This window comes from Triticum urartu, chromosome 7 (genome assembly GCF_003073215.2).
Source record: "Triticum urartu cultivar G1812 chromosome 7, Tu2.1, whole genome shotgun sequence".
Classification (NCBI taxonomy): Eukaryota; Viridiplantae; Streptophyta; class Magnoliopsida; order Poales; family Poaceae; genus Triticum; species Triticum urartu.
This window is the reverse complement of record NC_053028.1, coordinates 81,003,687-81,075,775: the sequence shown is the minus strand read 5'-3', so window position 1 is coordinate 81,075,775 and position 72,089 is coordinate 81,003,687. Positions and strand designations below refer to the sequence as shown.

Below are 72,089 nucleotides of genomic sequence, written 5' to 3'. Positions count from 1 at the left end.
AGCTTAGCACCCGATCGTTTAGTATGTTGCTATTGCTTTCTTCATGACTTATACATGTTCCTATAACTATGAGATTATGCAACTCCCGTTTACCGGAGGAACACTTTGGGTACTACCAAACGTCACAACGTAACTGGGTGATTATAAAGGAGTACTACAGGTGTCTCCAAAGGTACATGTTGGGTTGGCGTATTTCGAGATTAGGTTTTGTCACTCCGATTGTCGGAGAGGTATCTCTGGGCCCTCTCGGTAATGCACATCACATAAGCCTTGCAAGCATTGCAACTAATAAGTTAGTTGTAGGATGATGTATTACAGAACGAGTAAAGAGACTTGCCGGTAACGAGATTGAACTAGGTATTGGATGCCGACGATCGAATCTCGGGCAAGTAACATACCGATGACAAAGGGAACAACGTATGTTGTTATGCGGTCTGACCGATAAAGATCTTCGTAGAATATGTTGGAGCCAATATGGGCATCCAGGTCCCGCTATTGGTTATTGACCGGAGACGTGTCTAGGTCATGTCTACATTGTTCTCGAACCCGTAGGGTCCGCACGCTTAAGGTTACGATGACAGTTATATTATGAGTTTATGCATTTTGATGTACCGAAGGTTGTTCGGAGTCCCGGATGTGATCACGGACATGACGAGGAGTCTCAAAATGGTCGAGACGTAAAGATTGATATATTGGAAGCCTATGTTTGGATATCGGAAGTGTTCCGGGTGAAATCGGGATTTTACCGGAGTACCGGGAGGTTACCGGAACCCCCCGGGAGCCATATGGGCCTTTATGGGCTTTAGTGGAAAGGAGAAAGGGGCAGACCAAGGTGGCCGCGCGCCTCCCCCCTTCCCTAGTCCTATTAGGACTAGGAGAGGTGGCCGGCCCCCCTCTCTCTCTTTCCCCCTCGGGGAATCCTAGTCCAACTAGGATTGGGGGGGGGGGGAGTCCTACTCCCGGGAGGAGTAGGACTCCTCCTGCGCCCTCCTCCTGGCCGGCGGCCCCTCCCCCTTGGCTCCTTTATATTCTGAGGCAGAGACACCCCAGAAACACACAAGTTGATCCACGTGATCTATTCCTTAGCCGTGTGCGGTGCCCCCAGCCACCATATTCCTCGATAATATTGTAGCGGAGTTTAGGCGAAGCCCTGCTGCTGTAGTGCATCAAGATCGTCACCACACCATCGTGCTGACGGAACTCTTCCCCGACACTTTTCTGGATCGGAGTCCGGGGATCGTCATCAAGCTAAACGTGTGCTCGAACTCGGAGGTGCCGTAATTTCGGTACTTGATCGGTTGGATCGTGAAGACGTACGACTACTTCCTCTACGTTGTGTCATCGCTTCCGCAGTCGGTCTGCGTGGGTACGTAGACAGCACTCTCCCCTCTCGTTGCTATGCATCACATGATCTTGCGTGTGCGTAGGAATTTTTTTGAAATTACTACGAAACCCAACAGTAAAGTACTTGGATACATAGAGTCATTAAACATAATTTGTGATTTTACTATGGATATCGATCCTTAATTCGGCCACCCATGCCCGCATTAAGGCTCGGGGGCTACTGGGCTTCGGGCTTATTATTTACAAATATTGGGGCACATCGATCCCCTAATCTGGTGTTGCCACCCGACCAGTCTCTCGGGGGCTACTGCATTGCCTGTTCAATGTAGAAAATTTTAAGTGCAATACAGTTGTCGAGGAGATTTTGATCCTCAGGTTGGTCGGCCGCACCCAATCTGAGTCTCGAGGACTAAGCACGCCGCTTTTTGTGTCCCGAAGTATTCTGCCGAGCTAGGACTTGATCCTCAGGCCGATTTTGCAAATCAACCTGAGTCTCAGCGGCTACTAGGATCAGCGGTCTTACGTCATCCTTCAGGTGCATCTCGGGTTTTAGACCGATACACACCTTGAGGGCTACTGGCTATATATCTCGGCAGAGAATAAATTGCAATAATAAGAAATATTGACAAAAAATCGGCCCACAGTCGGGGTGGTGCACCACCTCGGAAGCAATCCGGCATAAAGCTCGGGCGCTAGTGGCTGGCTCCATAGAGGGCATTTCCGAAGCTCGGCTAAACTCCTTCAACTTTTTTGAACCAAGGTGATATGATACCTCGGATACAGTCCGGCGTTGGAGCTGGGACACTGTCCGGCGTTGGAGCTCGGATATAGTCCGGCGTTGGAGCTCGGGTACAGTCCGACGTTGGAGCTTGGACATAGTCCGACGTTGGAGCTCGGATACATTCCGGCGTTGGAGCTCGGAAGCGGTCCGACATTGGTGCTCGGCCGCAAAAGATACCTCGAATGCAGTCCGGCGTTAGAGCTCGGACGCAAGAGGACACTGCCTCCCGGGAACAACTTCAAACCCGAGGTGTGGCATAAAAATAACAAGGCATTGATAAAGGCCGGAAACTTAAAGGGGCTCCTCGGATACCCGACGTGTAAACTCGCAGACTGCATTTCGGCGATCCTCAAGAAGATTTGTTGAACCAGTTTTCAAGACCGTCAACCGAAGATGAAGAACAGTTCGGAAGAATCGAGGAGCGTCCCTAACTTGAAGACCGGTTCAGGGGGCTACTGACGGTGTCCTGGACTAGGGGGTACTCACCACGTCGTCTCCCGATCTGTTAGATTGGGCCGAGGACCCCCATGGCCGTATACTCATGGGCCAGTTCGGACAACTGCCGCATACATGGAAGATTCCACAAGACTTGGTGATCAAGACAAGGACTCCTCCCCACCGGCGTATTCGGCTAGGACTCTTGTTATCCTAGGCCTCTGGTGCATTATATAAACCGAGGCCAGGCTAGTCGATAGATCATATACAACAATAATCATACCGTAGGCTAGCTTCTAGGGTTTAGCCTCTGTGATCTCGTGGTAGATCTACTCTTGTACTACCCATATCATCAATATTAATCAAGTAGGACGTAGGGTTTTACCTCCATCAAGAGGGCCCGAACCTGGGTAAAACATCGTGTCCCCTGCCTCCTGTTACCATCCGGCCTAGACGCATAGTTCGGTACCCCCTACCCGAGATCCGCCAGTTTTGACACCAACACACACTTTTACATCAGACCGGTCATGTTCATGTAAGGTAGCATTCACAATAAGGAAAAAATTTGTTATCATCTAATTCCTTAGGAACGAAAAGAGATTATGATTGCGGATGCTGATACATCCCAGACGTATCTATATTTTTTTTGCTTGTTTCCATCCTATATTAGGACCATTGCGCCACGCTTGGCCATCTCCACCATCACAGCACCGAGCCCCCCTCCCCCCCGCTAGGAACATCCCCTCTCCAACATCGACCGTAGGAGCACCACCCCCGAGTGCTAGGACTTGATGTCCCAGCACGTGCGCTGACGTGTCGCCAGGGTCTATGCCCACCAATCTAGGAGAAAGTACAAGAGGTAGCCCTGCCACCGACGACGGCCACACGGGCTTCGCCCGGCGGCGTCCTCTGACGGCAGCATGGTGGGAGGGGACTGATACGTCTCCAACGTATCTATAATTTTTGATTGCTCCATGCTATGTTATCTACTGTTTTGGGCAATATTGGGATTTATTATCCACTTTTATATTATTTTTGGGACTAACCTATTAATCAGAGGCCCAGCCCAGAATTGTTGTTTTTTTGCCTATTTCAGTGTTTCGAAGAAAAGGAATATCAAACGGGGTCGAAACGGAACGAAATCAACTGGAGAAGTTATTTTTGGAAGGAAAGCTACCGGATGGACTTGGTCCCCACGTCAGGAGCCAAGGGAGGTGCTCACGAGTAGGGAGCGCCCCCCTACCTCATGGGGCCCCCGAAGCTCTACCGACGTACTTCCTGCACCCATATATACTCACGTACCCTAAAACTTCCAGAACAGACAATAGATCGGGATTTCCGCCGCCAGAAGCCTCCGTAGCCAACGAAAGCCAATCTAGACCCGTTCCGGCACCCTGCCGGAGGGGGAAATCTTTCTTCGATGGCCATCTTCATCATCCCGGTGCTCTCCATGACGAGGAGGGAGTAGTTCTCCCTCGGGGCTGAGGGTATGTACCAGTAGCTATGTGTTTGATCTCTCTCTCTCTCTCTCTCGTGTTCTTGAGGTGGTATGATCTTGATGTATCACGAGCTTTACTATTATAGGTGGATCCTATGATGTTTTCTCCCCCTCTACTCTCTTGTAATGAATTGAGTTTCCCCTTTGAAGTTATCTTATCGGATTGAGTCTTTAAAGATTTGAGAACACTTGATGTATGTCTTGCCGTGCGTATCTGTGGTGACAATGGGATACCACGTGATTCACTTGATGTATGTTTTGGTGATCAACTTGCGGGTTCCTCCCATGAACCTATGCATAGGGGTTGGCACACGTTTTCGTCGTGATTCTCTGGTAGGAACTTTGGGGCACTCTTTGAGGTTCTATGTGTTGGTTGAATGGATGAATCTGAGATTGTGTGATGCATACCGTATAATCATACCCACGGATACTTGAGGTGACATTGGAGTATCTAGGTGACATTAGGGTTTTGGTTGATTTGTGTCTTAAGGTGTATTCTAGTACGAACTCTAGGGCTGTTTGTGACACTTATAGGAATAGACCAACGGTTTGACTGGAAAGAATAACTTTGAGGTGGTTTCGTACCCTACCATAATCTCTTCGTTCGTTCTCCGCTATTAGTGACTTTGGAGTGACTCTTTGTTGCATGTTGAGGGATAGTTATGTGATCCAATTATGTTAGTATTGTTGAGGGAACTTACACTAGCGAAAGTATGAACCCTAGGCTTATTTCAACGCATTGCAATACCGTTTACGCTCACTTTTATCATTAGTTACCTTGCTGTTTTTATATTTTCAGATTACAAAAACTATTATCTACTATCCATATTGCACTTGTATCACCATCTCTTCGCTGAACTAGCGCACCTATACAATTTACCATTGTATTGGGTGTGTTGGGGACACAAGAGACTCTTTGTTATTTGGTTGCAGGGTTGCTTGAGAGAGACCATCTTCATCCTACGCCTCCTACGGATTGATAAACCTTAGGTCATCCACTTGAGGAAAATTTGCTACTGTCCTACAAACCTAAGCACTTGGAGGCCAAACAACGTCTATAAGAAGAAGGTTATGTAGTAGACATCAAGCTCTTTTTTGGCGCCATTGCCGAGGAGGTTAGCGCTTGAAGGTATTTCTTTACATCTTGCAATCGAGTCTTTTAGTTTCTTGTTTTTATCACTAGTTTAGTTTATAAAAGAAAACTATAAAAAAATGGAATTGAGTTTGTCTCATACGCTTCACCTTTTTAATATCTTTCGTGAGTATGATGGAAAGGATAATTGTGCTCAAGTGCTAGAAGAATAAATCTATAAAATGTTTGGCACTAAATATTTGAATGATGATCATGATTGCAATGTTGTTAGTATGAATTCCTTGAATATCCATGATGCTAATGATATGCAAAGCCACAAGTTTGGGGAAGCTATGTTTGATGAAGATGATATTTTTTGTCCCCCAAGTTTTGATGAGCAAATTTATTATGATGAAAGCATGCCTGCTATCTATGATGATTATTGTGATGACACGTATGCTTTAAAGAATAATTATAACCATGAAACTTGTCATCTTGATCTTAATTTGCAATCACATGATAGTTATTTTGTTGAGTTTGCTCCCACTATTATTCATGAGAAGAATTTTGCTTGTGTGGAGAGTAGCAAATTTTCTATGCTTGTAGATCATGAAAAGAATGCTTTAGATGCTGGTTATATTGTTGAATTCATTCATTATGCTACTGAAAATTATTATGAGGGAGGAATATATGCTTGTAGGAATTGCAATAATATAAAGTTTCCTCTCTATGTGCTTAAAATTTTGAAATTTTGCTTGCTTTACCTTCTATGCAAGTTGATTCTTGTTCTCATAAGTTGTTTGCTCACAAAATCCCTATGTATAGGAAGTGGGTTATACTTAAATGTGCTACTTATATTCTTCATGATGCTCTCTTTATGTTACAATTCTTATCCTTTATGTGAGCATCATTGAAATCATCATGCCTAGCTAGGGGCGTTAAACGATAGCGCTTGTTGGGAGGCAACCCAATTTTATTTTTATTCCTTGCCTTTTGTTCCTGTTTAGTAATAAATAATTTATCTAGCCTCTGTTTAGATGTGGTTTTATGCTTTTAATTAGTGTTTGTGCCAAGTAGAACCGTTGGGAAGACTTGGGGAAAGTCTTGTTGATCATGCTGTAAAAAACAGAAACTTTAGCGCTCACGAGAATTGCTGCCATGTTTATTTGGAGAGAGATATTTAGTTAATTATTTTTTAAGATTATTAATAGATAAATTCCTCAGGTCCAGAAATTTATTTGATAATTTTATGAGTTCCATAAGTATACGTTTGATCCAGATTACTACAGACTATTCTGTTTTTGACAGATTCTGTTTTTCATGTGTTGTTCACTTATTTTGATGAATCTATGGCTAGTAAAAGAGTTTATAAACCATAGAGAAGTTGGAATAGAGTAGGTTTAACACAAATATAAATAAAGAATGAGTTCATTACAGTACCTTATGATGGTGATTTGCTTTCTTATACTAACGGAGCTTACGAGTTTTCTGTTAAGTTTTGTGTTGTGAAGTTTTCAAGTTTTGGGTAAGGATTCGATGGAGTATGGAATAAGGAGTGGCAAGAGCCTAAGATTGGGGATGAACAAGGCACCCCAAGGTAATATTCAAGGATAGCCAAGAGCCTAAGCTTGGGTATGCCCCGGAAGGCATCCCCTCTTTCGTCTTTGTTCATCGGTAACTTTACTTGGAGCTATATTTTTATTCGCCACAATGATATGTGTTTTGCTTGGAGCGTCAATTTATTTTGTTAGGATTTGCATGCTGTTATTTATAACAATGTTTTGCATCTTTCATTTCAATAAAAGTGGCATTGATAGCCTTTACTATGCCTATGTTACAAGTCCACATGTTGCTGTTTGAAAACAGATATTTTACCGCTGTTGCAATAATTCCCTAGAAAATTCAGAATGTGATAAAATGTTGAAACCTTTTGCATATTAAGATCTGATAAATTTAATACAGTGGGAATTTTCTTTCATAATTTTTGGAGCTAGGGAAGTGTGGATGTTGCAGCATTCTTTACAGACTATCCTGTTTAGGCAGATTGCTGTTATGTTTGCATTGTTTACATATGTTTGCTTCTTTAATGATTCTATTTGAGGATAGGACTATTAAATATGTAGAGACATTTAGTATGAAATGTTGAATAATAATTTTAGTGATTTGCTACAGTAGAGTATGATAAGGTTTTGGCAATGGTTTATACTAACTTATCTCACGAGTCCTTATTGAGTTTTGTGTGGATAAAGCTTTTGAGATTTAGGGAGACCGTGATATGAGAGGAATTAAGGAGACACAAAAACTCAATCTTGGGGATGCCCAAGGCATCCCAAGATAATATTTCAAGAAGACTCAAGCGTCTAAGCTTGGGGATGTCCCGGTTGGCATCCCACCTTTCTTCTTCAACAACTATCGGTTAGTATCGGTTGATCCTAAGTTTTTGCTTATTCACATGATGTTTGCCATTTTTAGAATGTCATTTTATTTTTCTTTGTTTGCTGTTTGAATAAAATACCAAGATCTGAAATTATTAAATGTTAGAGAGTCTTCACATAGTTGCATAATTATTCAACTACTCATTGATCTTCACTTATATCTTTCGGAGTAGTTTGTCGATGCTCTAGTGCTTCACTTATATCTTTTAGAGCATGGTGGTAGTTTTATTTTGAAGAAATAGATGAACTCTCATGCTTCACTTAGATTATTTTGAGAGTCTTAAATAGCATGGTAATTTTCTTAAAATCCTAATATGCTAGGTATACAAGATTAGTAAAAACTTTCTTATGAGTGTGTTGAATACTAAGAGAAGTTTAATGCTTGATGATTGTTTTGAGATATGGAGGTAATAATATCAAAGTCGTGCTAGTTGGGTAGTTGTGAAATTGAGAAATTCTTGTGTTGAAGTTTACAAGTCCCGTAGCATGCACGTATGGTAAACGTGATGTAACAAATTTGAAACATGAGGTGTTATTTGATTGTCTTCCTTATGAGTGGCGGTCGGGGACGAGCGATGGTCTTTTCCTACCAATATATCCCCCTAGGAGCATGCGCGTAGTGCCGAGGTTTTTGATGACTTGTAGATTTTTGCAATAAGTATGTGAGTTCTTTATGACTAATGTTGAGTCCATGGATTATACGCACTCTCACCCTTCCATCATTGCTAGCCTCTTCAGTACCGTGCATTGCCCTTTCTCACATTGAGAGTTGGTGCAAACTTCGTCGGTGCATCCAAACCCCGTGATACGATACGCTCTATCACACATAAACCTCCTTATATCTTCCTCACAACAGCCACCATACCTACCTATTATGGCATTTCCATAGCCATTCCGAGATATATTGCCATGCAAATTTCCATCATTCCGTTCATCATGACACATTCATCATTGTCATATTGCTTAGCATGATCATGTAGTTGACATAGTATTTGTGGCAAAGCCACTGTTCATAATTCTTTCATACATGTCACTCTTGATTCATTGCATATCCCGGTGCACCGCCGGAGGCATTCATATAGAGTCATACTTTGTTTTAGTATCGAGTTGTAATCATTGAGTTGTAAATAAATAGAAGTGTGATGATCATCATTATTAGAGCATTGTCCCAAGTGAGGAATATAAAAAAAAGAGAAAGGCCAAAGAAAGAGAAGGCCCAAAAAAAAGAAAAGAAAAGAGAAAGGCCATAAAAAAGAAAGGCCAAATAAAAAATAAGAGAAAAAGAGAGAAGGGACAATGCTACTATCCTTTGCCACACTTGTGCTTCAAAGTAGCACCAAGATCTTCATGATAGAGAGTCTCTTATGTTGTCACTTTCATATACTAGTGGGAATCTTTCATTATAGAACTTGGCTTGTATATTCCAATAATGGGCCTCCTCAAGTGCCCTAGGTCTTCGTGAGCAAGCAAGTTGGATGCACACCCACTTAGTTTCTTTTGTTGAGCTTTCATACATTTATAGCTCTAGTGCATCCGTTGCATGGCAATCCCTACTCCTTGCATTAACATCAATCGATAGGCATCTCCATAGCCCATTGATTAGCCTCGTTGATGTGAGACTTTCTCCTTTTTGTCTTCTCCACATAACCCCCTCATTATATTCTATTTCATCCATAGTGCTATATCCATGGCTCACGCTCATGTATTGCGTGAAAGTTTATAGGTTTGAGATTACTAAAGTATGAAACAATTGCTTGGCTTGTTATCGGGTTTGTGCATGATGAGAGCATTCTTGTGTGACGAAAATGAAACATGACTAAACTATATGATTTTGTAGGGATGAACTTTCTTTGGCCATGTTATTTTGAGAAGACATAATTGCTTAGTTAGTATGCTTGAAGTATTATCATTTTTATGTCAATATGAACTTTTGTCTTGAATCTTTTAGATCTGAATATTCATACCATAATTAAGAAGAATTATATTAAAATTATGCCAAGTAGCACTCCGCATCAAAAATTCTGTTTTTATCATTTACCTACTCGAGGACGAGCAGGGATTAAGCTTGGGGATGCTTGATACGTCTCCAACGTATCTATAATTTTTGATTGCTCCATGCTATGTTATCTACTGTTTTGGGCAATATTGGGCTTTATTATCCACTTTTATATTATTTTTGAGACTAACCTATTAACCAGAGGCCCAGCCCAGAATTGCCTATTTCAGTGTTTTGAAGAAAAGGAATATCAAACGGAGTCGAAATGGAACGAAATCAACTGGAGAAGTTATTTTTGGAAGGAAAGCTACCAGATGGATTTGGACCCACGTCAGGAGCCAAGGGAGGTGCTCACGAGGGTAGGGGGCGCCCCCTAGGGCGCGCCCCCTAGGGCGCGCCCCCTGCCTCGTGGTGCCCCCGAAGCTCTACCGACGTACTTCCTGCACCCATATATACTCGCGTACCCTAAAACTTTCAGAACATACAATAGATCGGGAGTTCCGCCGCCAGAAGTCTCCGTAGCCACCGAAAGCCAATTTAGACCCGTTCCGGCACCCTGTCAGAGGGGGCAATCTTTCTTCGGTGGCCATCTTCATCATCCCGGTGCTCTCCATGACGAGGAGGGAGTAGTTCTCCCTCGGGGCTGAGGATATGTACCAGTAGCTATGTGTTTGATCTCTCTCTTGTGTTCTTGAGGTGGTACGATCTTGATGTATCGCGAGCTTTGCTATTATAGTTGGATCCTATGATGTTTTCTCCCCCCTCTACTCTCTTGTAATGAATTGAGTTTCCCCTTTGAAGTTATCTTATTGGGTTGAGTCTTTAAAGATTTGAGAGCACTTGATGTATGTCTTGCCGTGCGTATCTGTGGTGACAATGGGATACCACGTGATTCACTTGATGTATGTTTTGGTGATCAACTTGCGGGTTACGCAAATGAACCTATGCATAGGGGTTGGCACACGTTTTTGTCGTGATTCTCCGGTAGGAACTTTGGGGCACTCTTTGAGGTTCTATGTGTTGGTTGAATAGATGAATCTGAGATTGTGTGATGCATATCGTATAATCGTACCCGCGGATACTTGAGGTGACATTGGAGTATCTAGGTGACATTAGGGTTTTGGTTGATTTGTGTCTTAAGGTGTTATTCTAGTACGAACTCTAGGGTTGTTTGTGACACTTATAGAAATAGCCCAACAGATTGATTGGAAAGAATAACTTTGAGGTGGTTTCGTACCCTACCATAATCTCTTCGTTCGTTCTCCGCTATTAGTGACTTTGGAGTGACTCTTTGTTGCATGTTGAGGGATAGTTATGTGATCCAATTATGTTAGTATTGTTGAGGGAACTTACACTAGCGAAAGTATGAACCCTAGGCCTTATTTCAACGCATTGCAATACCGTTTACGCTCACTTTTATCATTAGTTACCTTGCTGTTTTTATATTTTCAGATTACAAAAACTATTATCTACTATCCATATTGCACTTGTATCACCATCTCTTCGCTGAACTAGCGCACCTATACAATTTACCATTGTATTGGGTGTGTTGGGGACACAAGAGACTCTTTGTTATTTGGTTGCAGGGTTGCTTGAGAGAGACCATCTTCATCTTACGCCTCCTACGGATTGATAAATCTTAGGTCATCCACTTGAGGGAAATTTGCTACTGTCCTACAAACCTAAGCACTTGGAGGCCCAACAACGTCTACAAGAAGAAGGCTGGGTAGTAGTTTGTCTCCCTCTTTATTCCTTATAGTTTTTCTCCATGTTAAGTGACACTTTCTACCTCTAAAGGGTAATGGTCGACAGTGCATGCCATAATTCTCCTCAAAAAGTTATGCAAAATACAAGGTGTTTTTACTCTGTTGATACTCTCTCCATTTTTAAAACACATTGCATATTAGCTTCGTCTTACGTCAAATTTTATTTAAAAAATAGAATATATTTTATGATGGATCTAATGATATTGTTATGGTACTGTAGATGTTGATGCATTTTCCCCGTAATTTTTGTCAAAATTTAGAGGGACAATTTTCTCAATAATTAATCGCAAAAGAAATGTTTTAGTCAAAATCTATAGAAAGGAATTGACCGGAGACAAGCCTATATGCACGTCAAATACGCTGTCCGTCCCAAAATAGAAAGATTGGTCTTTAATCTCTGTATGAACATGTAACGTAAGTATAAAATTATAGGGAAATTAATTATCTTGTGAAGCATTTTTCACAAGTATAATGTACAATTTCTACCTAGCAAGTACTAGTATATGTAGCCTTGTAAGCCTTGTACGATCAATTAGTTACCACACCCTCCTCTTTCCGACGAGCTGCTGCACCTCCTCCCACAGCCCGCCCCCGATGCCGGTGAGCCCGAGAACGGCGGGGCTGCAGGCGGCCACACGCCACAGCCCTGCGCGGACCTCGTCACGCAGCTGCTCCCTCTCCCACCCGCAGAACCCGTCGAAGAAGCGGAAGTCCCGCACGCCGGCGACCCCGCGCTTGACCAGCTCCGCGGCGCACCCCACGCTCTCCCGCGTGCCGTAGTGCACGCCCGGCATCACCTCCTCGAACAGCCCCGTCCGGCCCACCACGTCGTCGGCGGCGCTGGCGCCCTCCCGCGGCCCCAGCAGGAAGAAGCACTCCTCCAGCGGCCCGCCGAAGAAGAGCGGGCGGCCGGAGAAGGTGCCGGCGATGTCTGCCTCCTCGGCGAAGAGGGACTGCGCCTCCTTGATGGACATGAGCGAGGGCCGGTTCAGGATCACGCCGACGGGGCCGAGAACCCCGGCCGACAGCAGGAGGATCACGGTGCGCTCGAAGATGTGCGACCCGTCCAGCTTCCCCGTCGCGATCAGGAGGCACCCCTTCTCCGGCTCCACCAGCGGGTGCGCCCACTTGTCCGCGATCTTCGCCGCCGGCGCCCACGACGCCCTGAGCGCCGGGTTGACGCTCTTCGCGTACTGCTCCTTGAGGACGAGCTGCGCCCGGAACGAGCGCCAGTCGACGGCGTCCCCTGACGGCGCCGCCCAGTCCTCGGGCTCAGACGACGACCGCCCGTTGCTGCTGCAGCCTGGAAGCAAGCGAAGAAACCGAAAGTGAGCAAGAGTCCAAGAACTCGGCGCACGGTCCGGGCGGGGAGAGCTCGAGCGGCCACTCACAGGTGACGGACGACGAGCTGGCGCGCCTGTGGTTGAGGAGCAGGTGGAGCCTGGGCTTGGCGATGCCGGCGGGCGACGGGAGGGCCATGCTTTTGCTTTTCGAAGCTTTTTGCGCGATCCGATGAGATCACTGGTAGTGACAGGATGCGGGGGAGATGGCGGCTAAATAGGAGGATGGGATGGCCATGGCCGGAGCTTCTGCTCCACAGGTTTCCAGGGCCCCGATCCGGAGCGGATATAGCTGGCCTTTGCCAGTGCTCTTTCTCTGGTGACCTGGGCCAATGGCGACGCGAGGAGTGGAGTGACACGGTCACGGCATGGCCGACGCCGACGTGTGGGTGGTCCGGCCGACGTTTGTGGCCACGGCTTGGCGCGGGAGTGTTGGGGATAAGAAAAGGAGCGGCGGCTAAGCTACTTGCTGCGTGATGGGCGTGGTGCATGGGGTTGAGATCGACTAGTCGTCGACCTTGGGTGTTTTGTTTTAGCCGAGCCTCAGTCATGGCCTCATGGGGAGGGATGTGTCATGTGTGTGGCTGGCCAGCTCTGGACCAAGAGAATTTATTAAAACTATTGAAAGGAACCATTTTAATAATAATTATTATTGTTAGAATATATGAGAATGAACACAACAACGAAGGATGGCACATCAAGTAAGATGATCTGCCCACATGCATGCTGTCTTTGATGAATATATATGACGGAACACGTACCAGTATCACAGCTCGATCCCGACTTAATTAGATACCGCGAAGAAAAACATACAATCTGATCATTCATTGCGGCATAATGCTCGCAAGGATTATATCCTTATACCTTGGACTGAATGCACCCGGTTTTGCTCTTTATGACCAACATGACGATTAGAAGCGAAAGTGTTGTTCTAATCCAGAGCTCACATGATCTCAAGTGAAGCATCTCTTTTGCATCATCAACCAAACTGACATAAAAACAAAGCAAATTATTATCTACCAGACCACATATGCATCGAGTCATCTGGAAAGAGAAAATTCGTAAAATAGAAGTAAAGCAAATTAAAGATGATTCAAACCATATCATCCTTGAGATCACAAAGGTGAATTATCAAGAATGCGCAAATTTTATCACATCCACCAAGAGAAAAAGAAAACATAGGTTGGACACACTACTAACTCTGCAAACGAAAAAGTCGAAAACAGCATCATAGAATTATTTAGAACAACTAATAAAAAATAAGGATTATAGAATTCAAATAATCCATCAAAGGTATTGTGTTTTTTTCTTATCAAATTTGCAAGATGATGCAAACACCAATGTGCGCAATCACCGGTTAGTGAAACAAGGATGGAAATAGTAACATCCATGTAGGGATGTGAAACGCAACACACCACAGTAAAATAAAAAACTGATTTTTATTGCGCCAAACATTGACAAATGTTTTGATTGGTTGCAAAGTTTGATGACATTCGTGGAAAACATGGCAAAAAAAGTTGTTAGTTAGATTAGGCACAGTTGAGCTATAGAAGAAGAAAACAAAAGTGGCGTGTGGTGCAATTATGCAAGTTACGTTTTGTTATGAAGCATTGAAGCAATATGATGACATATATTCTGGTTTGTCAGTGGTTCTGGTTGGTTATAGTGTACTAAGAGCATCTCTAGCAAACCCCGCATCCTGCCCCGATCCACAAAATAACCGCCAAAATGCGGGTCGGGGCGGGAAAACCTGCCCGATCAGACACCGCATTCGTGGCCGACCCGATTTTTTTTGCGGGGCGCGACAAAAGATCTTCCCCGACCTTCAGATTCACGGGCTAGGAGGACGACCCGAGCTCACCCCTATCCGCAACGAGATTTGGCGGGAGGAACATTTCCGCGCGGCCGTTCCCATTCCCCCCACCCCCGCCACCGCACACTCTGGTGCATCTTCCCCGGCCGTCCTTCGCCGCCATGGCTGACTCCTTGTTGTCCCCCATCACCGTCGAGGTCGCGCACGTTCAATCCCCTCAAGCGGATCTCGTCGCCGGCCATGTTGGCCCCGTCGTCGCCCAAGGTACCGCCGCGCCTACCTACAAGCGGCAGGGCAACATGGTCGTGCAGGGCGGGAATCCGGCTGCCCCCCCCCCCCCCCCCCCCCCCCCCCGCGAAGGCCCGTGCTCCGGGCGCCAACGCTGCTGCGCGATCCCGGTCGGCCGCGGAGAAGGTCGCCAAGGCTGCCGACGTCAAGAGGAAGAGGATTCCGGCTACAAATAAGCCGCCTCCTTCATCCACTCCCTCCGCCCCAGAAAGAGGTTCCCCGGCGATGCCGCTCAACGGTGTTGCTCCCCCCGCAAGCGAGGTGTTTGACGAAATGGCCGGAAGGTATGCGTCTTCGGTCATGGCAATTTTCTTTGCTTTTAGCCATTTTGCGATATCTCGTGACTTGTTGTCGTTCACTATAGCGGTGGTTCGAACAATGCAACCGCTGAGTTCGTGAACTTGTTGGACACCAACTCCGTTGACATCGATCAAGCCCCGTTCGCCGCATTCGACTACAATGAAACAGAGGGCGGCGTGGATGATCATGGTTGTGAGGAAGAATTAAAGGAGATCGATGAGGTAGCGTATGAGCAATCGCAAACAAAAACTGGGAAAAGCCAAAGATCGAAGAACTACACGATCTTGGAAGATCAAGTTCTGATCAATGCATGGAGTGCGGTGTCTCTTGATGCATGCACGGGTACTTCTCAAACCGCCAAGAGATATTGGCAAAGGATCGAAGATCAATACTTCCGCATGATGGCAAAGTACCCCAATAGGACTCCACGAACATTTCGGTCACTTCAAGCGCGTTGGGAGGTGATCAAGCCTATGTGCAGCCGTTGGGCAGCTTGCTTGGAGCAAGTACCGAATGCACCTCCAAGTGGAACCGTGGAATCCGACTATGTGAGTTTGTTTTGCCTTTGTTCAAGTTGTGCATCATCATATTGCATCATATGAAATGATTGCATCATTTCACTTTGTTCAAATTGTGTAGGACAAAATTGCCCAACATAGATACAAAGACATGAAAGCTTCAGAAGGCAAATTCTTCAAACTAGAGCATTGTTGGGACTTGCTAAAAAAGTGCGAGAAGTGGAAGTTGATCGACAAAGAATCCCCACTGAAGAGAGGTTCACTTACAAACATGGATGAAGATGGCCCTAGAAATTTGAACAAGCCCGATGGCGACAAGAAGACTATGGAGAAGATGAAGAGAGATCATGAAGCATCGAGCTTGAGGGAGAAGATTGATGCCATGGTGCAATCAAATGAGTTGATATTGTTGAAGTCGTTGGAGATCAAGAAAGAGTTGGCCGAGAAGAAGGAAAAGGAGAAGCAAGAAAAGTGGCAATTGCTCAAGGAAGAGGGGCTGCGCAAAGCGGTCATTGAGGAGAGAAGAGCACGTGCCGTTGAAAACAAAGCCATGTCCAAGTTGCTCGCCGAAGAGAACAAGATAATGACAATGAACCGCAATGACATGGACCACCTCACCAAAGAATGGCATGATATGGCAAGGAGAGAAATCTTGAATAGGAGAATGGTTGCGTCGGCCAGTGCGTGTTACAGTGCCGGAGATGTTTTCTCTGCCCCATATGGTGGCAATGTCGATGATTTCGGTGCGGGAGTTGAAACAAACGCCGGAGGTGGATTCAGTGGTGGCGATGAACTTCAAGATGGACTCGATGGCGCGGTATGAAGATCGACCAAGATGATGCCGGACGTGGTCGTCACTTTTGCAAGACCCTCTTTTGCATTTGTCCTACTTAGCTAAAGCTTTTATTTGCGCGTAAACTGTGTTATGTTGTTTGAATTTGAACTTATTTGTGGGAACCTATGTCAAATTAGAGAATTGGGCGTTTTCGGTTTGCGGGTCGACGCGGCGGTGCCCGAGCAGACCCCGCAAAAAGCCGACCCGTAAAAAAGTATATTCCGTGAATATCCTTTTATACGGTTCCATTTGGGGGAGTCTGCATCTGCGACCGTCCGAGCCAGCCTGCAAAGACCGTTTTCCGCGAACTGCAAGTGGGTTTTGCGGGCCGGCCGGATGCGGTGTCTGCTAGAGATACTCTAAGACCTCTTCCAATGCACAAGTATTGTGCAAAAACTACCCATAGAGGGAGTAACATAGGTGATAACATCACACATATCTGAATAAAATAGATGATGTGGCAAGTAATTAATAAATAAAAAGGAGATATGTGGTAACATAGCTAGCTACTCATAGTACTCCCGGTCCTTTTTACTTTGCGTCTAAGGTTTTTTCGTTCTCCCCGTATTAGTCTGCGCGGTAGAATCTTCTGGCCATTCTTTCCTATTCTACCCCTAATTATTTGCTTTGCATGCAACTGTTCGCATGCGTTTGGGAGGGAGAGGCGCCTGTGCGGCCAATTGATTTGCATGCGGCCTCTGCGTGGGAGTAAAATACGGTTACATGCGGCCAGTCTGTTTGCAACAGTAAATATAGCACTGCCTTTTTCATGCAGACAGAGGGGCATACTAGTCCAAATTCACCCACAAAATTCTCACCTTGGTATGTGGGTCTAAAGTTATACGCAAACTATAATGGATGGGAGGGAGTATGAGTAACATCACACATACCAAGACAAGATGAGTCTATAACCTAATAAATAAGTGTTGTTTGACACCACACATATATTAAGGCTAGTCATAGTGGGAGTAACATAAGTAGTAACATAGATGCCACATAAGCAAAAAAGATGATGTGTCATGTAATTAAAGAGGAGAGAGACAAATAGAGTAACATAATATGTTACCATCATAGCGGTTTCCAATACAAAATGAGTCTACAAAGCAATAAATGAAGATATGTATGTTACTACACCTATGACACTTCCCACTATGAAGGCGGTAACATAAACTAGTAACATATGTATGTTACTAGTCTAAGTTACTCTCCGCTATGACTAGCCTAATTCCCATTATAGAGGTAGTAACATAGACTAGTAACACATGTTAGGCTGGTCGTAGTGGTGAGTAACTTAGACTAGTGTCAAGCATATGACACTAGTCTAAGTTACTACCTTCATAATGTAAAGTAACGTAATAGTAGTTGTCGTGGTTCCAAGTCTGACAGTAGAATATGGGGATAGGAATGGAGAGGCAAGATCATAGCTATGGAGGAGTTGTACACACAAGGTTTACGAGTTCAGGCCCTTCTCGGAGGAAGTAACAGCCCTATGTCTCGGAGCCCGGGGCGGTCGACTGGATTATACGTGTGTGAGTTACAGGGGGTGCGAACCCTTGTCCCAGAGGAGGGGGGTGGCTTATATAGAGTACGCCAGGACCCCAGCTCCCCTCCGTTACGCAGGGTTCAATATACATTAAGAGGAGGCGTTACAGATAACGCCTGTATTAAAGTGCTACAAATGAGCATTAAGTATGCGAATGAATGCTTGACCGTTGCTGCGCAGAGTGGCTTTAGGTCTTCTGATATGTCGAGTGGTTTGGTGGTCGAGTGACCTGAGTAAGAGAGGTCTCCGAGTGATTGATAGGTCAAGTGGACTTCGCTTCGACACCTTTGCTGGTCCTCTGCTTCTGATTCTTGAACTTCTTAGTTCTTAGGACAAGACTTTAGGTGGGGCGTATAGGTCAGGCCTATTACCCTACCCTAGGTCTGCGTCTACATCATTAGCCCCCGAATGGATCGAGGTTTGAGTGAAAAAGAAGGATGGTAGTTGACCTGGTTCTTGCCCTTGATCTGCCTTGTCTCCTTCTCCGAGTGGAGGTCAGCTGTTGAAACTTTCGACTTCGTTTCAGTCGCCTTGATCGATTCAAAAATCACCGACTGGTTTGTTCAGTGACATCTGTCGAGTGATATCTCTGATTGGAATCTTTGGTGAGATCGGTTACAGAGGATCCCGGATCTCACGGGATTCGAATTTGGGTGGAAGCGCGCCAGGCGGAGCGTCCCGCGGTAAGTGGAGTAGATAAATCGGACGTTTCGATCTCCACGCCACCTTTTTCGCCACGTATCACGTGTGCAACTGTTGGGGGGATTTGACAGGACTGATCGGGCCCACGCGTCAGCCACTCGGAAGTAGGCCTTTAAAACCGGCGAAGCCGAGGCATTCGCACCGTGCGTGCTCATTCCCCTTCTTCTTCCTCTCGCGTCTCCACCTCGCCTAGCACGACCACTCTCGACACCGCTGTTCTGCCTCCATGGGGAAGGACAAAACCGCAGCGTTAGAGCGTGCGAAGAAGGCGACGGGGGCGGCGAAGAACAAGAAGATGAATTGGGGGTTTTCATCGCGCTCGGGGCTGCCGTCAGGTTGGATCCAGGGAGACTGGATCCGATCTTCGCTCCGGCAAGAGGACTTGGATGATTTGGCCGAGTTAGGGCTGATCGTCCATGAGTCTGCACGCCTGCCGAGGGGGGAATCGGAGCCGCAGCCGCAACCGGGTGAGTGTGTCTTGCTCGACACCCATGTCGACCGCGGTTTCTCGCTTCCACCACATCCTTTCTTTCGGGGCTTCTTAAACTTTTTCGGTGCCCAACTCCATCACATTACTCCCAATACCATCACGTACCTTGCTGCGTTCGTCTCTATGTGTGAGAATTTCTTGGGGTGCCGACCACACTGGGGCCTCTTCAAACACATCTTTACCATCCGATCCCAAACCGTGAAGAACGCAAACTCGAAAGACGAGAAAACCCACGTTATCCAGATGTGCGGGGGCCTGGGCATTCAGAAGAGGAAGAGGAGCTCTTTTCCTCCGATGACTCTTCCGAAATCGGTCAGGGGCTGGCAGTCGACCTGGTTCTACTGCCAGGATATCGCGACCCCAGGCCAGTCGACCGGACTTCCCCCTTTTTCTTTTGACCGTGTCCAAACTCCATCTTCCTTGCAAGTGACCGCTGCTGAGAAGGCAGAGACAGGCATGCTAGTTGAGAGAGTAGTCCAACTAATCAATCAGGGCGTCACTGGTATGGACCTGCTCGAGGTGTTCCTCAGTCGGCGGATCCAACCCCTCCAAGCTCGCGATCATTCTATGTGGATGTACTCTGGGGCTGGCGACACTACTCGGGTTCATCCGGAGGAAGTGGAGGCCAAACCCGTGGCCGATTGGCTGATGAGCATTACCGGGAACAAAGACAACCCCAGGGGTGCCAGGAGAGTCGGCCCTTTCAGCGACAGCAACCTGCCAGACAAGGTCTGGTCGTCATAACTGAATTCTTGAACATATTTTCCGACTGATTGAGGTTCCGACTGACTTATGATCGGTTCCTTGTTTTGCAGATCTACAAGGAGATGTATTCGATGCCCAATGATGAACAAGCCCTGGAGCAAGACCAAGAGGGCAGGGACAGCGCCGAGGAGAGCGGCGAGTGGGAGTCCCCAGCTGATGGTGAAGACGATGAGAGTGACGAGTCTAACGATGAGGAGGTGGCCGACTCACCGCCTCGCTCTGAACATCGATCCAAGCAGCGACACGCCCCCGTGAACAGACGCGGCAAAGTTGTGGCGTCGAGTGCTCCATCACACAAGCGCGCTCGGTCTCCGACTCCAGAGTTGACTGAGACGGTCCCCAAGCAGCCCAAAGCTAATCCTTCGAAGGCTCGGAAGACCTTGCCCAGGATCAAGATGGACGTCCCCGTTGCCTCTGGGTAAATGTTCTTCTCATATTTTCTCGTTCCGATCGGTTTTCTTGTTCTGAACGAGCGGATGATGAACCTGTATAGCCCGACCTCGGATGTGACTGATATGGATGTTGACAAGACCCTTGCCGGTGAGGAAGCTGATGACGCTGTCACCTCCAAAGCCAGTAAGTTTGCCCGACTCGAAGTTTGTTTGGTCGACTGGAATGTTGGTCAGTTGTCTTTATGGCTCTCTCTGTTTATTGCAGCCCCACGAGACATTGTTGTGCTCCCAGACGATGAAGAGGAAGTACCGCTGAGAGGAAGGAGGAGGAAGGACAAGGAGCCGGGCAGGAAGGTGTCCGAAGCCCAAGTTCTTCGGTCGACTGGGACGCCTGGGGCGACGGTCGAGCGATCAACAGACCCGGCTCGAACCAACGTCACCTTCGTTGTTCCTCTGTCGACTGATTGTCCCTCGGGATCAGCTGCTCAGGCTCCTGCTGCGCCGACGTCACTCCATGCTTCAGATCCGGTGGCCGCTTCGATTGCTCTACCTCCGTCACTTTTTACTGCATATCAAACTCCGGACGATCCACCGGCTGCTGCCAGAGAAGCTCTTCTTCAACTAAACCTTGTGATGGGGCGGCTGAAGGTGGTGCATGAGGCCAGTCAGGTGGCCTTCAACGCCGGAGCTGCCATGCAAGCCAATGTCCAGGTTAATTGATTTTTTGATCGACCATTTTTCTTGTCTGATCACCCGCTGGAGTGTGGCTGTTCGGAAATAGTATATCTCTTTGTGTCAGTTTGAACTGATTCTTTGCACTAGTGGGGGCACGCTGAGTGCACCCATTGGGTGTAGTCCCTGAGACCGTAGTTGACTTCGGGCAGTCGACTGTGGTCTGAGAATTTGGATCTGTCTTTTTTTAAAGCCAGTCGACCGTCGACTGTGGTCTGAAAATCAGTGGGGGCACGCTAAGTGCACCCACTTGGTGTAGTCCCCGAGACTGTCGTTGAATGTTTGATTCGGCGGTAGTCTTAGAATAATTATCTCTTTTTATCTCTGTCGACTGATATGGCTGTGACTGCAGAAATCTTGTGATCTTGGGGCTCAACTTTCTGACATGAACAAACAACAAATCAGCCTCAACCTTGATCTGGAACTGGCCAAGAAGAACCTCAAGACCGCTCGTGATGAAGTAGCTGCCATGGGAGGTAACCAATCGACCGCTTCATATCCCAACACTGGCACTTTTCCTTTCCATCTTTGAACCGAGCGGCTTCACTCGAGCAGATGTATGTAGTGAAAATCGCCAACTCCAAGCTTGCCTGAAGAATGTTATTTCTTTAGAGAAAATGAAGGGAGCTTTGGAGAAGAAGGATCTGGATCTTGCCGCAGCACAGAAGGAGGCGCGCGAGAAGACAGCACTTGCTGACAAGAAGCTTGCTTCAGTCGGCAAGTTAGAAGAAGAAAACTCCAAGCTGAAAAGACTGCTGTATCTCACTCTGTGCATTTGAAAACCGAACCAAAAAACCATACCGAAAATAAACCGAACCGAACCAATTTTATGGTTTTTATGGTTTCTGGTTTCGGTATGGTATGAACTTTTCATACCGATTTGAACTTTGGTTTTTATGGTATATACCGAAAAACCGAACGGTTAACCGAATAAACTGAAGTAAAAATAAATTTATATTTCTTGAGATGAACAACGATACAAGTTGTCATTTTTCTTGTACATGAGTCAAATTCACTACTAAGCACATAATTTTTTCTTGTAACATAGTCATTTTTCTATTTTTAAAATTCTAAGCACGTGCATAACCATCAACAGATGAATCAATGCATGCATATATACTTATATATATAGTCATATACTATTTGTGTAGAATAGTATGTGTTTTGAGTCATAAATTTGCTAATTATTATTACGTCATTTTCAAATTCGCATCAACTTTGGTTTTTATGGTATATACTGAAACCATACCGAAATAATTTGGTATATACTGAAACCGAACCGTATTTTAATTTCATACCATATTTACCGAAGTATTAATACCATACAAACTAAAAAACCGTATAAATCGAACTATGTAAACCGAATAAACCGAACGCACAGGGTGAGTTGTACCTGACGCCAATCAGGAGGTCGAGCGACTGAAGAAGAACAAAGAGAAGTTGACCGACGAACTTGGAAGCCTCAAGGCCAAGAATGGCGAGCTAGAGTCTTATCTGGGCCAACTTGCTGCGAAGCTAGTCTTGAAACTTGAAGGTATTGACTAATCTGTCTTATTTATGTCGACTGACAAGTCTAGCGGGGCCGTCGACTCATAATTCACTCGATCATGCAGAACTTTGCCAAGACTTTGAAGCAGAAACTGGGCGGGTCGAGACGGGTCTCGATCCCATCAACTGTCCAGTCAAAGATGATGTTGCAATGAACATGCTGCGGTTGGAGTCTCGCATGGACAACACGGTTGCTTATCTGGCACGCTTGAAAGCTGCAATGACTCGGGTTGATGCTGGTCTTTGGCCTCAGGCGGAGCTGTCTCAAGATCTCGAGTCTTTGATGGCTCGACTGAATCAAATCCTTGAACACATGCAAGAATGGAAGAAGTCATCTGCTCGCTGTGGTGCTCACATCGCTCTGTCTCTAGTTCGAGTGCACTGCAAGGATGTCAAAGAAGACAAGCTAGCGGAGATCAAGGTTGCTAACACGAGGAAGCACACGTTCCAGTCTTTCATGGACACCTTCCTTGACGCTGCCACTCGCATTGCAGACAGCATTGACCTCGACAGTTTCTGCGACCCAGCCAGTCCTTCTCCTGATGCGTGACCGAAAAACATTATGATCCACTTTTATTTGCCTCGGAATGCCAAGTGATTGTGTAACCGTTAAACTTCTTCGGGCTTGATGCTCGAATACTTTTGATCCGCCGTCTAGAACCTTGGGGTTTATCCGAACTTGGTTTATTTCTGAATATGCTGGTGTTTTGCTTTCGGCTGGAATTTTTTTTTTACTCAGAATACTCTTTGTGCTTGGAATGCAGCTTTGAGGTGGAGAATACTTAGGCAAGTACTTGGACTGCAACTAAGCCCCCGAGTGGGAGGATCGCTCACCACTCGGTAGGATTTTTAAACTTAGGCAAGTACTTGGACTGCAGCTAAGCCTCCGAGTGGGAGGATCGCTCACCACTCGGTAGGATTTTTAAAACTTAGGTGAGTACTTGGACTGCAGCTAAGCCTCCGAGTGGGAGGCTGGCTCACCACTCGGTAGGATTTTTAAAACTTAGGTGAGTACTTGGACTGCAGATAAGCCCCCGAGTGGGAGGATCGCTCACCGCTCGGTAGGATTTTTAGAACTTAGGCGAGTACTTGGACTGCAGCTAAGCCTCCAAGTGGGAGGATCGCTCACCACTCGGTAGGATTTTTAAAACTTAGGCGAGTACTTGGACTGCAGCTAAGCCTCCGAGTGGGAGGATCGCTCACCACTCGGTAGGATTTTTAAAACTTAGGCGAGTACTTGGACTGTAGCTAAGCCCCCGAGTGGGAGGCTGGCTCACCACTCGGTAGGATTTTTAAAACTTAGGCGAGTACTTGGACTGCAGCTAAGCCCCCGAGTGGGAGGCTGTCTCACCACTCGGTAGGATTTTTAAAACTTAGGCGAGTACTTGGACTGCAGCTAAGCCCCCGAGTGGGAGGCTGGCTCACCACTCGATAGGATTTTAAAACTTAGGCGAGTACTTGGACTGCAGCTAAGCCCCGAGTGGGAGGCTGGCTCATCACTCGGTGGGATTTTTAAAACTTAGGCGAGTACTTGGACTGCAGCTAAGCCCCCGAGTGGGAGGCTGGCTCACCACTCGGTAGGATTTTTCAAACTTAGGCGAAACGGATTCGCAGCTAAGCCCCCGAGTGAGAGGCTTGCTCACCACTTGGTAGGATTTTTACGAACTTAGGCGAAACGGATTCGCGGCTAAGCCACCCACTGGGGGATTTCTCACGTAAACAAAAGCAACAACAATCACTGGGAAAATTATAACACTTTTGTCTTTTGATAAATAAACTACAGAGGTATCTCTCATTACATCTCATCCGAGTGAGTACTTAAGTATAAAAGGGGTGGAGCAGCTCCGCATTCCAAGCTCGTGGCTCATCAATCTGGCGATCGACATTGTAAATATGGTATGCTCCATTGTGGAGAACTCTGGTGACGATGAAAGGACCTTCCCAAGTAGGAGCGAGCTTGTGTGGTTTCTGTTGATCCACTCGTAGGACCAAGTCTCCTTCTTGGAAGGCTCGACTCTTCACATTTCTGGCATGGAATCGATGCAAGTCCTGCTGATAGATGGTCGATCGGATCATGGCCATCTCTCTTTCCTCTTCTAGGAGGTCGACTGCGTCCTGCCGGGCTTGTTCTGCTTCATCCTCGGAGTAGAGTTCAACTCGGGGTGCATTGTGAAGCAAGTCACTCGGCAAAACTGCTTCAGCTCCATAGACCAGAAAGAATGGAGTTCATCCAGTCGACCGATTAGGGGTGGTCCTCAATCCCCAAAGAACTTACGGAAGCTCGTCGACCCATGCGCCTGATGCATGCTTGAGATCGCGCATCAGTCAGGGTTTTAGTCCTTTGAGAATTAGACCATTTGCTCTTTCTGCTTGTCCATTCGACTGGGGGTGAGCGACTGACGCGTAGTCGACTCGTGTGCCTTGAGAGGCGCAAAAAGCTCTGAACTTGTCGCAATCAAAGTTTGACCCATTATCAGTGATGATGCTATGCGAAACTCCATATCTGAATATCAACTCTCTGATAAAGCTGATAGCAGTGCAGGCATCAAGATTCTTGATAGGTTTAGCTTCAATCCATTTAGTGAATTTGTCGACTGCCACCAGCACATGGGTCAAGCCGCTCCTGCCAGTTCTTGAAGGAAATATGCCCTAGAGGCAATAATAAAGTTATTATTTATTTCCTTATATCATGATAAATGTTTATTATTCATGCTAGAATTGTATTAACCGGAAACATAATACATGTGTGAATACATAGACAAACATAGTGTCACTAGTATGCCTCTACTTGACTAGCTCGTTGATCAAAGATGGTTACGTTTCCTAACCATAGACATGAGTTGTCATTTGATTAACGGGATCACATCATTAGGAGAATGATGTGATTGACTTGACCCATTCCGTTAGCATAGCACTTGATCGTTTAGTTTGTTGCTATTGCTTTCTTCATGACTTATACATGTTCCTATGACTATGAGATTATGCAACTCCCGTTTACCGGAGGAACACTTTGTGTGCCACCAAACGTCACAACGTAACTGGGTGATTATAAAGGTGCTCTACAGGTGTCTCCGAAGGTACTTGTTGGGTTGGCGTATTTCGAGATTAGGATTTGTCACTCCGATTGTCGGAGAGGTATCTCTGGGCCCTCTCGGTAATGCACATCACATAAGCCTTGCAAGAACTGCAACTAATAAGTTAGTTGCGGGATGATGTATTACGGAACGAGTAAAGAGACTTGCCGGTAACGAGATTGAACTAGGTATTGAGATACCGATGATCAAATCTTGGGCAAGTAACATACCGATGACAAAGGGAACAACGTATGTTGTTATGCAGTCTGGCCGATAAAAGATCTTCGTAGAATATGTGGGAGCCAATCTGAGCATCCAGGTTCCGCTATTGGTTATTGACCGGAGACGTGTCTCGGTCATGTCTACATTGTTCTCGAACCCGTAGGGCCCGCACGCTTAACGTTACGATGACAGTTTTATTATGAGTTTATATATTTTGATGTACTGAAGGTTGTTCGGAGTCCCGGATATGATCACGGACATGACGAGGAGTCTCGAAATGGTCGAGACATAAAGATCGATATATTGGACAGCTATATTCGGACACCGGAAGTGTTTCGGGTGATTTTGGAGAAAACCGGAGTGCCGGAGGGTTACCGGAACCCCCCGGGGAAGTAGTGGGCCTTAGTGGGCCTGAGGGGAGAGAGAGGGCAGCAGCCCAGGAGGTGGCGCGCCCCCTCCCATGGGGAGTCCGAATTAGACTAGGGGAGGGGGGCGCGACCCCTCTTTCCCTCTCCCTCTCCCTCTCTTTCCTTCCCCCTTCCCTCTTCCTAGTTGGACTAGGAAAGGGGAGTCCTACTCCTACTAGGAGGAGGACTCCCCCCTCCTTGGCGCGCCTCAAGGGCCGGCCGGCCTCCCCCTTGCTCCTTTATATACAGGGGCAGGGGGGCACCTCTAGACACACAAGTTGATCTTCGTGATCGTTCTCTTAGCCGTGTGCGGCGCCCCCCTCCACCATAATCCTCGATAATATTGTAGCGGTGCTTAGGCGAAGCCCTGCGACGGTAGAACATCAAGATCGTCACCACGCCGTCGTGCTAACGGAACTCTTCCCCGACACTTTGCTGGATCGGAGTCCGGGGATCGTCATCAAGCTGAACGTGTGCTAGAACTCGGAGGTGCCGTAGTTTCGGTGCTTGATCGGTCGGGCCGTGAAGACGTATGACTACATCAACCGCGTTGTGCTAACGCTTCCGCTTCCGGTCTACGAGGGTACGTAGACAACACTCTCCCCTCCTGTTGCTATGCATCACCATGATCTTGCGTGTGCGTATGAATTTTTTTGAAATTACTACGTTCCCCAACAGTTCTCAGCGGTCCAACCATATCCAATCCCCAAACAGTGAAGGGCCAGACGAGTGGAATGGTCTTCAAGGCTGAGGCGGGTTTGCGCGACATATTGAAATAGAACTGACATCCTTCACATTTGTCGACTATCTCCTTTGCCATTTCATTTGCTTTTGGCCAGTAAAATCCCGCTCGGTATGCTTTAGCCACGATGGTCCGAGAGGACACATGATGGCCATAGGTCCCCGAGTGGATATCATCAAGAATTATTTGACCTTCTTCTGGTGTTATACATTTTGACCGACTCCAGTCGCGCTTTCCCTGTACAACTGTCCCTTTATCACAGTAAAGGCCTTAGATCGACGGACGATCTGTCGAGCCTCTTCTTCATTCTCTGGGAGTTCTTTCCTTAGGATGTACGTGATGTACGACACTGTCCAGTCGGGAGTGATGACCAAAACTTCCATGATCAGGTCAACCACTGCTGGAACCTCAACTTCAGTCGGATCCATGGCACTTTTAGGCTGCGGGGCTTCTTCGGTGAAAGGATCCTCTTGAACTGATGGTGTGTGGATGTGTTCCAGAAACACATTGTTGGGAATGGCTTCTCTCTTGGAACCTATTTTTGCCAAATCATCAGTTGCTTGATTTTTCAGTCGGGGTATATGATGCAGCTCTAACCCCTCGAATTTCTTCTCTAGCTTTCTCACTGCATTGCAATAACCAGTCATGGCTGGACTTCTGACGTCCCACTCCTTCATTACTTGATTCACCACCAAATCTGAGTCGCCATAGACCATGAGGCGACGGACGCCGAGTGAAATGGCCATGCGCAACCCATACAAAAGTGCTTCATATTCTGCTTCGTTATTGGAGGAATCAAAGTGGATTTGGAGAACATATCTGAGCTTATCTCCTCGGGGGGAAACCAATACTACCCCAGCACCGGAACCATTCAGCATCTTAGAACCGTCGAAGAACATAGTCCAGTGCTCCGAGTGAACTTGAGTCGGCAGTTGCTGTTCAATCCACTCGGCGACGAAATCTGCTATTGCTTGGGACTTGATAGCTTTCTTTGCCTCAAACCTGATATCTAGGGGAAGGAGTTCAATCGCCCATTTTGCCACTCGACCAGTTGCATCTCTGTTGTGCAGAATCTCTGACAATGGAGCGTCGCTGACGACTGTAATGGAATGGTCAGAGAAGTAATGTGCAACCTTCTTCGTGGTCATATAAATCCCATATATAAGCTTCTGGTAATGACGATATCTTTGCTTTGATGGGGTCAAAACTTCAGAAACATAATATACTGGGCACTGAACTTTAAAGGTTTTTCCTTCTTCTTCCCGCTCGACCGTAAGTACTGAACTGACGACTTGTTCCGTGGCTGCAATGTAAAGCAGCAAAGGCTCTTTGCTGATTGGGGCAACAAGCACCGGCTGGGTGGAGAGCAGGGCTTTTAGCTCTGCAAACGCTGCATCAGCTTCAGGAGTCCACTCGAACTTGTCTAACTTCTTCATCAGTCGGTAAAGAGGCAATGCCTTTTCACCGAGACGAGAAATGAATCGACTTAAAGCGGCCAAGCAACCAGTAAGCTCTGGACATCGTGCACGCGCACAAGGTGCTTCATTCGGATTATAGTACCAACTTTTTCTAGGTTGGCATCGATTCCTCATTTGGAAACGAGAAAACTGAGTAACTTTCCGCTAGGAACTCCGAATGTGCACTTTGATGGGTTAAGCTTGATATCATACCTCCTGAGGTTGGCAAATGTCTCAGCAAGGTCAGTCAGCAGGTCGGAACCTTTCCGTGACTTGACCATAATATCATCCATGTATGCTTCCACATTCCGACTGATTTGAGTGAGCAAACACTTCTGAATCATCCTCATGAACGTGGCTCCAGCATTGTTGAGGCTGAATGGCATGGTAACATAACAGAAGCACCTGAATGGAGTGATGAAAGCTGTTTTGATCTCGTCGGGACCATACAGACGGATCTGATGGTAACCAGAATAGGCGTCTAAAAAAGACAGGCACTCACATCCCGCAGTCGAGTCGACTATCTGGTCGATGCGGGGGAGAGGAAAATGATCTTTCGGGCAGGCCCGATTGATATGTTTGAAGTCAATGCACATGCGAAGTGACTTGTCCTTCTTGGGGACCATGACAACATTGGCGAGCCACTCGGAGTGGTAAATCTCTCGGATAAACTCCGCTGCTAAGAGCCGAGCCACCTCCTCGCCAATGGCCTTTCTCTTCTGGACGGTGGACCGTCGAAGATGTTCTTTGACAGGTTTCACTTTTGAGTCGACTCGTAGACGATGCTCAGCCAGCCCCCTGGGAACACCCGGCATGTCAGAAGGCTTCCATGCGAAGATGTGTCAATTCTCACGGAGGAACTGGATGAGCGCTTCTTCCTATTTGGAGTCGGAGCAGCACTGGGGTCGGTCGGGTGAATGTGAGTCGGCTTTGTCTCATCGGACGACTGAAACACTGATTCCGTAGCGGGCTTCTTGGCTCGCAACAAATCACTCGGGTCTGCAGTTTTCTGGTATTCCTGCAGCTCTACTACTGCCATCTGAGCATCGGCGATCTTTGAGCCTTTCTGAAAGCACTCTTCCGCCTTCTTCCGATTGCCAGTAATAGTGATCACACCTTTGGGACCAGGCATCTTCAATTTGAGGTACACATAACATGGTCGAGCCATGAATCATGCATAAGCTGGCCTTCCCAAAATAGCGTGATAAGTGCTCTGGAAATCCACAACTTCAAACGTCAACTTTTCTTTGCGGTAATTTTTGGAATCACCGAAAACCACATCAAGAGCAATTTGGCTGAGTGACTCGGCCTTCTTTCCAGGAATGACTCCATGGAAACTCATGTTGCTGGTACTGAGTCTGGACATCGGAATGCCCATCCCTTTCAACGTCTCTGCATACAGTATATTCAGGCCACTGCCTCCATCCATCAAAACTTTGGTCAGTCGAGTGCCTTCAACAATTGGGTTGACTACCAAAGCTTGCCTCCCAGGGGTGGCTATGTGCATCGGGTGATCGGACTAGTCGAATGTGATGGCAGTCTGATACCATTTCAAATAACTGGGTGTCGCCGGAGCGACCATATTCACTTCTCGGTCGATAACTTTCAATCAACTTTTGCTTTCAACATCAGCAAAAATCATCAGGGTAGAATTGACCTGGGGGTACCCATCATCACTATCTTCCTTGTCCTCAACTTTGTCCGACTCCTTTTCCTTATCTTTGGGCTATTTCCCTTGGAACTGCTGGATCAAGAGCCGACACTGTCGAGTGGTATGTTTCGGATAAATGAGTTTACCCTCTTCATCTTTCTTTGTGTGAATGTGACATGGTAGATCCAACACATCATTTCCGTCTTGGTCTTTCACCTTATTGGGGTTCCAAGGCCCTTTGGGCCTCCCCTTGAAATTTTCTTGAGTCACGGCCAAGGCTTCTTCAGGAGCAGCTGGCTCGGCTTTCCGCTTCTGCTTCCGACTGGAGTTCCCTCCTCCGGTTTCGTGGGCGACTGACTTGTGCTTGCCACTCCGGAGCCGATCCTCTTCTTCACCATTGGCATACTTGGTGGCAATCTCCATCATTCGACTCAGAGACATGTCTCCGGTTCGACCGAATTTCAGGTTCAGTTCTGTGTATTTAATGCCTTCCTTGAAGGCACAGACTGCTTGGTGATCAGATATGTTCTCTACTGTGTGATGCAATGTGATCCATCTCTGGATGTAGGCCCTCAAAGTTTCATTCGGCTTCTGCACGCAAGACTGTAGCTCTGTCAGCCCTGCTAGTCGCTTGCAAGTTCCTTCAAATGTTCTGACAAACACTCGGGCAAGATCTTCCCAAGTGTAAATGCTATTGGGTGCTAACTGGTTCAGCCATGCTCTGGCCGAACCTTCCAACATAAGAGGCAGGTGTTTCATTGCCACTTCATCGTTACCGCCGCCAATCTGAACAACCACTCGGTAGTCCTCAAGCCAAGTATCAGGCTTGGACTCACCATTGAACTTACTGACTCCAGTCGCCAACCTGAAGTTGGGAGGAATCACCGCGGCCCTGATGGCTCTGCTGAAGCACTCCGGTCCTGAGACGTGTACTCTGCTGCTGGTGGGTACGTCTCTGTCATGACCTTCTCGGTGGGCTCCGTTCCTTTCGAACAAACATTGAACAAGAATGGATCTCGCATCAAAGCCTGGTTCCCTGGGGTCGACTGGAATCCTTCGCCCAACACTGTGAGGGCGTCTATCATCCTGTTGTCGAGGCACGTACGATCCACTCCTTGGGGGAGGGGTGGGCACTCGACGTCGATCATCTCGATCGAGTCGGTGATCATACTGCTCATGGTTCCTGTTCTGATCACGCCGGTCCCCATGTCCCTCACGCCTCGGGGGCGATCTTGGGCTGTGGGCCGACTGGACTATATCTGCAGCGACGGATCTGCTGTGGATCCTATTTCATGACTGTGATACAGCTGAATTATGATCTCCTGCCGCCCGGAGTAATGCTTTGATATGTAACAAGCCTCTGCCAGCCTCTGACTGAGAAGGCTGAATCGACTCCGCTATACGGGCTGCAGCTGCTAAATTCTGAATCGGAGTTCGATATACCTGAGTCGGTGGCGGAAAGAGTTGACGTCGACTGGATGTTGGAATCCGTTGTCGCGTACGCTCGTCGAGTACTCACTGTAGGTTCTCCAGTCGAGTGCGCTCAGCCAAGTTGGCCAAGCGCGCGTCCTCTAAGGCACGGGCCTCGGGAGTTTCTCCAACGATAGGAGTGTGCAGCGCATCCATGTTCCGGCGGCGAAGTTCTTCTCTCTGCAGTGAAGTAAGGGGTTCGGGGATATACTCTTCATGGGCATGCGACGGACCGCCTCCGTCGTCGCCTCCGTTGGTGCGGGGAAAGCCGGGAGGACTGCTTGGTCCATTGACCATCAGAACCTCCGCCGCTGGATCACTACTGTCGCACTCGGATGCAGTCTCTGCGGAGCCAGTCGACAGGTCGAACAGGCCATTGAGAGATTCGTCGGGCTCGATCGCCGCGACGTGGGGGGTGGCCGACTGGCGTGCCACCGCATGTCTCACCCACCGTTGAAGTCTCGACCGACCGGAGCGCTTGCGCCGGCGGGAAACAGGGAGGGAGGACGACACAGGGGCCGACCGATACTGGGTCGACGGCTGCCGCAAGAGGACGCCGCGGACGCACGCGCGAAAGTGCGTTGCCCCACGGACAGGGAGCATCGACGTCGAGCGGAGCCTCCTGAAGCCAAGCGGAGTCGGCGGCGATGAATGTGAGCGCGCCGAGACGGATCTCGCGGCCCTCCACCAAAACTCCGCTTGAAACCATGATGAAGGGGATCGGAAAAATCGCAACTTCTCCAACAAGTCGCTAAGACACCTGCCCCAAGGTGGGCGCCAACTGTCGTGGTTCTAAGTCTGATAGTAGAATATGGGGGTAGGAATGAAGAGGCAAGATCTTAGCTATGGAGGAGTTGTACACACAAGGTTTATGAGTTCAGGCCCTTCTCGGAGGAAGTAACAGCCCTACGTCTCGGAGCCCGGGGGCGGTCAACTGGATTATACGTGTGTGAGTTACAGGGGATGCGAACCCTTGTCCCAGAGGAGGGGGGTGGCTTATATAGAGTACGCTAGGACCCCAGCTCCCCTCCGTTATGCAGGGTTCAATATACATTAAGAGGAGGCATTACAGATAACGCCTGTATTAAAGTGCTACAAATGAGCATTAAGTATGCGAATGAATGCTTGACCGTTGCTGCGCAGAGTGGCTTTAGGTCTTCTGATATGTCGAGTGGTTTGGTGGTCGAGTGACCTGAGTAAGAGAGGTCTCCGAGTGATTGATAGGTCGAGTGGACTTCGCTTCGACACCTTTGCTGGTCCTCTACTTCTGATTCTTGAACTTCTTAGTTCTTAGGACAAGACTTTAGGTGGGGCGTATAGGTTAGACCTATTACCCTACCCTAGGTCTGCGTCTACATCAGTAGTATCATACATGGCTTCATTTATTAGCTCGTAGACTCATCTTGTCTTGGAAAGCGTTATGTTATAATAACATATTATGTTGCCACCTCTCATTAATTATTTGCCACATAAGCAGAATTTTATTGAAGTGTGCCATGTTACTAGCTAAGTTACTCCCATTATGACTAGCCTTACTACTCTAAGTTACTCCCCATCATGACACCACACATCTAAGCGCATCTAAAGAGTTTAGAAATTAAATTCCCTGATGCATAAATGCTTAATTTGTTGTCGCTAAGCTTCCTTCATTTAATGATTTAGCTACTCAACTCTTCCATGCATTGGCGAGCTTCCTTCATTTAAGTGTTTTGACTACATTCACGCACTTTTCATTGTATCTTTCAAGGGTCATCAAAGTGCTCTCTTCCCTCTTAATTTTTTTGTGGGAACTCTCTCCTCAATTGCTTTGCCATGCCATTTTTTCATATATGTGGCATGCTTAGCATCTATACACCGTGAAGCGTTGTGTAGGGCATAATAGTTTAGGTTTGGGAGGTATAGATTGTAATTGATGCAAGAATGCATTTTTTTTCATATTTAAGTAAACTCAATAATGTTGTTGTATGTCGATCTTTGATCTCTCTTATGGTTATATTGTTACAATTTTGCCACATCACAAAAAATGTGTCTGTCGTGCTATGAGTTTTTATAAGACTGGTGTTTGTCCTATTTATATAGAAGAAAAAAGTGCTTTTGTTAAGAAAAATAAGTTCTACCTTCTCCGTCTCATAATATAAGAGCGTTTTTTACATGCATTTACCAAATTTTATATAGATGAGAGGGTTCACTTCCTGTTGACATATAAATGCATAGCCCATCTGTTAACATTAGCTCGAGCTTTTGGGTGAACTGATTAGATGGGTAAACTTGCAACCAAGAGGTTCAGAGTTCAAAACCCAGTATACGCAATAAATAATCGCGGCCCACCTCCGCTTCCGTTGGCCACATCATAAACTCCAAAGGAGCAAGATGAGAAGGTTCAAGAGCCGTCTGACGTAATTTAAAAACAAAAAATTGTAGTTCTCTTTTGGTCCATGCTTAGTCCCACGGGAGCCACACAAGAGGGGGTGTTGACGTATAAAAAGTTGCAGCTCTCTTTCGGTCCATGTTTGAACTTTGGGTAAACTGGGTGATACATGTAGTTCTACACTCACAAGCAATGTGTGTTTCGTTTCTACATGAATAGAAAAAAATGATTTACGAAATTGACGTTGTCCTGCTCTGCAAGGACGTGAGAAGCCTTGCTGACTAGGCATGTTCGTAGGTTTGAGTCATTTTGCATGTGACCGCTTTTAGCACGTGCAAGGTTTGAGTCGTCCACTCATTCTACACAGCAACCTAAAAGAACATAGGACCGGCCAACATTCACTATGATTTGTGATTAGTACCCTCTAAATATTTACTCCCAGAGGTCATGCAATATTCGAACCAAATGATTTTAATATAATGTGTGATTGCCTTTAGAAAAAACACACGAGCTTCCTGAAATGATTAGTACCCTCTAAATATCTACTCCCAGAGGTCATGCAATATTCGAACAAGACTTATGTGCCTCATAAAATTTGGCATACTTCTTATTCTCCTCTAGTATCTCTGAATAGTTGGGTGTGATCATCCACCTGCTGTTCTCTGTTTTTTCCCTGGTCTTCTGCCTTTTGATCATTTGCTTAGTCCTTATTCCTTCAAACATAGTTCTAATTGGTTTGGCCCTAACATCAAGGATCATTTTGTTGAAAACCTCACTCAGGTTGTTCACAACAAGATCAGTTTTGCAATTGTAATCCATTGAAGACCTACACCAAGTCTCCTTTGGAATTTTTGAAAGCCACTTCCAGGCATCCTCACACTCTGCTTTAAGCTCTGCCATTGCTAATTCATGGCCATGTTTGGTGAATGAGTAGCTAGCCTTATCTACTAGCTTTTTTAGTTCTGCTCCTCTAAAACCAGCTAACTGAAAATTTGCATAGATGTGCCTGAGGCAGTATCTCTGAGGGGAATCAGGGAACACCTCATTTATAGCCTTAAGAAGACCCTGATTGTAAATTAATAACCATGGTTATGAACAAAAACAAATAAAGCCAGCAATAACTATATTTATGTGAACTACTGGCTTGCATACCTTTTGCCTGTCAGAAATAATGGTGTAGGTTCCAAATTTGCTTCCACTTCCAATGCAACATCTTAGCTGGGTTAAGAACCATGTCCAACTTTCTGAATCTTCCTTATCAACCACACCAAAGGCTATGGGGTAGATGTTGTTGTTGCCATCTCTTCCTGTGGCTGCAAGAATTTGCTGTCCAGTGGTTAGCTTGATGAAGTAACCATCAAGCCCTGCATCCATACCCAAATTAGCTACCAAAAAATTACAACAAGATATTTTGAACAAAATGCAGTTATATATTTACCTATAAAGGGCCTGCAACCATTAAGAAATCCTTGCTTTGATGCATGCAAGCAGTAGAACATGTACTTAAATCTAGGAGTTGGGGCAGGGTTTTCTGGGTCCTCAAATGTTGTAACTACACACCTGCTACCAGGGTTTGTGTCAAGAACTGCTTGTAGGTAGTCCCTCAGTCTATAGTACTGCTCCTTCTGGTCACCTTGTACAACCTTAATAGCCTTCCTCCTTGCCCTATAGGCCACACTCTTTGATACATCAACTGAAAACTTGACTTTGCTGTTTTTAATAAGTGAATCCACTGGTGCTCTAGGATCTGCTCTAAGAGATGGCTCAACTTCTTTGGAAAGCCACTTAGTAGTAACTTTTGTGTTCTCTGCTGATGCTGGACAAGTGTGCTCCATGTTACACTTCTTAATGCAAAATGTTCTTTCATGAGCTATCCTGGAGGCACAGATGTAAAATTCACATCCATGCTCTCTCTGTGGACACCAAACAATAATTCTTGTTGGAGTGTTCCTGTGGTAGTGAAAAGACCTCAAAGTCCTTATATGAAAATCTCTTAATGCTTCTCTGAACTGGTAAACAGAATCAAAACACAAGCTCTTGCACAAGAGTAAATGTGAATTGGGAATTGAAGGGTCAAAATATACTCTTTCCTTCATATTTTTCTTACTACTCTTTGTCTTTGCCTTCTTCATGATGTATGGTAGTTCAACTTCATCTTCTTCTTCCTCATCACTTATGCCTGGATCACCAGCTAAACAAAACTCATCTGCTTCAGGAAACCAATCTTCAAAACATTTTTTCTCTACCTCATTGTGACATCTGCTAGTTGGCCCAGGGTTCTTCACATGTTTCACAATAGCAGTACTTTGCAATGGTGTTTCCTCTTCAGAGGCACACTCTATTTCCATTTGTTGAACAGCTTCAGCACTACCATCTGAATGAACTGAATCATCAGAACAAAATTCAGACACTTCAGTGTCTCCTTCAAAGTGGTTCAAATCTGCCTGTCTTTGAATCCTGCTCCTCTCAAGCTGAGCCTTTCTATCATCTATCTCATTCTAAAACTCAGATTGCTCCACAACCTTTTGCACACAACAACTCTCTTGAGTGTTCATGTAATTCTGAATAGCCTGTGTACTTATTGCAGGTTCAACATCTCTCACAACCCTTATGTTCACAACATTGACATGATTAAAAAACTCCAACATTTCATGAACACTAGATTCATTACCTAAATACTTTACTCTTTCAGATCCAATTTCCTCCTCCTTCGCATAGTACATGTAATCACTCTGCCCATACCCTTCACTAGCAATGAGTGATTGTAGAGTAACAAAAGATATATCTGACTCATATATAACCCTTTTCACAGGGTTACTTCCTTCTAAATGAAACCATATCTCCCACTTCTTGTCAGCAAAACTGCAGAAATAGGTGCTCATGAATTCAATTGAAAATGACAGAGCTACCAATGCAATACAGTTTACTACACATGTCCAACAAGCTCTAACAAACACATATTACTAATTTGCCAGATTGAAGCAGCTAACCAATTCATGAGCAGCTAACCTGTTTGGCAGATTGAAGCAGCTAACCTAGCAGATGATATTTTCCATACCTGCAACCCATTGGCGATGACTGGGCGAGCTGTGCCTCCTGCTGCTGCGAGCCGGCCTGCGTCGAGAAGCTGGTGCTCCCCAACCAATTGTCGACTGAGCCCGCAGCGTCCAAACTTGTGCCACCGCCGCCTGCGTCGCCGCCGCCGCCACCACCCATATCGCCGACGCCCCCCTCCGGAACCACCGCCGCCATCGTTGCCGCCACCACCTAGTTCAGAGAGAGGGAGAGGACGGAGAGAGTGCAGCGAGAGGGGAAAGGGTCAGATCTTGACCCGCACCCGGCCGACGGCGGCCGTTCCGACAGGGGACGGGCCGTTAACGGCCGTCCGCGCGCGCCGGGCGTCAGTTAGCCCGCGTGGAAACTGTTGGCGGGCCCAACCGGTCAGAATAGGGGTTAGCGCGGGCGAAGCGAGCGATTACGTGAGTTGGTAGTTTTTTGCCACGGCTTAGGAAAATTTTGGTAGTTTTTCGCACAAAAACGTAGAGTGGTAGTTTTCTGTCACGTTTCCGGCAAATGTGGTAGTTTTTGGTTAAATACTCTGTTTAATGGAGACCATGTAGTATCTATTAAAAACTAAAGGATTTCTACATTTCCACAACCCCCACTAGATTGACTCCAGTCAAATGAAAGTGTTTCACATTCGACTCAGAAAGCCGATTCAGGCGTGGTGCACCCTCGGTTCAGGATTTGGTGGCTTCCAGCATTTTTCATTGTTGTTCCCCTCGACGACGACGACGGTTAGCGATTGGTGTTGGTTTAGTTTGCGCTAAGGCCCCAGGATTGTATTTTCTTTTTCTTTTTTTAAAAAAGGAGGATGATCCCCGGTCTCTGTATCTGGAAGATGCATACGGCCACTTTATTGATTATTCATAAGGACCTTATAAAGTATTACAACAAAATGCCTGAATCTGCCATCTTGGCAATATATGCCACTACTCCTATCCATATGATGAAGGGGTGCTACCTGGGCCAAATACCCGGTCTACTCACCTAAGCCTATCATCAAAAGCCAGAAGCCCCAGCCGAGCCACATACCGGGTCTGGGGCATAAACTGGTCTGACGCACTCACATGTGTTGTCGCCGCCATCTTCCACAGGTCCGTCTTCAGAGCAGATATTGAGGCTTCTACCTTGTCAGGCCACTCCGCCATCGACGCCACCTTGACGCCAGACAACTATCTCCACCTGCGCGAGTCCATCACTGCGCATCGGGCGCCGAGTCTCCACTGCACCACGCCGCCGAGATCCGCCGTCATCAATGTGAAGGATGAAGTACCGCTCCACCAAAAAAGGCGCCCGCTGGTCCCTCAACCCGTGTATGCCTCCAAGAATGACGCCCCCAAGGAGGAAACGACACCAACGCACCGCCGTCATCCGATCAACTGATCTAGCGTTTCCCCCGGAGGTAGCGGATAGAGATCTAGAGCTTCTCCACGGCGATGCCTTCAAGAAGGTAATGACACCACAGGGTGCCACCAACGCCGGTCTTGGCATCAAGCCGAGCACAAGGTTTTCACCCGGATCCGCTCGAAGAACCTCCATCACGTATTGTGTGCACGGGTCGCCGCCGATTTGAGCCGCCGCACATGGAGCAGGCCGCACCGGCCAGATCAGATCTGTCCGGAGGGCACAACCCGCATGGTGCCGACCCAACCACCAGGCCCTCCATGCCGCCACCGCCGATCCGAGGTCAGATGGTGTGTCGCCGCAGACCCGGCCGACGCCGCCGAATGCCGCCACGCAGCCCGAGGCAGGGCCGGCTGCCGCATCCCACCATCGCCGCCCTTGACCGACGCAGCCGCCGCCGGAAGGCAGGCCCGCCGCGCCGCCAGGCCAGATCGGCCGTGCCACCCACGCCGCGGGGCTCCGCACCGCCCGCACGGCGCAGGCAAGAGGGAAGACCCCCGCCACCGCCATCAGCCCCAGGCTATAGCCGGCGGCATCCTTCGGCGGCGGCGGAGGGAGGGGAGGACGGATGGGGACCCCCGGCGGCTAGGGTTTTAGATCCCGCCCGAGTCGCCCGAGCGGGGGGTGACGCGGGAGGCCTCCTCTTGAGTTTTCATTTGAATCCATGTCTGCTGTCTGTGCATGATTTCTTTTTCTTCGGGGGTCTTTTTGCATTTGTGTTGGGATGCCTATTATCTCTCGTGGGTTCTCGACACTGTTGCGTTTGTGCTATATTTGTAACAGACTCTTGTTAAAGGTATATGCAGCTATCTTAAAAAATGCCATTGTTTAGCAAGAACTTCAAAATCCACTATGTCAAGCGTCAACATTGAAGATCTTCTTAACACCCCCCCTCCAAACCAATCTAGCTACAATGCATTCAAAGAAGAGATGATAAACTGATAACGCAATGAACACACCCTAAATGTTTGGGCATAACTCATGATTGACTCAAATATATCACCCTTCGATCATCTTTAACTCCATCAAGAGGGAGGCAAAAATAATGGGTCACGACGGGCGCAAAAAATGGGGTAACATCAGTATAATAAGGAATGTGTGTGCCAAACTCTGTTGTCCTCTCTTAATTAATGAATGGGGCAAAGCTTATGCCTTTTCGTTTCAAAAAATGGTAAATATCTCCAACACATCATGAATATAACAATGATGAACACTTGCATGCGAACTTGGTTAACTCCAACATACTCGAGGAGTATCATGGACATGACAAGGGCAACACTGCCAATATGCATGCAACACAGGGTTGACCCCAACATACCAGGGAAAGTTTCCAACGTGAATTGGAGCCCAATTCGAACAGAATTCAAACTTTTGTCAACTTTCGAAAACAAATTTTGGAACTATACATTGAACACCAACACAATGTAATATTCACCTGCCATCTCAACTCCAAGATCGCTATTTGTCCCCAAACGTAGTTTGATCGCACGACGGGCATCGTCCTCGTCACTCCTTGAATGGTGGGATGCTCTGCTCGTTCCTGAAGTAGTCGTCAGGATCCGCCACGGCCTTGGCCATGGCGAGCCTCCGGAAGTTACCCCCGTAGTACTTCTCGCCCCAAATCCTGCCGGCCTCGTAACTGGTGACGTTGCCCACGACGACATTCTGGCCGAGGTCGAGGTCCCTGTAGTTCACGTACGCCGCCCTGGGGTTCTTGCTCACGTGCGGCTCCATGAACGCGTACATGTCTTTGAGCCACCTCGTCTGCGCCGACCCGTCCGTGTCGGCGGACCAGAAGTTCATGTACTGGATGTTGTACAGCACGCCGCCGCGGTGCGGGAACGGCGTCGCCGTCTCCGGGAGGCTGCTCATCTTGGCGCCGTAGGGGTCCATGATCATCAGCCCGGCCTCCGGCTTGGCGATCCGGGCGAAGATCTCCGCCCACACGTCCTCGGCGATGGCCTGCCGGACGTAGTCGGAGGTGGCCTTGCTGAAGGGGGTGCTGGAGGTGGTCCGGTTCAGGATGTCCTCCACGGCGGCGGTGGGGCCCAGGTAGATGAAGGGCACGGACTGGATCCATGTCATCTCCTTGCAGTGCGTCCGGTTCACGCCGAGCTCCGGGAAGCGGCTCCCCATCAGCGGCAGCAGCGCGTCGCACGTGCCCAGGTACATGGACTGGAAGCGAGCCACCTGTTTTTGGAGGCGCACCGTGATGAAAATGTCCTCGGGGAGAGCCGGAGCGACCTGCTGCCATCTGGTGAGCATGCGCACCGCGCCCTCGTCGACGGACTTTAGGACGGTGAACATGGTCACCGTCGGCGGGACTGGCACGAGCTTCACCTTCCACGACAGCACGATGCCGAAGCTCCCGCCGCCGCCGCCCCCGCGGATGGCCCAGAACACGTCGGGCCCCATGGCCTGCTTGTCCACGAGCTCCCCGTTGGCGTCGACGAGCGTGGCGTCCAGGACGTTGTCGGCGGCGAGGCCGTACTTGCGCAGCAGCATGCCGAACCCGCCGCCGCTGAGGTGCCCGCCCACGCCGATCGTCGGGCACAGGCCGGCCGGGAACGCCAGCTGCTTGCTCGCCTGCGAGATGGCGTAGAACAGCTCCCCGAGCGTCGCGCCGGAGTCCACCCACGCGGTGGCGGCCTCCCGGTCGACGCGCACGGAGCGGAGGTTGGCCAGGTCGACGACGGCGAACGCCTCGCGGCGCTCGGACCGGTACGAGAGGCCCTCGTAGTCGTGCCCGCCGCTGCGCACGCGGACGCGCACGTCGTGCCGGCGGCCGCACACCACGGCGGCCTGGACGTGGGAGGCGTTCGTCGGCGTGACGATGCAGAGCGGCCTCACCGTGGCAGGCGTGGAGAACTTGGCGTTCCGGATGGAGGACGCCAGGACCGACGTGAACGAAGGCGAGTCCTGCGTGTGCAGGAGCTGCTTGGGCATGGCCGCCGACATGCATTGGAGGAAGCCATCGGAGGAAGCCACGGAAGGGACAACGGGCGCGTAGCAGGACAGGAGGCCGAAGAGGAGCCCCAGCGCCACGCTACGACGCGACGCCATGACCATGTGTTGCGACGATGCAGCGCTAGCTGTTGCAACCTCGCTATATTTGCATGGCGTCCGGCTCCACCTTCCACCTATAATTGGCCTTCGCTATCGGTCTTCAGCTGACAGCCATGCAGAAATAGTACAGCCATGGCCAATTGGCCATGATTGATCCGGGACTGGGAGGATCAGGATAGGGGCTGATGTGGTGATAATCGACTGGCATCGCAAAGTGTAATGTAATCTAGTGGAGTAGTCGATCAGGCGATCTGAGCTGTGGAGCCTAGCTCTCACTCTTGACCAGATGCGATGACTTCTTGTCCTCGTGAGAGAAAAATCATGTGACTAGCTTGTCGTCCATTCTTCTTGATCAGGATAGGATGAAACTTCAAGAAAAAAATTGAAATGTACTCTTCTTTCACAATTACATAGTGAAACATTAGTGACGTGTTTGGTTGCCTGCATACAGCCCAACCAGCCTCACGTGATGCAAAAATGGCTCGTTTCGTTGCATGTATTCTTTGTTTGGTCTGCATAGCACACACCTTAAAACACCTCCCAGCTAGACCCGCCAGGAACGGCCGAATCGTTCGTTTCCCCCCAACCAGGCTCAGCGATGCAGGGGAAGGAAAGGCGGCATCGAGCTCATGCGACCACGAAGATGGCACAACCTCGTGCGAGTCTCTAAAAATTTGGCAGGACGAATTGGGGTCACCTCCTGTCGAATCAATCTCCTAATATAGTCACCCTCACCTCACCGCCCAAACTCCCGCCACAATTCCCCCTTTCGAGCTCACCATTCCATGCGGATCGTCATCGACGAGCAGATAAGAGGCGCGTCTTCTCCGTCCTGTTCCACGCCTCCTTCCGGCTGCATCGATGGTTGTAAGTTCGATCACTCCCTCCTCTCTACGCATTCTAACTAGATCTATGAGCATGTGATATGAGTAGATATGTGAGCATGTGGTAGCATGGTAGACTGGCAATCTGTGAGAATATGATGTTGTGGTAGCTAGTGGTGATGGATTGGTAGGATTTGATGATCTTCATGTTGTTTCCATGTCGCCAAGGATGATACTATGGTAGATATGGTACTAAGTGTTGCATGCTAGGTGTTACTTGTGATGGATTGGTACTATTGCAAGTATGTAGAGGTGTGGTACTGTGCTGAACTCCATGGTATGCTATGAGATTGAATAACAGTCATGGATGGTGCGTTGCATGTACTATGATTACTGTTCATGTCTAGTGGTCATTCATACAGTTCATGTTTAGTGTGTTCCACTCTTGTTGATGATAATGCTTGTCCGAAAGTCAGGTTCCGTCAGGCCATTGTCTTCTCCGAAAGTCAGTTTCTGTTGTCCTATGTCGACGACTCCCAACCTATGACCGAGGAGTAGATGCCTCCAAATTCAGATGTCTTCAAGGGGTCTGTTGTGCCTCCAACATGTCTACATAATTTGTGTTTGTTATGCCTACTGTTGATGCTGATGCTGATCTGCACATAAGGCAACCATCAAGGCTGCGAAGGCAAAGAAAGATGGGAGGGGAACCATGAAATAACAATTATTCATGTCCACCTTCGTGCTTAACAAGATGTGTGATATCATAGAAAGTGGGGTGAGGATTGACAAGGGCTTTAAGGAGGTGCACTTGAACTCTGTTGGGAAGTAGGTGTTTGAGTTATGTGGCCAAGAGGACACCTCAATGCTACTTTTAAGTGTTGGGGAATGCAGTATTTCAAAAAAAATTCCTACGCACACGCAAGATCTACCATGGTGATGCACAGCAACGAGAGGAAAGAGTCTTGTCCACGTACCCTCGTAGACCGTAAGCGAAAGCGTTATGACAACGCGGTTGATGTAGTCGTACGTCTTCATGATCCGACCGATCCTAGTACCGAAAGTATGGCACCTCCGCGATCTGCACACGTTCGGCTCGGTGATGTCCCACGAACTCTCAATCCAGCTGAGTGTCGAGGGAGAGCTTCGTCAGCACGACGGCGTGATGACGGTGATGATGAAGTTACCGGCGCCTCAATGCTACTTGTAAGTGTTGGGGAACGCCGTATTTCAAAAAAATTCCTACGCACACACAAGATCTATCATGGTGATGCACAACAACGAGAGGGAAGAGTCTTGTCCACATACCCTCGTAGATCGTAAGCGGAAGCGTTATGACAACACGGTTTATGTATTCGTACGTCTTCACGATCCGACCGATCCTAGTACCGAAAGTATGGCACCTCCGTGATCTGCACACGTTCGGCTCGGTGACGTCCCACGAACTCTCGATCCAGCTGGGTGTTGAGGGAGAGCTTCGCAAGCACGACGGCGTGATGACGGTGATGATGAAGTTACCGACGCAGGGCTTCGCCTAAGCACTACGATGATATGACTGAGGTGGATTATGGTGGAGGGGGGCACCGCACACGGCTAAGGGATCAATGATCAACTTATGTGTTCTAGGGTGCCCCCTACCCCCGTATATAAAGGAGCAAGGGGGGAGGCCGACCGGCCCTTGGGGCCGCACCAAGGAGGGGAGGAGTCCTCCTCCTAGTAGGAGTAGGACCCCCCCTTTCCTAGTCCAACTAGGAGGAGGAGGGGGAAGGAAGGAGAGGGGAAGGGAGAAGGAAATGGGGGCGCCGCCCCACCCCCCCTTCACTAGTCCAATTCGGACTAGAGAGGGAGGGGCGCGGGGCCCTGCCTTGGCCGGCCCTCTCTCTCTCTCTCAACTAAGGCCCATGTGGCCTATTAGTTCCCCCGGGGGGGTTCCAGTAACCCTCCGGCACTCCGGTTTTCTCCGAAATCACCCGGAACACTTCCAGTGTCTGAATATAGCCGTCCAATATATCAATCTTTATGTATCGACCATTTCGAGACTCCTCGTCATGTCCGTGATCACATCCGGGACTCCGAACTATCTTCGGTACATCAAAACACATAAACTCATAATACCGATCGTCACTGAACGTTAAGCGTGCGGACCCTATGGGTTCGAGAACTATGTAGACATGACCGAGACACGTCTCCGGTCAATAACCAATAGCGGAACCTGGATGTTCATATTGGCTCCACATATTCTACGAAGATCTTTATCGGTCCAACCGCACAACAACATATGTTGTTCCCTTTGCCATCGGTATGTTACTTGCCCGAGATTCGATCGTCGGTATCTCAATACCTAGTTCAATCTCGTTACCGGCAAGTCTCTTTACTCGTTCTGTAATGCATCATCCCGTAACTAACTCATTAGTCACATTGCTTGCAAGGCTTATAGTGATGTGCATTACCGAGAGGGCCCAGAGATACCTCTCCAATACTCGGAGTGACAAATCCTAATCTCGATCTATGCCAACTCAACAAACACCATCAGAGACACCTGTAGAGCATCTTTATAGTCACCCAGTTACGTTGTGATGTTTGATAGCACACTAAGTGTTCTTCCGGTATCCGGGAGTTGCATGATCTCATAGTCGTAGGAACATGTATAAGTTATGGAGAAAGCAATAGCAACAAACTAAACGATCATCGTGCTAAGCTAACGGATAGGTCAAGTCAATCACATCATTCTCTAATGACGTGATCTCGTTAATCAAATGACAACTCATGTCTATGGTTAGGAAACACAACCATCATTGATTCAACGAGCTAGTCTAGTAGAGGCATACTAGTGACATTCTGTTTGTCTTTGTATTCACACATGTACTAAGTTTCCGGTTAATACAATTCTAGCATGAATAATAAACATTTATCATGATATAAGGAAATATAAATAATAACTTTATTATTGCCTCTAGGGCATATTTCCTTCAGTCTCCCACTTGCACTAGAGTCAGTAATCTAGATTACATTGTAATTATTCTAACACCCATGGAGTCTTGGTGCTGATCATGTTTTGCTCGTGAGAGAGGCTTAGTCAACGGGTTTGCAACATTCAGGTTCGTATGTATCTTGCAAATCTCTATGTCTCCCTCCTTGACTTGATCGCGGATGGAATTGAAGCATCTCTTGATGTGCTTGGTTCTTTTGTGAAATCTGGATTCCTTTGCCAAGGCAATTGCACCAGTGTTGTCACAAAAGATTTTCATTGGACCCGATGCACTAGGTATGACACCTAGATCGGATATGAACTCCTTCATCCAGACTCCTTCATTTGCTTCTTCCGAAGCAGCTATGTACTCTGCTTCACACGTAGATCCCACCACGACGCTCTGCTTGGAACTGCACCAACTGACAGCTCCACCATTTAATAAAAATACGTATCCGGTTTGTGACTTAGAGTCATCCAGATCAGTGTTAAATCTTGCATCGATGTAACCATTTATGACGAGCTCTTTGGCACCTCCATAAATGAGAAACATATCCTTAGTCCTTTTTAGGTATTTCAGGATGTTCTTGACCGCTGTCCACTGATCCACTCCTGGATTACTTTGGTACCTCCCTGCTAAACTAATAGCAAGGCACACATCAGGTCTAGTACACAGCATTGCATACATGATAGAACCTATGGCTGAAGCATAGGGAATGACTTTCATTTTCTCTCTATCTTCTGCAGTGGTCGGGCATTGAGTCTGACTCAACTTCACACGTTGTAACACAAGCAAGAAGCCTTTCTTTGCCTGATCCATTTTGAACTTCTTCAAAACTTTATCAAGGTATGTGCTTTGTGAAAGTCCAATTAAGCGTCTTGATCTATCTCTATAGATCTTGATGCCCAATATATAAGCAGCTTCACCAAGGTATTTCATTGAAAAATTCTTATTCAAGTATCCTTTTATGCTATTCAGAAATTCAGTATCATTTCCGATCAACAATATGTCATCTACATATAATATCAGAAATGCTACAGAGCTCCCACTCACTTTCTTGTAAATACATGCTTCTCCAAAAGTCCATATAAAACCATATGCTTTGATCACACTATCAAAGCATATATTCCAACTCCGAGAGGCTTGCACCAGACCATAAATGGATCGCTGGAGCTTGCACACTTTGTTAGCACCTTTTGGATCGACAAAACCTTCTGGTTGCTGTTGGGGAACGTACTAATTACAAAAAGAATCCTACGCACACGCAAGATCATGGTGATGCATAGCAATGAGAGGGGAGAGTATGTCTACGTACCCTCGTAGACCGAAAGCGGAAGCGTTTATCAACGTGGTTGATGTAGTTGTACACCTTCACGATCTGTCCCGATCAAGTACCGGACGTATGGCACCTCCGCGTTCAGCACACGTTCAGCTCGATGACGTCCTCGCCTTCTTGATCCAGCAAGATGGGCGAAGTAGTAGATGAGTTCCAGCAGCACGACGGCGTGGTGACGGTGTTGGTGAAGAACAATCTCCGCAGGGCTTCGCCTAAGCACTACGAAAACTATTACAGAGGATAAACTAGAGGGGATGGGGTTGCCGGCACACGGCTTGGTGTTTCTTGATGTGTCTTGGGTGCTAGCCCTACCCCTCTATTTATATGTTGAGCCTTGGGGTCGAAACTTGGAGTAAAAGCCTCCACAAAGTCGGTTTCACCCGAAAGGCAAGAGTCCTTCTCGGACTCCAGGGCCAAACGCCAGGGTTCCCGGCGTCTGGACCCTGGACTCCGCAAAACTTCCTTTTGCGCTTTCCAAAAACCTTGTGGGCTTTCCCCTTTGGCCCAAATAAAGTGTTCGCGTACCCAAACATTTCGGGAAACATCCGGAACCCCTTCCGGTGAATTTCGGAACCCTTCTGGAGACCAAACACTATCATCCCATATATCAAACTTTATCTCCGGACCATTCCGGAGTTATTTGTCATGTCTGTGATCTTATCCGGAACTTCGAACAACATTCGGTTACCAACATACATAACTCATAAATACTATATCATCAACGAACGTTAAGCGTGCGGACCCTACGGGTTCGAGAACTATGTAGACATGATCGAGACACTTCTCTAGTCAATAACCAATAGCGGAACCTGGATGCCCATATTGGCTCCTACATATTCTACGAAGATCTTTGTCGGTCGAACCGCATAACAACATACGTTGTTCCCTTTGTCATCGGTATGTTACTTGCCCGAGATTCGATCGTCGGTATCTCAATACATAGTTCAATCTTGTTACCGGCAAGTCTCTTTACTCGTTCCGTAATGCATCATCCTGCAACTAACTCATTAGTTACATTGCTTGCAAAGTTTATAGTGATGTGCATTACCGAGAGGGCCCAGAGATACCTCTCGGACAATCGGAGTGACAAATCCTAATCTCGATCTATGCCAACTCAACAAGTACCATCAGAGACACCTGTAGAGCACCTTTATAATCACCCAGTTACGTTGTGACATTTGGTAGCACACAAAGTGTTCCTCCAGTAATCGGGAGTTGCATAATCTCATAGTCATAGGAACATGTATAAGTCATGAAGAAAGCAATATCAGTAAACTAAAATGATCAAGTGCTAAGCTAACGGAATGGCTCAAGTCAATCACATCATTCTCCTAATGATGTGATCCTGTTTATCAAATGACAACTCATGTCTATGGTTAGGAAACATAACCATCTTTGATCAACAAGCTAGTCAAGTAGAGGCATACTAGTGACACTATGTTTGTCTATGTATTTACACATGTATTATGTTTCCGGTTAATGCAATTCTAGCATGAATAATAAACATTTACCATGAAATAAGGAAATAAATAATAACTTTATTATTGCCTCTAGGGCATATTTCCTTCAGTCTCCCACTTGCACTAGAGTCCATAATCTAGTTCACATCTTTATGTGATCAGTTCACATCTCCATGTGACTAATACCCAAAGGGTTTACTAGAGTGAATAATCTAGTTCACATCGCTATGTGATTAACACCCAAAGAGTGATCATGTTTTGCTCGTGAGAGAAGTTTAGTCTACGGGTCTGCAACATTCAGATCCGTATGTATTTCGCAAATTTCTATGTCTACAATGCTCTGCACGGAGCTACTCTAGCTAATTGCTCCCACTTTCAATATGTATCCAGATCGAGACTTAGAGTCATCTAGATCGATGTAAAAAGCTTGCATCGACGTAACTCTTTACGACCAACTCTTTTATCACCTCCATAACTGAGAAATATTTCCTTAGTCCTCTAAGGATAATTTTGATCGATGTCCAATGATCTACTCCTAGATCACTATTGTACTCCCTTGCCAAAATCATGCTAAGGTATACAATAGGACTGGTAAACAGCATAGCATACTTTATAGAACCTATGACTGAGGCATAGGGAATGACTTTTTATTCTCTTTCTATTTTCTGTTGTGGTTGGGTTTTGAGTCTTTACTCAACATCACACCTTGCAACACAGGCAAGAATTCCTTCTTTGACTATTCCATTTTGAACTACTTCAAAATCTTGTCAAGGTATGTACTCATTGGAAAAACTTATCAAGCGTCTTGATCTATCTCTATAGATCTTGATGCTCAATGTGTAAGCAGCTTCATCGAGGTCTTTCTTTGAAAAACTCTTTTAAAATACTCATTTATGCTTTCCAGAAAATTCTACATTATTTCCGATCAACAATATGTCGTTCACATATACTTATCAGAAATGTTGTAGTGCTCCCACTCACTTTCTTGTAAATACAGGCTTCACCACAAGTCTGTATAAAACCGTATGCTTTGATCACTTTATCAAAGCATATATTCCAACTCCGAGATGCTTGCACCAGTCCATAGATGGATCACTGGAGCTTGCTCACTTTGTTAGCACCTTTAGGATCGATGAAACCTTCTGGTTGCATCATATACAACTCTTCTTTAAGAAATCCATTAAGGAATGCATTTTTGACATCCATTTGCTAGATTTCATAAAATACGACAACTGCTAACATGATTCGGACAGACTTTTAAGCATCGATACGAGTGAGAAAATCTCATCGTAGTCAACACCTTGAACTTGTCGAAAACATTTTGCGACAATTCAAGCTTTGTAGATAGTAACACTACTATTAGCGTCTGTCTTCCTCTTGAAGATCCATTTATTCTTAATGACTCATCAATCATCGGGCAAGTCAATTAAAGTCCATACTTTGTTCTCATACATGGATCCCATCTCAGATTTCATGGCCTCAAGCCATTTCACGGAATCTGGGCTCATCATCGCTTCCTCATAGTTCGTAGGTTTGTCATGGTCTAGTAACATAACTTCCAGAAAGGATTACCGTAGCACTCTGGTGCGGACCACACTCTGGTTGTCCTACGAGGTTCGGTAGTAACTTGATCTGAAGTTTCATGATCATCATCATTAGCTTCCTCACTAACTGGTGTAGAGATCACTAGAACTGATTTCTGTGATTAATCTACTTTCCAATCCGGGAGAAGGTACAATTACCTCATCAAGTTCTACATTCCTCCCACTCACTTCTTTCGAGAGAAACTTCTTCTCTAGAAATGATCCACTCTTAGCAACAAAGATATTGCCTTTCGGATCTGTGATAGAAGGTGTACCCAACAGTTTCTTTTGGGTATCCTATGAAGACACACTTTTCCGATTTAGGTTTGTGCTTATCTGGCTGAAACTTTTTCACATGAGCATCACAACCCCAAAATTTAAGAAACGACAACTTTGGTTTCTTGCCAAACCACAGTTCATAAGGTGTCGTCTCAACGGATTTAGATGGTGCCCTATTTAACGTGAATGCAGTTGTCTCTAATGCATAACACCAAAATGATAGTGGTAAATCGGTAAGAGACATCATAGATTGCACCATATCTAATATAGTACGGTTACGATGTTCGGACACACCATTACGCTGTGGTGTTCTAGGTGGCGTGAGTTGCAAAACTATTCCGCATTGTTTCAAATGAAGACCAAACTCGTAACTCAAATATTCTCCTCCACGATCATATCGTAGAAACTTTATTTTCTTGTTACGATGATTTTCCACTTCACTCTGAAATTATTTGAACTTTTCAAATGTTTCAGATTTATGTTTCATCAAGAAGATATACCCATATCTTACTCAAATCATCTGTGAAGGTTAGAAAATAACGATACCTGCCGCGAGCCTCAACACTCATCGGATTGCATAGAACAATATGTATTATTTCCAACAACTCTGTTGCTCGCTCCATTGTTCTGGAGAATGGAGTCTTAGTCATCTTGCTCATGAGGCATGGTTCGCAAGCATCAACTGATTCATAATCAAGTGATTCCAAAAGCCCATCAACATGGATTTTCTTCATGCGCTTTACACCAATATGACCTAAACGGCAGTGCCACAAATAAGTTGCTCTATTATTATTAACTTTGCATCTTTTGGCTTCAATATTATGAATATGTGTATCACTACGATCGAGATTCAATAAACCATTCACCTTGGGTGTATGACCATTGAAGGTTTTATTCATGTAAATAGAACAACAATTATTCTCTGACTTTAAATGAATATCCGTATTGTAATAAACATGATCAGATCATATTCATGCTTAACACAAACACCAAATAACATTTATTTAGGTTGAACACTAATCCTGAAAGTATAGGGAGTGTGCGATGATGATCATATCAATCTTGGAACCACTTCCAACACACATCGTCACTTCACCCTTAACTAGTCTCTGTTCATTCTGCAACTCTCGTTTCGAGTTACTAATCTCAGCAACTGAACTAGTATCAAATACTGAGGGGTTGCTATAAACACTAGTAAAGTACACATCAATAACATGTATATCAAATATACCTTTGTTCACTTTGTCATCCTTCTTATCCGCCAAAAACTTGGGGCAGTTCTGCTTCCAGTGACCAGTCCCTTTTCAGTAGAAGCACTTAGTCTCAGGCTTAGGCTTCTTCACTTGAGCAGCAACTTGCTTGTCGTTCTTCTTGAAGTTCCCCTTCCTCCCGTTGCCCTTTTCTTGAAACTAGTGGTCTTGTCAACCATCAACACTTGATGCTTTTCTTGATTTCTACCTTCGTCGATTTTAGCATCACGAAGAGCTTGGGAATCGTTTCAGTTATCCCTTGCATATTATAGTTCATCACTAAGTTCTAGTAACTTAGTGATAGTGACTAGAGAATTTTGTCAATTACTATCTTATCTGGAAGATTAACTCCCACTTGATTCAAGCAATTGCAGTACCCAGACAATCTGAGCACATGCTCATTGGTTGAGCTATTCTCCTCCATTTTTGTAGGCAAAGTACTGTCAGAGGTCTCCTACCTCTTGACCCGGGCATGAGTATGAAATACCAATTTCAACTCTTAGAACATCTTATATGTTCTGTGACATTTCAAAACATTTTTGAAGTCCTGGTTCTAAGCCGTAAAGGATGGTGCACTAAACTATCAAGTAGTCATCATACCGAGCTTTGCCACACGTTCATAACGTCTGCATCTGCTCCTGCAATAGGTCTGTCACCTAGCGGTGCATCAAGGACATAATTCTTCTGTGCAACAATGAGGATAATCCTCAGATCACGGACCTAGTCCGCATCATTGCTACTATCATCTTTCAACATAGTTTTTCTCTAGGAACATATCAAAAAATAAACGGGGAGCTACATCGCGAGCTATTGATCTACAACATAGTTATGCAAATACTATCAGGACTAAGTTCATGATAAATTAAAGTTCAATTAATCATATTACTTAAGAACTCCCACTTAGATAGACATCCCTCTAGCCATCTAAATGATCACGTGATCCAAATCAACTAAACCATGTCCGATCATCACGTGAGATGGAGTAGTTTTCAATGGTGAACATCACTATGTTGATCATATCTACTATATGATTCACGCTCGACCTTTCGGTCTCTAGTGTTCCGAGGCCATATCTGCATATGCTAGGCTCGTCCAGTTTAACCCGAGTATCTCTGCGTGTGCAAAACTGGCTTGCACCCGTTGTATATGAACGTAGAGCTTATCACACCCGATCATCACGTGGTGTCTCGGCACGACGAACTTTGGCAATGGTGCATACTCAGGGAGAACACTTGTACCTTGAAATTTAGTGAGAGATCATCTTATAATGCTAACGTCAATCAAAACAGAATAAGATGCATAAAAGATAAATATCACATGCAATCAATATATGTGACATGATATGGCCATGGTCATCTTGCGCCTTTGATCTCCATCTCCAAAGTATTGTCATGATCTCCATCGTCACCGGCATGACACCATGATCTCCATCATCTTGATCTCTATCAACGTGTCATCATATGGTCATCTCGCCAACTACTGCTTTTGCAACTATTGCTATCGCATAGCGATAAAGTAAAGCAATTGTATGATGTTTGCATCTTATGTAATAAAGAGACAACCATAAGGCTTCAGCCAGTTGCCGATAACTTTAACAAAACATGATCATCTCATACAACAATTTATATCTCATCACGTCTTGACCATATCACATCACAACATGCCCTGCAAAAACAAGTTAGATGTCCTCTACTTTGTAGTTGCAAGTTTTGCGTGGCTGCTACGAGCTGAGCAAGAACCATTCTTACCTACGCATCAAAACCACAATGATATTTTGTCAAGTTAGTGTTGTTTTAACCTTCAACAAGGACCGGGCGTAGTCACACTCGGTTCAACTAAAGTTGGAGAAACTGACAGCCGCCAACCACCTGTGTGTGAAGCACGTCGGTAGAACCAGTCTCGCGTAAGCGTACGCGTAATGTCGGTCCGGGCCGCTTCATCCAACAATATCGCCGAACCAAAGTATGACATGCTGGTAAGCAGTATGACTTGTATCGCCCACAACTACTTGTGTTCTACTCGTGCATATAACATCTACGCATAAACCTGGCTCAGATGCCACTGTTGGGAAACATAGTAATTTCAAAAAAAAAAAATCCTACGCACACGCAAGATCATGGTGATGCATAGAAAAGAGAGAGGGGAGTATGTCTATGTACCCTCGTAGACCGAAAGCGGGAGCGTTTATCAACGCGGTTGATGTAGTTGTACACCTTCACGATCCGTCCCAATCAAGTATCGAACGTACGGCACCTCCGCGTTCAGCACACATTCAGCTCGATGACATCCTCGCCTTCTTGATCCAGCAAGATGGGCGAAGTAGTAGATGAGTTCCGGCAGCACGACGGCGTGGTGACGGTGTTGGTGAAGAACAATCTTCGCAGGGCTTCGCCCAAGCACTACAAAAACTATTACGGAGGATAAACTAGAGGGGATGGGGTTACCGGCACACGGCTTGGTGTTTCTTGATGTGTCTTGGGTGCTAGCCCTACCCCTCTATTTATATGTTGAGCCTTGGGGTCGAAACTTGGAGTAAAAGCCTCCACAAAGTCGGTTTCACCCGAAAGGCAAGAGCCCTTCTCGGACTCCAGGGCCAGACGCCAGGGTTCCCGGCGTCTGGACCGAGACGCCAGGGACCCTGGTGTCTGGCCCCTGGACTCCGCAAAACTTCCTTTTGCGCTTTCCAAAAACCTTGTGGGCTTTCCCCTTTGGCCCAAATAAAGTGTTCTCGTACCCAAACATTTCGGGAAACATCCGGAACCCCTTCCGGTGAATTTCGGAACCCTTCCGGAGACCAAACACCTATCATCCCATATATCAAACTTTATCTCCGGACCATTCCGGAGTTCCTCGTCATGTCTGTGATCTTATCCGGAACTCCGAACAACATTCGGTTACCAACATACATAACTCATAAATACTATATCGTCAACGAACGTTAAGCGTGCGGACCCTACAGGTTCGAGAACTATGTAGACATGACCGAGACACTTCTCTGGTCAATAACCAATAGCGGAACCTGGATGCGCATATTGGCTCCTACATATTCTATGAAGATCTTTATCGGTCGAACCGCATAACAACATGCATTGTTCCCTTTGTCATCGGTATGTTACTTGCCCGAGATTCGATCGTCGGTATCTCAATACCTAGTTCAATCTCGTTACCGGCAAGTCTCTTTACTCGTTCCGTAATGCATCATCCCGCAACTAACTCATTAGTTACATTTCTTGCAAGGCTCATAGTGATGTGCATTACCGAGAGGGCCTAGAGATACCTCTCCGACAATCGGAGTGACAAATCCTAATCTCGATCTATGCCAACTCAACAAGTACCATCGGAGACACCTATAGAGCACCTTTATAATCACCCAGTTACATTGTGACGTTTGGTAGCACACAAAGTGTTCCTCCGATAATCAGGAGTTGCATAATCTCATAGTCACAGGAACATGTATAAGTCATGAAGGAAGCAATAGCAGTAAACTGAAACGATCAAGTGCTAAGCTAACGGAATGGGTCAAGTAAATCACATCATTCTCCTAATGATGTGATCCCGTTTATCAAATGAAAACTCATGTCTATGGTTAGGAAACATAACCATCTTTGATCAACGAGCTAGTCAAGTAGAGGCATACTAGTGACACTCTGTTTGTCTATGTATTCACACATGTATTATGTTTTCGGTTAATACAATTATAGCATGAATAATAAACATTTATCATGAAATAAGGAAATAAATAATAATTTTATTATTGCCTCTAGGGCATATTTCCTTCAGTTGCGTCATATACAACTCTTCTTTAAGATATCCATTAAGGAATGTAGTTTTGACATCCATTTGCCAAATTTCATAATCATAAAATGCGGCAATTGCTAACATGATTCGGACGGACTTAAGCATCGCTACGGGTGAGAAGGTCTCATCGTATTCAACTCCTTGAACTTGTCGAAAACTTTTTGCAACAAGTCGAGCTTTGTAGACAGTAACATTACCGTCAGTGTCAGTCTTCTTCTTGAAGATCCATTTATTCTCTATGGCCTGCCGATCAACGGGCATGTCAACCAAAGTCCACACTTTGTTCTCATGCATGGATCCCATCTCAGATTTCATGGCCTCTAGCCATTTTGCGGAATCTGGGCTCATCATCGCTTCCTCATAGTTTGTAGGTTCGTCATGGTCAAGTAACATGACCTCCAGAACAGGTTTACCATACCACTCTGGTGCGGATCTTACTCTGGTTGACCTACGAGGTTCGGTAGTAACTTTATCAAAAGTTTCATGATCATCATCATTAGCTTCCTCACTTACTGGTGTAGGAATCACTAGAACTGATTTCAGTGATGAACTACTTTCCTATAAGGGAGCAGGTACAATTACCTCATCAAGTTCTACTTTCCTCCCACTCACTTCTTTCGAGAGAAACTCCTTCTCTAGAAAGGATCCATTCTTAGCAACAAATATCTTGCCTTCGGATCTGTGATAGAAGGTGTACCCAACAGTCTCCTTTGGGTATCCTATGAAGACACATTTCTCCGATTTGGGTTCGAGCTTATCAGGTTGAAGATTTTTCACATAAGCATCGTAGCCCCAAACTTTAAGAAATGACAACTTGGGTTTCTTGCCAAACCACAGTTCATAAGGTGCCGTCTCAATAGATTTTGATGGTGCCCTATTTAACGTGAATGCGGCCGTCTCTAAAGCATAACCCAAAAACGATAGCGGTAAATCAATGAGAGACATCATAGATCGCACCATATCTAATAAAGTGCGGTTACGACATTCGGACACACCATTACGTTGTGGTGTTCCAGGTGGCGTGAGTTGCGAAACTATTCCGCATTGTTTCAAATGAAGATCAAACTCATAACTCAAATATTCACCTCCACGACCAGATCGTAGAAACTTAATTTTCTTGTTACGATGATTTTGCACTTCACTCTGAAATTCTTTGAACTTTTAAAATGTTTCAGACTTATGTTTCATCAAGTATATATACCCATATCTGCTCAAATCATCTGTGAAGGTGAGAAAATAACGATATCCGCCACGAGCCTCAATGTTCATTGGACCACATACATCAGTATGTATGATTTCCAATAACTCTGTTGCTCGCTCCATTGTTTCGGAGTACGGAGTTTTAGTCATCTTGCCCATGAGGCATGGTTCGCAAGTACCAAGTGATTCATAATCAAGTGATTCCAGATGTCCATCAGGATGGAGTTTCTTCATGCGCTTTACACCAATATGACCCAAACGGCAGTGCCACAAATAAGTTGCACTATCATTATCAACTCTGCATCTTTTGGCTTAAATACTATGAATATGTGTATCACTACTATCAAGATTTAGTAAAAATAGACCACTCATCATGGGTGCATGACCATAAAAGATATCGCTCATATAAGTAGAACAACCATTATTCTCTGATTTAAATGAATAACCGTCTCGCATCAAACAAGATCCAGATATAATGTTCATGCTCAACGCTGGCACCAAATGACAATTATTTAGGTCTAAAACTAATCCCGAAGGTAGATGTAGAGGTAGCGTGCCGACGGCGATCACATCGACTTTGGAACCATTTCCCACGCGCATCGTCACCTCGTCCTTAGCCAATCTTCGCTTAATCCGTAGTCCCTGTTTCGAGTTGCAAATGTTAGCAACTGAACTAGTATCAAATACCCAGGCACTACTGCGAGCATTAGTAAGGTACACATCAATAACATGTATATCAAATATACCTTTCACTTTGCCATACTTCTTCTCCGCCAAATACTTGGGGAAGTTCCGCTTCCAGTGACCAGTCCCTTTGCAGTAGAAGCACTCAGTTTCAGGCTTAGGTCCAGACTTGGGTGTCTTCACTTGAGCAGCAACTGGCTTGCTGTTCTTCTTGAAGTTCCCCTTCTTCCCTTTACCCTTTTTCTTGAAACTAGTGATCTTGTTGACCATCAACACTTGATGCTCCTTCTTGATTCCTACCTCCGCAGCCTTTAGCATTGCGAAGAGCTCGAGAATAGTCTTATCCATCCCTTGCATATTATAGTTCATCACGAAGCTCCTGTAGCTTGGTGGTAGTGATTGAAGAACTCTGTCAATGACACTATCACCAGGAAGATTAACTCTCAGCTGAGTCAAGTGGTTGTGGTACCCAAACATTCTGAGTATATGTTCACTGACAGAACTACTCTCCTCCATTTTGCAGCTGTAGAACTTATTGGAGACTTCATATCTCTCAATCTGGGCATTTGCTTACTGAACTATCGAGTAGTCATCAGCTTTGCTCTGCCAGGTGTTTATAACATCTGGCGTTGCTCCTGCAGCGGGTTTGTCACCTAGCGGTGCTTACAGGACGCAATTCTTCTGTGCAGCAATGAGGATAATCCTCAAGTTATGGACCCAGTCCGTGTAATTGCTACCATCATCTTTCAACTTAGCTTTCTCTAGGAACGCATTAAAATTCAACGAAACAACAACACGGGCCATCTATTTACAACAACATAGACATGCAAAATACTATCAGGTACTAAGTTCATGATAAATTAAAGTTCAATTAATCATATTACTTAAGAACTCCCACTTATATAGACATCCCTCTAATCATCTAAGTGATCACGTGATCCATATCAACTAAACCATGTCCGATCATCACGTGAGATATAGTTTTCAATGGTGAACATCACTATGTTGATCATATCTACTATATGATTCACGCTCGACCTTTCGGTCTCAGTGTTCTGAGGCCATATCTGCATATGCTAGGCTCATCAAGTTTAACCTGAGTATTCTGCGTGTGCAAAACTGGCTTGCACCCATTGCATGTGAACGTAGAGCTTATCACACCCGATCATCACGTGGTGTCTCGGCACGACGAACTGTAGCAACGGTGCATACTCAGGGAGAACACTTATACCTTGAAATTTAGTGAGAGATCATCTTATAATGCTACCGCTGAACTAAGCAAGATAAGATGCATAAAGGATAAACATCATGTGCAATCAATATAAGTGATATGATATGGCCATCATCATCTTGTGCCTTTGATCTCTATCTCCAAAGCACCGTCATGATCACCATCGTCCCCGTCTTGACACCTTGATCTCCATCGAATCGTCGTTGTCGTCTCGCAACTATTGCTTCTACGACTATCGCTACCGCTTAGTGATAAAGTAAAGCAATTACATGGCGATTGCATTTCATACAATAAAGCGACAATCATATGGCTCCTGCCAGTTGCCGATAACTGTGTTACAAAACATGATCATCTCATGCAATAAAATTTAGCATCATGTCTTGACCATATCACATCACAACATGCCCTGCAAAAACAAGTTAGACATCCTCTACTTTGTTATTGCAAGTTTTACGTCGCTGCTACGGGCTGAGCAAGAACCGTTCTTACCTACGCATAAAAAAACCATAATGTGGTATAGTGATTGCTTTTTCATCTTCAGAAAGAACCCTGTTCATTAAATCCAATTCAACTAAAGTTGGAGAAACCGACAACCACTAGCCACCTGTATGCAAAGCACGTCGGTAGAACCAGTCTCGCGTAAGCATACGCGTAATGTCGGTCTGAGCCGCTTCATCCAACAATACCGCTGAATCAAGAATCAACTAGTGACGGCAAGCAATATGTATATACTCACGCCCACAACTCCTTTGTGTTCTACTCATGCATATAACATCTACGCATAGACCTTGGTCTGATGCCACTGTTGGGGAACGCAATATTTCAAAAAAATTCCTACGCACACGGAAGATCTATCATGGTGATGCACATCAACGAGAGGGAAGAGTGTTGTCCACGTACCCTCGTAGACCATAAGCGGAAGCGTTATGACAACGCGGTTGATGTAGTTGTACATCTTCATGATCTGGCTGATCCTAGTACCGAAAGTACGGCACCTCCGCGATCTGCACATGTTCGGCTCGGTGACGTCCCACGAACTCTCGATCCAGCTGAGTGTCGAGGGAGAGCTTCATCAGCACGATGACGTGATGATGGTGATGATGAAGTTACCGACGCAGGGCTTTGCCTAAGCACTACGACGATATGACCGAGGTGGATTATGGTGGAGAGGGGCACCGCACACGGCTAAGGGATCAATGATCAACTTGTGTGTTCTAGGGTGCCCCCTGCCCCCGTATATAAAGGAGCAAGGGGGAGGCTGGCCGGCCCCTCTTTCCTAGTCCAACTAGGAGGAGGGGGAAGGAAGGAGAGGAGAAGGGAGAAGGAAAGGGGGGCGCCGCCCCCCTTCCCTAGTCCAATTCGGACTAGAGAGGGAGGGGCACGCAGCCCTGCCTTGGCCAGCCCTCTCTCTCTCCACTAAGGCCCATGTGGCCCATTAGTTCCCTGGGGGAGGGGGGTTCCGGTAACCCTCCGGCACTGCGGTTTTCTCCAAAATCACCTGGAACACTTCCAGTGTCTGAATATAGCCGTCCAATATATCAATCTTTATGTCTCGACCATTTCGAGACTCCTCGTCATGTCCATGATCACATCCGGGACTTCGAACTATCTTCGGTACATCAAAACACATAAACTCATAATACCGATCATCACTAACGTTTAGCGTGCAGACCTTACGGGTTCAAGAACTATGTAGACATGACCGAGAAATGTCTCCGGTCAATAACCAATAGCGGAACCTGGATGTTCATATTGGCTCCCACATATTCTACAAAGATCTTTATCGGTCAAGCCGCACAACAACATACGTTGTTCCTTTTGTCATCGGTATGTTACTTGCCCGAGATTCGATCGTCTGTATCTCAATACCTAGTTCAATCTCGTTACCAGCAAGTCTCTTTACTCGTTCCGTAATGCATCATCCCGTAACTAACTCATTAGTCACATTGCTTGCAAGGCTTATAGTGATGTGCATTACCGAGAGGGCCCAGAGATACCTCTCCGATACTCGGAGTGACAAATCCTAATCTCGATCTATGCCAACTCAACAAACACCATCGGAGACACCTGTAGAGCATCTTTATAGTCACCCAGTTATGTTGTGACGTTTGATAGCACACTAAGTGTTCTTCCGGTATTCAGGAGTTGCATGATCTCATAGTCATAGGAACATGTATAAGTTATGGAGAAAGCAATAGCAACAAACTAAATGATCATCGTGCTAAGCTAATGGATGGGTCAAGTCAATCACATCATTCTCTAATGATGTGATCTCGTTACTCAAATGACAACTCATGTCTATGGTTAGGAAACACAACCATCATTGATACAATGAGCTAGTCAAGTAGAGGCATACTAGTGACATTCTGTTTTTCTATGTATTCACACATGTACTAAGTTTCCGGTTAATACAATTCTAGCATGAATAATAAACATTTATCATGATATAAGGAGATATAAATAACAACTTTATTATTGCCTCTAGGGCATATTTCCTTCAGTAAGCTGCGTTGAGATTTCCCGAAGCGGAGGGGACATGTAGTACAGTGGACATAAGTAGTTCCCTTAGTGAGAACTAAGGTTTATCAAACCAATAGGAGAACCATGCAAATTCCGTCTTCAGTACCTACACACACAAAAGCATATACTTGTACCCAACACGGGCAAGAGGGTTGTCAACCCCCTTGGACTCGTTACTTGCAAGGATTAATTCTGATAGTGGTTGAAATATAAATAAATTGCAAAACAAAAGAAAAGTAAATAAATTGCAGAAAGGCGTTTTTGATTTTTATAATATGTAAAAGTAGACCCCGGGGCGCATAGTTTTCACTAGAGGCTTCTCTCTTGAACACATAACATAAGGTGGGTAAACAAATTACTATTGGACAATTGATAGAAAAGCGCATAATTATGACGTATTCACGACAATGATCATGTATGCAGGCATCACGTCTGAGACAGGTAGACTGACTCCTGCTTGCATCTACTACTATTACTCCATCAACGGCCGCTGTCCAGCATGCATCCATGGTAGTAAGTTCATGACAAACGGAGTAACACCTTAAGCAAGATGACATGATGTAGACAATGTAAACCCAATCAATATGAATAAACCCCATTGTTTTACCCTTAATGGCAACAATACAAATACGTGTCTTGTCCCCTACTATGTCACTGGGATATAGAGCACCACAAGATTGAATCCATTACAAAGCACCTCTCCGACCGAAAATAAATCAATCTAGTTGGCCAAACCAAACAGATAATCAGAGAGAAATACAAAGTTACAACAATCATGCATAATAAAGTTCAGAAAAGACTCGATTACTTTTAATGAATAATCTGATCATGAACCCTCAATTCATCGGATCCCAACAGACACACCGCAAAAGAAGATTACATCAGATAGAACTCCAAGAAGATCCGGGAGAACATTGTATTGAAGATCAAAGAGAGAGAAGAAGACATCTAGCTACCAGCTATGGACCCGTAGGTCTATGGTAAATTGCTCATGCATCATCGAAACGCAGCAAGGATGATGTAGAAGCCCTCCATGATCGATTCCCCCTCTGACAGAGTACCAGAAAAGGCCTCCAGATGGGATCGCAGAAGAACGGAAATTTGCGGCGGCAGAAAAAGGGTTTCAGGTGGGTTTCCCAATATTTGAGAATTTATAGAAGTGGTATTAGGTCAGACGGAGCCTCATGGGGCCCACAAGGTAACAGGGAGCCCCCTAGAGGCGCCATATTGCCTTGCAGTCTCCTCCTTCCTCCTATGGTCTCCTCCCGAAGCTTTTAGGGTATCTCTTGTCTAGAAAAAAATCATCAAAAAGTTTTGTAATGTTTGCACTCTGTTTGGTACTGATTTTCTGGGAAACAAAAAACAAACATAAAACAACTGGCACTAAGCATTAGGTTAATAAGTTAGTCTAAAAAATGATATAAAATAGCACAAAAGGCATATAAAGTATCCAAAATTGATAATATAATAGCATGAGACAATAAAAAATTATAGATATATTGGATACATATCACTCAACCCAGGTCTACAACCACCTCATGAAGTGGAGAGCGAGATGGATCCAAGTTTCCAAGCTAAGAGATCTTAGTGGCGCGTCACGGGATCAGGACACCTACACGATCCCTTTGGACGCAGAGCACTACCTAGGCCACATCGCGGTTAGCCACATACCACTTGTTTAGCTAACATACCACTTGTTTAGGCATGTCTAACATGCCAATCACAACTAACCACATCGTGTTTCTTACTTAGGACCACCCCAAGGCCGCAGTGTTCCTCAACACGCCCATCCAGAACTACACGTAGATGCAGAAGATCTTCTCCTTTTGGCTGGCAGGAAACCAGTGGGCATGCCATGGGCACCAGTGAGCCGCTCGGTTTGTCTATGCCTGCCTATACAGGCACACAGAACTCAGAGACCGTCATCGTTGATGGAAGGGTGGTCTCATCACATTCCCGTGCTTGATAGGAAGATGAAGAGGGGTGGCTTGATAGGACAACGAGTTGAGCGTCTTCATTGGCATGACTAACACTGTCAAGGAGGTGGCAACTGCCATTAGGGAGAGCAAGTCGATCGACGTCCGCCCTAACCTTGGACCCCCCTTCATCATAGTAAGATTAAAAAAGAAGACATCCAACCTATTGTTCATAGGATCATTAAGAGTGCATCAGGGTGGAGGGGTAGGCTTCTTTCTTTTGGTAAAATACTAGTGCTAGTTCAAGCTCTTGCTAGCATCCCTTCCTTTCTTACGGGAGTTATTAAATTCCCTAAGTGGGCCATTAAGCTTATTAACTCTCAACTAGCCCACTTATCTGGGATGATTATGAAGGTCATAAAAAAATATCATCTGGCTGTTTGGGGCTCTTTAACTTTGAAAAAGGAATATGGTGGTTTTGATATTACTAATATTGTTGATATGAATCTCAACTTGCTGGCCTCTTGGGTTAGTAGATATCAGAGGGATTAAGGTTAAATTTGGAAAACAATGTTGATGTTAAATATAATACTCAGAATCCTAACATTTTTGCATGTTCCCCTGTTGGAGCATCCCCTTTTTGGAAAGGAATTCTTTGGGCTGCTAATCCTGCTAAATTTGGTTTTTCTTGGAATATAGGCAATGGGAGAAAAACCAGCTTTTGGGAAGACCATTGTTTGGTTCTGCCTCCCTTGCTATGCAATATTGGGATTTGTGTTATTTAGCTAATGAGCATAATATTACCATTGACAGAGTCTGGGATGGTGTTAATCTCAAAAATACCTTTAGGAGATGCTTCTCTGAAGAACTTCTTAATATTTGGTTAGAGCCTCTTGGGATTGCTAAAACCATTCAGTTTTTTCTGCTGATGAGGATACCCAGTGTGGAGTCTCAATTCCAAGAGGGGTGTACACTGTTAAATCATTTTACAAAGTCATTAGTTTTAGAGGTGTCTTGCCTAGTAATACCCCTGACGTTTGGTGTCTTAAAATTACTCCATGAACCATATCTTCTCGTGGTTGCTAGCTAATAACAAGTTGCTCACTAGAGATAATCTGAACAAACCACAACATGTCCTTGATCTTACTTGTTTATTTTATTCAGAAACTGAAACTTACTTTCATTTATCCTTTGGTTTTGTTGTTTCGGTTGAAGTAGGGAGAATTACTACTAGACTTCTCGGCTTTAGATGGGACACTAATATGATGCCCATATCTAACTATTGGTCTATGATAGTTTTGCTGCTACAAATATAATTCATGCATCTGGCATTTGGGTTATCCGGAAAACTCAAAATGACATTTCTTTCAATCGTGCTATCTAGAATAGTATGCAGGCTATGTGGCGCAAAACTGCTTCGCTACTCTCTCTATGGGAGGTTCTATCCTCCAGCCCTGTGAAAGATCGTCTGGAAGAAGTGATGCAAAAAATGGAACAACTTGCAAGAGATCCACCTCTGCCGATGTGGCCAGACCCAAGTTGACGCGGTCTAGCTACTCTACAGTTCTCCTTATGCTTTCTTTGTCTTCTGTCTGAAGTCTGAAGCCCGATGCGCTGTGTTGCCGCTCTGCTCCGCGAGCTCCCCGTTTTGCTAGTTTTCTTGTTGCTAGTGGTGTTCGTTTTTTGCTTCTAGGTGCCCTTATGCCCTCTATATTCCGTTAGACCTTTTATTTTCTCTGCTGAGTAGCGGGAGTTGCTGTTTTCTCCGCGTGCTGAATTGGTGTCTATAAGGATTGAGTTTGGTTTCATACTCAATGCTATGGAGCCGGGGTGGGTGACCTTTTCAAAATGACACAGATCGAGGAGGACAACAATGGCCTATATTGCAAACGACAAGCATAATATGTCCTATATGCGAACCGACGAGTTGTACTAAACTGCTGATCATATGGCCTGTAGCGCACGAATCCAACATTGCCTATGTTGCAAATGGCACGCAATTAGCTGACCGATGCGTAGCGTCATCCAAATGGCACGCGCCTCACTTTCTTGGAACGTTGAAGGCGGTAATGTTGGGGATCGTTGCAGAAATTAAAATTTTCTACGCATCACCAAGATCAATCTATGGAGAGACTAGCAATGAGAGAGAGGGGAGTGCATCTTCATACCCTTGAAGATCGCGATGCAGAAGCGTTACAAGAACGCGGATGAAGGAGTCGTACTCGTAGCGATTCAGATCGCGATTGATTCCGATCTAAGCGTCGAACGGCGCATCCGCGTTCAACACACGTACAGCCCGAGGACGTCTCCTCCATCTTGATCCAGCAAGGGGAGAGGAGAAGTTGAGGGAGAGCTCCGGTGGCACGATGGCGTAGTGGTGGAGCTTGCAGTTCTCCGGCAGGGCTTCGCCAAGCACTACGGAGGAGGAGGAGGTGTTGGGGAGGGAGAGGGCTGCGCCAGGGGAAGGGATGCGGCTCCCATGCGCCTCCCCAATATATATAGGGGTGGAGGGGTCTGGTTTCTTGCCCTCCAAGTCCATTGGGGCGTTGGCAAAGGTGGGGGAAAGAAATCCCATCATTTCCCTTCCCCACCGATTGTTATCCCCCTTTTTTAGGGATCTTGATCTTATCCCTTCGGGATATGATCTTATTCCTTCTAAGGGGGGATCTTGGTGTGCCTTGACCAGGTGTGTGGAGCCTTGTCCCCACTACCCATGTTCATGTGGGTCCCCCCATGCAGGTGGGCCCCACTCTGGAACCTTTTAGAACCTTCCCGGTACAATACCGAAAAATCCCGAACATTTTCCGGTGGCCAAAATAGGACTTTCCATATATAAATCTTTACCTCCGGACCATTCCGGAACTCCTCGTGACGTCCGGGATCTCATCCGGGACTCCGAACAACATTTGTTAACTGCACACTAATTCCCATAACAACTCTAGCGTCACCGAACCTTAAGTGTGTAGACCCTACGGGTTCGGGAATCATGAGGACATGACCGAGACAGCTCTCTGGCCAATAACCAACAATGGGATCTGGATACCCATGTTGGCTCCCACATGTTCCATGATGATCTCATTGGATGAACCACGATGTCGGGGATTCAATCAATCCTGTATACAATTCCCTTTGTCATTCGGTACGTTACTTGCCCGAGATTCGATCGTCGGTATCCCAATACCTCGTTCAATCTCGTTACTGGCAAGTCACTTTTACTCGTTCCGTAACACATCATCCCGTGATCAACTCTTTGGTCACATTGAGCTCATTATGATGATGTCCTACCGAGTGGGCCTAGAGATACCTCTCTGTCACACGGAATGACAAATCCCAGTCTCGATTCGTGCCAACCCAACAGACACTTTCGGAGATACCCATAGTGTGCATTTATAGCCACCCAGTTACGTTGTGACGTTTGGCACACCCAAAGCATTCCTACGGTATCCGGGAGTTACACAATCTCATGGTCTAAGGAAATGATACTTGACATTAGAAAAGCTTTAGCAGACGAACTACACGATCTTGTGCTATGCTTAGGATTGGGTCTTGTCCATCACATCATTCTCCTAATGATGTGATCCCGTTATCAACGACATCCAATGTCCATGGTCAGGAAATCGTAACCATCTATTGATCAACGAGCTAGTCAACTAGAGGCTTACTAGGGACATATTGTGGTCTATGTATTCACACATGTATTACGGTCTCCGCTTAATACAATTATAGCATGAACAATAGACAATTATCATGAACAAGGAAATATAATAATAACCATTTTATTATTGCCTCTAGGGCATATTTCCAACAGTCTCCCACTTGCACTAGAGTCAATAATCTAGTTCACATCACTATGTGATTGTAATGAATCCAACACCCATGGGGTTTGATCATATCTCGCTTGTGAGAGAGGTTATTAGTCAACTAGTCTGAACCTTTCAGATCTGTGTGTGCTTTACAAATCTCTATGTCTTCTTGTAGATGCAGCTACCATGCACTACTTGGAGCTATTCCAAATAACTGCTCTACTATACGAATCCCGTTTACTACTCAGAGTCGTCCGGATCAATGTCAGAGTTTGCATCGACGTAACCCTTTACGACGAACTCTTTTACCACCTCCATAATCGAGAAAATTTCTTAGTCCACTAGTTACTAAGGATAAGTTTGACCGCTGTCATGTGTTGCATTCCTGGATCACTCTTGTACCCCTTGATTGACTCATGGCAAGGCACACTTCAGGTGCGGTACACGGCATAGCATAATATAGAGCCTATGTCTAAAGCATAGGGGATGACCTTCGTCCTTTCTCTCTCTTCTGCCATGGTCGGATCTTGAGTCTCACTCAATGCTCACACCTTATAACACAGCCAAGAACTCCTTCTTTGCTGATCTTATTTGAACTCCTTCAAAATCTTGTCACGGTATGTATTCATTTGAAAGTACTATTAAGCGTTTTTTGATCTATCCTTATAGATCTTGATGCTCAATGTTGAAGTAGCTTAATCCAGGTTTTCCATTGAAAAACACTTTTCAAATAACCCTATATGATTTCCAGAAATTCTACATCATTTCTGATCAACAATATGTCAACGACATATACTCATCAGAAATTCTATAGTGCTCCCACTCACTTCTTTGGAAAATACAAGTTTCTCATAAACTTTGTATAAACCCAAGAAAACCTTCTAGTTGTATCACATACAACCTTTCCTCAAGAAAATTGTCGAGGAAACAATGTTTTGACATCCTATCTGCAAGATTTCATAAATAATGCAGTAACTGCTAATACAATTCCAACAGACTCTTAGCATCGCTACGAGTGAGAAATTCTCACCGCAGTCAACTCCTTGAAGTTGTCGGAAAACATCTTAACGACAAGTCGAGCTTTCTTAATGATGATACTTACCATCATCGTCCATCTTCCTTTTAAAATCCATCTGTACCCAATAGCCTTACGACCATCAAGTAGTTCTTCCAAAGTCTATACTTTGTTTTCACACATGGATCCTCTCGGATTTTATGGCCTCGAGCCATTTGTCGGAATCCGGGCCCACCATCATTTCTCCATAACTCGTAGGTTCATTGTTGTCTAGCAACATGACCTCCAAGACATGATTACGTACCACTCTAAAATAGTACACATCCTTGTCGACCTACGAGGTTTGGTAGTGACTTGATCCAAAGTTTCATGATCACTATCATCAGCTTCCACTTCAATTGGTGTAGGCGCTACAGGAACAACTTCCTGTGCCCTGCTACACACTGGTTGAAGTGACGGTTCAATAACCTCATCAAGTCTCCACCATCCTCCCACCCAATTCTTTCAAGAGAAACTTTTCCTCGAGAAAGGACCCGTTTCTAGAAACAATCACTTTTGCTTCCGGATCCGAAATAGGAGGTATACCCAACTGTTTTGGGTGTCCTATGAAGATGCATTTATCCGCTTTGGGTCTGAGCTTATCAGGCTAAACCCTTTTCACATAAGCGTCGCAGCCCCAAACTTTTAAGAAATGACAGCTTAGGTTTCTCTAAACCATAGTTTATACGGTGTCATATCAACGGAATTACGTGGTGCCCTATTTAAAGTGAATGCGGTTGTCTATAATGCCTAACCCATAAACGATAGCGGTAATTCGATAAGAGACATCATGGTTTGCACCACATCCAATAGGGTGCAGCTATGATGTTCGGACACACCATCACACTATGGTGTTCCAGGCGGCATTAGTTGTGAAACAATTTCCACAATGTCTTAGTTGTGTACCAAACATGTAACTCAGATATTCATCTCTATGATCATATCATAGACATTTTATCCTCTTGTTACAATGATCTTCAACTTCACTCTAAAATTACTTGAACCTTTCAATAATTCAGACTTGTGTTTCATCAAGTAAATATACTTAGAATCTATTCAAATCATCTGTGAAGTAAGAGCATAACGACATTCACTGCGTGCCTCAGCACTCATTGGATTGCACACATCAAATGTATTACTTCCAACAAGTTGCTCTCTTGTTTCATCTCACTGGAAAGGAGGCCTTTCAGTCATCTTGCCCATGTGGTATGATTTGCATGTCTCAAGTGATTCAAAATCAAGTGAGTCCAAACGATACATATGCATGGAGTTTCTTCATGCGTATAAACCAATAGACATGGTTCACATGTCTCAAACTTTTCAAAAAACGAGTGAGTCCAAAAACCCATCAACATGGAGCTTCTTCATGCGTTTTATACCATATGACTCAAATGGCAGTGCCACAAGTATGTGGTACTATCTTATATCTTTTGGCATGAACATGTGCATCACTACGATCGAGATTCAATGAACCATTCATTTTAGGTGCAAGACCATTGAAGGTATTATTCAAATAAACAGAGTAACCATTATTCTCCTTAAATGGATAACCGTATTGCGATAAACACAATCCAATCATGTCTATGCTCAACGCAAACACCAAATAACAATTATTTAGGTTTAATACCAACCTCGATGGTAGAGGGAGCATGCGATGCTTGATCACATCAACCTTGGAAACACTTCCAACACATATCGTCATCTCATCTTCAGCTAGTCTCCATTTATTCCAAAGCTTTTTATTTCGAGTTACTACCACTTAGCAACCGAACCGGTATTTAATACCCTAGTGCTACTAGGAGTACTAGTAAAGTACACATTATAATGTATATCCAATATACTTCTATCGGCTTGCCAACCTTCTCATCTACCAAGTATCTAGGGTAGTTCTGCTTCAGTGACCGTTCCCCTCATTTCAGAAGCACTTAGTCTCGGGTTTGGGTTCAACCTTGGGTTTCTTCACTAGAGCTGCAACTGATTTGCCGTTTCATGAAGTATCCCTTTCTTGCCCTTGCCCTTCTTGAAACTAGTGGTTTTACTAACCATCAACAATTGATGCTCCTATTTGATTTCTACTTTTGCGGTGTCACAAATAGCTCAAGGATCATCATATCTATCCCTGATATGTTATAGTTCATCACAAAGCTCTAGTAGCTTGGTGGCAGTGACTTTGGAGAACCATCACTATCTCATCTGGAAGATTAACTCCCACTCGATTCAAGCGACTGTAGTACTCATACAATCTAAGCACATGCACAACGATTGAGCTTTTCTCCTTAGTTTGCAGGCTTAAGAAACTTGTCAGAGGTCTCTACCTCTTAACGTGGGCACTAGCCTGAAATCCCAATTTCAGTCCTTGGAACATCTCATATGTTCTGCAATGTTTCAAAAATGTCTTTGGTGCCTCAATTCTAAACCATTTAGCATTACGCACTGAACTATCATGTAGTCATCAAAACGTGTATGTCAGATGTTCACAACATCCACAATCGACGCTCGAGGTTCAGCACACTGAGCGGTGCATTAAGGACATAATCCTTCTGCACAGCAATGAGGACAATCCTCAGTTTACGAACCTAGTCTGCATAATTGCTATTGTCAACTCTCAACTAAATTTCTCTAGGAACAAATCTAAAACAGTAGAACCAAAGCGTGAGCTACGACATAATTTGCAAAGACCTTTTGACTATGTTCATGATAATTAAGTTCATCTAATAAAATTATTTAATGAATTCCCACTCAGATAGACATCCCTCTAATCATCTAAGTGATACATGATCTGAGTCAACTAGGACGTGTCTGATCATCACGTGAGAGGACTAGTCATCATTGGTGAACATCTTCATGTTGATCGTTGATACGTCTCCAACGCATCTATAATTTTTGATTGCTCCATGCTATATTATCTACTGTTTTGGACATTATTGGGCTTTATTATCCACTTTTATATTATTTTTCGGACTAACCTATTAACCGAAGGCCCAACCCAGAATTGCTGTTTTTTGCCTATTTTAGGGTTTCAAAAAAAAGGAATATCAAACGGAGTCCAAACGGAATGAAACCTTCAGGAACGTGAATTTCTCACTGAACATGATCCAGGAGACTTGGACCCTACGTCAAGAAACAAGGGAGGAGGCCACGAGGTAGGGGGCGCTCCTACCCCCCCCAAGCGCCCTCCACCCTCGTGGGCCCCCTATTGCTCCACCGACGTACTCCTTCCTCCTATATACACCTACGCACCCCAAACGATCAGATACGGAGCCAAAACCCTAATTCCACCGCCGTAACTTTCTGTATCCATGAGATCCCATCTTGGGGCCTGTTCCGGAGCTCCGTTGGAGGGGGCATCCATCACGGAGGGTTTCTACATCAACACCATAGCCCCTCCGATGAAGTGTGAGTAGTTTACCTCAGACCTTCGGGTCCATAGTTATTAGCTAGATGGCTTCTTCTCTCTTTTTGGATCTCAATACAATGTTCTCCCCTCTCTTGTGGAGATCTATTCGATGTAATCTTCTTTTTGCGGTGTGTTTGTTGAGACCGATGAATTGTGGGTTTATGATCAAGATAATCTATGAACAATATTTGAATCTTCTCTGAATTCTTTTATGTATGATTGGTTATCTTTGCAAGTCTCTTCGAATTATCAGTTTGGTTTGGCCTACTAGATTGATCTTTCTTGCAATGGGAGAAGTGCTTAGCTTTGGGTTCAATCTTGCGGTGTCCTTTCCCAGTGACAGTAGGGGCAGCAAGGCACATATTGTATTGTTGCCATCGAGGATAACAAGATGGTTTTTTTTATCATATTGCATGAATTTATCCCTCTACATCATGTCATCTTGCTTAAGGCGTTACTCTGTTTTCATGAACTTAATACTCTAGATGCATGCTGGATAGCGATCGATGAGTGGAGTAATAGTAGTAGATGCAGGCAGGAGTCGGTCTACTTGTCTCGGACGTGATGCCTATATACATGATCATACCTAGATATTCTCATAACTATGCTCAATTCTGTCAATTGCTCAACAGTAATTCGTTCACCCACCGTAAAATACTTATGCTCTTTAGAGAAGCCACTAGTGAAACCTATGGCCCCCGGGTCTATCTTCATCATATTAATCTTCCTACTTAGTTATTTACTTTTCTTTTATTTTACTTTGCATCTTTATCACAAAAATACCAAAAATATTATCTTATCATATCTATCAGATCTCACTCTCGTAAGTGACCGTGAAGGGATTGACAACCCCTTATCGTTGGTTGCGAGGAGTTATTTGCTTTGTGCAGGTATGAGGGACTCGCGCGTAGCCTCCTACTGGATTGATACCTTGGTTCTCAAAAAATGAGGGAAATACTTACGCTACTTTGCTGCATCATCCTTTCCTCTTCAAGGAAATCCAACGCAGTGCTCAAGAGGTAGCAAGAAGAATTTCTGGCGCCGTTGCCGGGGAGTCTACGCAAAAGTCAATATACCAAGTACCCATCACAATCCTTATCTCCCGCATTACATTATTTGCCATTTGCCTCTCGTTTTCCTCTCCCCCACTTCACCCTTGCCATTTTATTCACCCTCTCTGTCTCTATCCTCCCTATCTTTCTCTATTTGCCTCCTTTTGCCCGCTTGCTTTTTGTTTGCTTGTGTGTTGGATTGCTTGCTTGTCATGA

At 45.6% G+C, this 72,089-nt stretch overlaps 2 protein-coding genes across 2 annotated transcripts; both read right to left on the bottom strand.

Moving 5' to 3' along the window:
* Positions 1-11,694: 11,694 nt before the first annotated feature.
* LOC125521593 (UPF0301 protein Plut_0637-like) lies at positions 11,695-12,964 on the bottom strand. The gene is made up of 2 exons (XM_048686650.1): positions 12,719-12,964; positions 11,695-12,630 (listed from the first exon to the last, which is right to left on the bottom strand). The coding sequence occupies exons 1-2, from the start codon at positions 12,804-12,806 to the stop codon at positions 11,864-11,866; spliced, it is 855 nt and encodes a 284-aa protein (XP_048542607.1). The 5' UTR covers positions 12,807-12,964; the 3' UTR covers positions 11,695-11,863.
* A 26,663-nt stretch (positions 12,965-39,627) lies between these two features.
* Positions 39,628-41,629, bottom strand: LOC125524366 (berberine bridge enzyme-like Cyn d 4). The gene has a single exon (XM_048689425.1). It carries the CDS (start codon positions 41,518-41,520, stop codon positions 39,958-39,960), a length of 1,563 nt encoding a protein of 520 aa, XP_048545382.1. The 5' UTR covers positions 41,521-41,629; the 3' UTR covers positions 39,628-39,957.
* Positions 41,630-72,089: the final 30,460 nt, after the last annotated feature.

Excerpts from the sequence above, each read along its gene's own strand:
- LOC125521593 (XM_048686650.1), bottom strand. The coding sequence starts at position 12,806 with ATGGCCCTCCCGTCGCCCGCCGGCATCGCCAAGCCCAGGCTCCACCTG. Across the intron at positions 12,631-12,718 it reads CAGCTCGTCGTCCGTCACCT|GCTGCAGCAGCAACGGGCGG; the intron begins GTGAGTGGCCGC and ends GCTTGCTTCCAG.
- LOC125524366 (XM_048689425.1), bottom strand. The coding sequence starts at position 41,520 with ATGGTCATGGCGTCGCGTCGTAGCGTGGCGCTGGGGCTCCTCTTCGGC.